Genomic DNA, 72,089 nt, shown 5'->3' on the forward strand with positions numbered 1-72,089 from the left:
GATAGGGGACTAGCCATAACGACAAGCAAGCAATCCAACACACGAGCAAACAAGAAGTGAGCGAAAAAGAGGCAAATAGGGAAAGAGAAGGAGGACGGAGAGAGAGGGCAAATAAAATGGCAAGGGTGAAGTGGGGGAGAGGAAAACGAGAGGCAAATGGCAAATATTCTAATGCGGGAGATAAGGGTTTGTGATGGGTTCTTGGTATGTTCACTTTTGCGCAGACTCCCCGGCAACAGCACCAGAAATCCTTCTTGCTACCTCTTGAGCACTGCGTTGGTTTTCCCTTGAAGAGGAAAGGGTGATGCAGCAAATTAGCAAAAGTATTTCCCTCAATTTTTGAGAACCAAGGTATCAATCCAGTAGGAGGCGATGCACGAGTCCCTCGCACCTACACAAACAAATAAAATCCTCGCAACCAACGCAATAAAGGGGTTGTCAAGCCCTTCACGGTCACTTACAAAAGTGAGATCTGATAAATATGATAAGATAATATTTTTGCGATTTTTATGATAAAGATGCAAAGTAAATAAAGCAAAATAAAAATGGCGCAAGAAATAGCTTGTTGACGGGAGATTAATATGATGGAAAATAGACCCCGGGGCCATAGGTTTCACTAGTGGCTTCTCTCGAGAGCATAAGTATTATGGTGGGTAAACAAATTACTATTGAGCAATTGACAGAATTGAGCATAGTTATGAGAATATCTAGGTATGATCATGTATATAGGAATCACGTCCGAGACAAGTAGACCGACTCCTGCCTACATCTACTACTATTACTCCACACATCGACCGCTATCCAGCATGCATCTAGAGTATTAAGTTCAAAGGAACAGAGTAACGCTTTAAGTAAGATGACATGATGTACATGGATAAACTCATGCAATATGATATAAAACCCATCTTGTTATCCTCGATGGCAACAATACAATACGTGCCTTGCTGCCCCTACTGTCACTGGGAAAGGACACCACAAGATTGAAGCCAAAGCTAAGAACTTCTCCCATTGCAAGAAAGATCAATCTAGTAGGCCAAACCAAATTGATAATTCGAAGAGACTTGCAAAGATAACCAATCATACATAAACGAATTCAGAGAAGATTCAAATATTGTTCATAGATAAACTTGATCATAAACCCACAATTCATCGGTCTCAACAAACACACCACAAAAGAAGATTACATCAAATAGATCTCCATGAGAATCGTGGAGAACTTTGTATTGAGATCCAAAAAGAGAGAAGAAGCCATCTAGCTAATAACTATGGACCCGAAGGTCTGAGGTAAACTACTCACACATCATCGGAGAGGCTATCGTGTTGATGTAGAAGCCCTCCGTGATCGATGCCCCCTCTGGCGGAGCTCCAGAAAAGGCCTCAAGATGGGATCTCACGGATAGAGAAGGTTGCGGCGATGGAATTAGGGTTTTGGCTCCGTATCTGGTAGTTTGTGGGTACATAGGTGTATATAGGAGGAAGAAGTACGTCGGTGGAGCAACATGGGCCCCACGAGGGTGGAGGGCACGTCTGGGGGGTGGGTAGGCATGCCCCCTACCTCGTGCTTTCCTGGTAGCTTTCTTGATGTAGGGTCCAAGTCCTCTGGATCACGTTCGTTCCGAAAATCATGTTCCTAAAGGTTTCATTCCGTTTGGACTCCATTTGATATTCTTTTTCTATGAAACTCTGAAGTAGGCAAAAAACAACAATTCTGTGCTGGGCCTCCGATTAATAGGTTAGTCCCCAAAATAATATAAAAGTGTATAACAAAGCCCATTAATCATCCAAAATAGAATATAATATAGCATGAAGCAATCAAAAATTATAGATACGTTGGAGACGTATCAACATGCATCTAGTGTATTAAGTTCATGGAAAAATAGAGTAATGAAATAAGAACGATTACATGATGTAGACAAGATCCGTTTATCTATTGCATAGATATAGATCCCGTCTTTTTATCCTTAGTAGCAACGATACATATGTGTAGGTTCCCTTTTCTGTCACTGCGATCAAGGACCGTAAGATCGAACCCACTACCAGGCACCTCTTTCCATTGCAAGATAAATAGATCAAGTTGGCCAAACAAAACCCAAATAGCGGAGAAGAAATACGAGGCTATAGGAGATCATGCATATAAGAGATCAAAGAAACTCAAATAACTTTCATGGATATAAAAAGATATGACTGATCATAAACTCAAAGTTCATCAGATCCCAACAAACACACCGCAAAAAGAGTTACATCATATGGATCTCCAAGAGACCATTGTATTGAGGATCTAGAGAGAGAGATGAAGCCATCTAGCTACTAACTACGGACCCGGAGGTCTACAAAGAACTACTCACGCATCATCGGAGAGGCACCAATGGAGGTGGTGAACCCCATCTGAGATGGTGTCTAGATTGGATCTGGTGGTTCTAGACTCTGTGGCGGCTGGATGAATATTTCGTTGACTCCCATAGGGTTTTGGGAATATTTGGGTATTTATAGAGCAAAGAGGTGGTCCGGGGGCACCCGAGGTGGGCACAACCCACCAGGGCACGCCTGGGCCTCCTGGCGCGCCCTGGTGGGTTGTCCCCTCCTCAGAACTCCCCCAGGTGCTACCAGGGCCCAACTTGTTCCTTCTGGTCCATAAAAAATCTCTGTAAAGTTTCATGGCATTTGGACTCCGTTTGATATTGATTTTCTGTGATGTAAAAAACACGGAAAAAACAGGAACTGGCACTTGGCACTATGTCAATAGGTTAGTACCAAAAATGATATAAAATGACTATAAAATGATTATAAAACATCCAAGATTGATAATATAACAGCATGAAACAATCAAAAATTATAGATACGTGTCACATAGGCATACCCTAATTGAACTAGATAATAGACAGAGATACTATTCATTGTTGCCTCGATATGTGCCCCACAACTAGTTTTAAAACTCAAGTTTGAACATTAATTTGGACCTGACTTGGAGTCTAAGAGGTGACCAGGATGATAAAGTAGCAGGTAATATTAAGCAATGCATAACATAAGCAGAAACAAAAGGGTCCGACCTCTCTTGTGATGTCGTTGCGGTGGGTGCTGGCGGCAGGGAAGGAGATCTGAGGCGGTGAAAGATGGTCAGGAGTCATGATGTTTGGTTTGGTGGATGCTTCTATCGACGGAGCAGCTCAGGTGAGGTGGACGACGTCGTGGCAGGAGCAGGACAAACCACACAAAGCTTTCTTCGACACCTACTTGTAATTGAAGTATTTTTGTAAGGGCCCCTTTGGCTTGTAGGATTCTAAAAACGCAGGGATAGAAAAAACACCGGAATAGGACAGGAATGCACGTGGGAAACAAAGCATTTGTAAACCCAGGATTTCTATCAACTTGGGTGTTTGGTTCACAGGAATCGGAATAGCAGAGGAATGCAAAGAAACATGGACGAATTAAAGTGAAACCAAATGAAAGTGTGTACAGTTAGAATGTTATTCTGCCACTAATGCACTTGGTCTTGTTTTCATGCATAGGATTTTTAAAGGTAGGTTTAGGTGGATGTCTTCCTCCATTCCTTTCAACAAAATGCATGAATAATTGAATAGTAGAGTGCCATAGGAAAAATTTCCTATTGCTATGTTTTTCCTTCAGTTTTTCCTTTGAACCAAAATAGCCCAAATGGATCGACATGAATGTAGAGTAATAAGTGATGCGACAAGTGCACAACTCTTTGCTGTAGCCGTGTCGACCTCGACATTATTGGGTTGGTCGCTGAACAAGTTGAGGCAGAGGTGGCTGTTGGAGGTGTGGAGGAAGATCTAAGGAATCTGTAGTCAACGTCCAGGGCACTGCTCTATTGTGATGGATGGTTCCGTCGTTGGAGCAGCTCCGACGAGCCTTAAGACGTCGAGGCTGAAGCAGTACAAGATAGACATTGTTAATCTCAAGTGGGATTCTAATAGCATCTCCAATAGATGATGTAAAATACATTACCAAAAAGTGATAGATGTAAAATTTACATCACCAAAAAACACCTCACTACAACTGTTGACTCTAGACTTAACTATCGAAATTGAAATTTACTATGGAATCTGAATGTTACTGTCGAAACTGGACGCACTGGTAGCACAGAGGCACTTCACATGTATTTTAGGCCGCTCGAGCACTAGTAGTAGAGAAACAGTGTTCTAAATCAGCAGGAGATCGATGGCGAACACAGTGGCAGATAGCAACTGGAGCAGCAGCTCCTGGAGGAGCAGTGTGAACTAGAGCCAGAGTAGCAACTCGTGTAGCTGCAGCAGCCCATGTACTAGCATCAGCAGTGCGAGCGAGAGCAAGAGCAGAGCAGCGGCACGAGAGAGGGGGGGGGTAGAGCAACAACGCGAGCGAGCGAGAGCCAGAGCAGCAGCAGCAGATCCGGCTGGTATGGACGCTACCACCGAAGGGGCCTCGCACTAGGGAGAGCCACCGTGGAGGTGTCTCCTGCGGCGCCGACTTCAAGGTAGCCGCACCATGGGGGTGCGGGATGGAGCACCGTCGGCGCTAGGAGGTCGAGTTAAGGAGAAGGTGCGATGCGATGAGTGTACAACCTCTTTGGTGGTGCCGAGTAGGCCTCGGCCTTGTCCGAGGAGTCAGTGAGGATGTTGCGGTTTCGGTGGAGCAGGTGATGGCGACACTGTGGGGATGGAGTAGCCGTGATAGACGAGGCGATCATCGGAGCAGCTCCTTGGAGGTGGAGGACGGAGCGGCTGAACTGGCGGTACGACGAGATGGACGGCGAATCCTCATCCCGGGAGGTGGATGAGGGATGTCGAGCTGTTGCGGTGGACGACATCGTCGGGGAAGAGTCTTCGGCTGGGCAGCGGTGAGGTGGTGGACGAAGGAGGATGGGGTTTCACGACTGGAGCAGAGAGGTTATGGCGGCCTGGGATTTCGAATGGTGAAAAGGAGGCGATGGGTGTGGGGAACCATGACTTAGTTACGAGCTTGTCCAAAATGAATGGTGTGTTACAAAAGTACCCCCACCAATTTGAACTAGCGGCCCTTTCGGCTCAGGGTTGGAATGGGGATTTCGCGTGTCAGGATTTGGCAGCTGGAGGGATTTTTTGCGTGCGTTGTAATTTTGAGATAGAAAGGCGCGGGTTGTGAAGGCTCGAGTTTTGTGTGACGCCCCCGATTCAATCGTACACTAATCATACACGCAAACGTGTATGATCAAGATCAGGGACTCACGAGAAGATTTCACAACACAACTCTACAAATAAAATAAGTCATACGAGCATCATATTACAAGCCAGGGGCCTCGAGGGCTCGAATACAAGAGCTCGATCATAGACGAGTCAGCGGAAGCAACAATATCTGAGTACAGACATAAGTAAACAAGTTTGCATTAAGAAGGCTAGCACAAACTGGGATACAGATCGAAAGAGGCGCATGCCTCCTGCCTGGGATCCTCCTAACTACTCCTAGTCATTGTTAGCGGGCTGCACGTAGTAGTAGGCATCTCCTGAGTAGTAGTAGTCGTCGTGGACGGTGGCGTCTGGCTCCTGGGCTCCAACGTCTTGTCGCAGCAATCGGGTATAGAAAGGGGGAAAAGAGGGAGCAAAGCAACCGTGAGTACTCATCCGAAGTACTCGCAAGCAAGGAGCTACACTACATATGTATGCATTGGTATCAAAAGGAACAAGGGTATCATATGTGGACTAAACTGCAGAATGCCGGAATAAGAGGGGATAGCTAATCCTTTCGAAGACTACGCTTCTGGTAACCTCCATCTTGCAGCAGGAGAAGAGAGTAGATGGTAAGTTCACCAAGTAACATCGCATAGCATAAACCTACCCGACGATCCTCCCCTCGTTGCCCTGTGAGAGAGCGATCACCGGTTGTATCTGGCACTTGGAAGGGAGTGTTTTATTAAGTATCCGGTTCTAGTTGTCATAAGGTCAAGGTACAACTCCAAGTCGTCCTGTTACCGAAGATCATGACTATTCGAATAGATTAACTTCCCTGCAGGGGTGCACCACATAACCCAACACGCTCGATCCCATTTGGCCGGATACACTTTCCTGGGTCATGCACAGCCTTGGAAGATCAAGACGTCGCAGCCCTACCTAGGAAAAACAGAGAGGTCAGCACGCCGGTCTAAATCCTATGGAGCAGGGGTCTGGGCCCATCGCCCATTGCCACCTGCACGTTGCGTACGTGGCCGGTGAGCAGACCTAGCCTCCCTTATACAAGAGTAGACGTTCTAGTCCAACCCGGCGCACGCCGCTCAGTCGCTGATGTCACGAAGGCTTCGGCTGATACCACGACGTCGAGTGCCAATAACTGTCCCCGCGTAGATGGTTAGTGCGTATAGGCCAGTAGACAGACTCGGATCAAATACCAAGATCTCATTAAACGTGTTAAGTATCTACGAACGCCGACCAGGGCCAGGCCCACCTCTCTCCTAGGTGGTCTCAACCTGCCCTGTCACTCCGCCACAAAGTAGCAGTTAGGGGCCGTCGGGAACCCAGGCCCACCTCTACCGGGATGGAGCCACCTGCCCCTTCAGCCCCCATCTCCGTACAATATCATGAGTAATGTAACAGTATAAAGTATATAGTATATGCCCGTGATCACCTCCCGAAGTGATCACGGCCCAATAGTATAGCATGGCAGACGGACAAGAGTGTAGGGCCACTGATGATAAACTAGCATCATATACTAATAAATTAGGATTGCAAGTAAGGTATCAACAGCTGTAGCAACAATGACAGGCTATGCATCAGAATAGGATTAACAGAAAGCAGTAGCATGCTACACTACTCTAATGCAGGCAGTATAGAGAAGAGTAGGCAATATCTGGTGATTAAGGGGGGGGGGCTTGCCTGGTTGCTCTGGCAAGAGAGAGGGGTCGTCAACACTGTAGTCGTACTGGGTAGCAGCAGCGTCGGTTTCGGTGTCTAGCGAGAGAAGAGGGGGAAGAAACAATAAATATAATGCAAAAAATGCATGACGATGCATGACATGACAAGTAGCGGTGCTAGGGGTGCCCTAACGCGGTATGAGGTGGTACTGGTGAAGGGGGGAAACATCCGGGAAAATATCCCCGGTGTTTCGCGTTTTCGAACAGATGAACCGGAGGGGGAAAGTTGCGTGTTTGCTATGCTAGGGATGCGTGGCGGACGAACGGGTTGCGTATCCGGATTCGTCTCGTCGTTGTGAGCAACTTTAATGTACAAAGTTTTTCCATCCGAGCTACGGTTTATTTTATATTAATTTTAAAAGATTTAAATCATTTTTATGGTTTATTTAATTAATTAAATCAACATTATCCAGAATAGAGTCTGCTGACGTCATCATGACGTCAACATGATATCAGCAGTTGACCTGGTCAACCTGACAGGTGGGTCCCACGTGTTAGTGATACATTTAATTATCTAGTTTAATTAACCTACTCAAGATTAATTAGGGGGTGGGCCCCACTGTCATTGACTAGTTAAATAACTAACGGTAGTTAGTTTAATTAGTTATTTGGTTAAACTTAATCATGATTAATTAGTTTAATTAATTATTTAGTTTAATTAATCAAGATTAATTAATTAATTAATTAATTAATTATTTTATTTATTATTCATTATTCATTTTTTTAAACCCTTTTTTTATTTCGTTCTGGGGGCTGGGCCCCATGCGTCATTGGCCAAAGGCCATACAGGGCGCGGGCGTCGGTTACGGGCGCGCCCCGTTAGGGTGTACGCCCAGGGGCACGCGGGCATGGGCGCGGCGGCCACGGCGGTGATGCGCGCAGGGGATCGCCGGAGCTGCTGGAAGCAGAGACGATGGCCGAGCATGGAGGGGCGCCGGCGGCCAGGGCTAGCAGCGGAGCAGCAGCATGCAACAGCGGTGAGGGAGAAGTGCGACAGCAGCAACATGCGGCAACGGCAACGCAGCTGCAGTGGCGGCAGCTTGCGTGAGCGGGGAGGCACGCCCTGGTGCGCGGGGCGCGGGGCCTAGGCACGGCCCGCAGGACGGGCGGTCGAGCGCGTCGACCGCGGTGCAGGGGCGCGGCACGTGGTGGGAGCGGTTGGCGTGCGCGCGCGAGACGGCGTGAGCGCGGTGCGGGCGCAGCCATGGCGCAGTGAGCACGCATCGGATGCCGCCGGAGCGCGTCAACCATGGTTAAGATCGGCGGGGACCGCGGCGACGAGCACGAGCGCGCGAGGGAGAGGAAGGGAGCGAGGCGGGGCTCACTAGGGCCGTAGGGGTTCAGGGAAGCGGGCTCGAATGAGGTTGGGGACGACATGCATTGTGGCGACGAGAAGACGTGGACGACAGGGCAGGCCAGCGGGATTCGGCGACGGTGGTGGTGCTCCGGTGATGGGCGTCCAGGTGATGGGGCCGGGAGCGGCTTCGGGCTGGTTCGGTGGGGAGGAGGGTTGAGGGGGCAGGCGCCGACGACGGCGAAGCGACTGGGTGGCGTCGGGGTTCGGTTCCCCTCCTCGATCCAGATCGGATCGGGAGGTGGGGGCTGACGAGGGGGAGTGGGGTGGAGTGGTTGATGGCTAGTGTTGGACCGGGGGGAGTGGGGGGGGGGGTTATTGAGAGGACATGGGCCGGCCGGTTGGGTCGATGGAGGCCAGCTGGGCCACTTGGCCCAGCGGGAGGGGGGCTTTTTCTTTGTTTGTTTCTTTTTTTGTATTTTCTTTCTTTTATTTATTTTCCTTTTCTGTTTTATTTTAGTTCTTTAATAGTTATAGTACTATAATAAGTTAAAGCCCACACCTAAATTGGAGTTGTAAAAAGTTTTTAGTGACTAAATAAACTAGTTTAATATTTAAAAGCATTTAAATAATTGTTTTGCCGTTGTTTTACCAACTATAGTGCATTTAAATATTTTACTTAATTATGGGTTCTTCACTGTAATTACCTATGCAATATTTGTCACAACCCGAACATTTTGGTTTTAACATTTGAAAACTTTTGTTCTATCCTTTAATTAAATTTTGAATTTGTTTCACTTTTGAACTACCGCTAGTTTATTATCAGTAACCGAGGTGACGTGGTAGCATTAGCGGGGGATCACTGTAGCTTGATTACCCGGGCGCCAAAATTCTCCTCCACTACAAGAAATCTCATCCCGAGATTTAAGAGGGGAGTAAGGGAAAGGTGTGGCTACGAAATTCTATCGAGTCTTATCGGTCTTGGTTGCTCTTCTCGGAGAGGTCGATCCATTACATCGATGCCTTCATTCCTCTACTTCAGGTAATCACGAGGAAGTCATCATATTTTTCTTCGGGAACTCCAACGTACTTACGAATAGGTAAGGGGCAGCTCGGCTACGACAGCATGCTTACGAGGGAAACAATCTGGGGTTAACCATGAATGAGCATAAGATTATCTCTCGAGTTGAACAGATAAAATACATCGAGAGTACGATACGAAGGTACAATGAGAGGGTCCAAGTGGATAGATAGCTTCTCAAAGTCGGAACCAAAGTGAGAAAGGGGTTCAGAGCGGCGAGAGTAAGCATTGCGTCTGATACCAGAATAGAGCAGTAGGAAGGTGGCTCATGAATTGCCTACGAAGCGAGGCATAAGGGATAACTTTGAAGCAGGGATGTACAGGAGAGTCAGGTTTCGATCCTATGGAACTGTGGGTTATGGGCCCACCATGTGGGTAAAGTAGGAGGGCACTGACATCTAGCACGGTCATGATAGCAAGGCATCATGATAGCCAGGCATGTCAGAGAAGAGATTGTCGGTTATGTTGGCAACAACGTTGGTACCAAGGGCGAGGGACGAAGAGAACCATTTTCCTGCTCGTTAATCCGAGGCGGACCAATAGGCAAAGTTCTTGTCCATCGGTGGTTACCTGAATGTCATCAACAATAGTAATAGGGTCTTACCGACACGGTTGTGCACCTAGGTGTTTACATAAGCAGAAGAATATTGCTGCTTAGATCATATAGATCACCGGAAAGGCTAAACAAACCAATGTAAAGGAAATGCGAGCATCAGATTAACAAAACAATGGAAAGGAAAATGTGTTTAAACACATATTTCAAGGGTATATCCTTCCCAAGGACACGCAGAGCATGATATTCTTGACAGGATATAATGTAGAAAACTCTTTAGGTAATGAGAGAGAAATTTCATGACTTTACCCATACAGCGGTGTTTGGATAATTGAGCAGGAAACATTTAACATTAGGCTTTAAATGTTTTTGTTGATAATTGGAGTAAAATATATATGCTTCGAGATAGCATTGACATGGACTTCAGGCAAAGGTCAGACTTTGGAAACACAAAGGATCCATCAGGAATAACTTGCAGAATAAGTCTTACAATTTCCTCATGGAAGAATGGATAACCTTGCTGAAAAGGAATCTATAACCAATAGGGCCTCCGGCCGGGTGTGCTAAGCACGGCATCCTGGATATAAAAGATGGTAATACCCCAAGGTAAAGAAGAACAAATGTTGGATAGCAAGGAACTCAGGGTATAACACAAAACAGGAACAAGTCTTATGTTGGAGGGAATGCAATAATGTTGTCGATGATAACCCAAATCATCGAGGGCAAAGGAAGCTATTTCTCACCAAGAATTCGATAGATATCTTGGAAGAGCTCAGGATGTTGCTGATGACCACAACACATTTGTCGAGAGATTTTATGAAGATGTAATCGGTCGGCGATGACATCAAGTCAAATGATGATGCAGCGAAAGTCAAATAATACTTAAAGAAGAACTCATAAGAAGTTATGCAGTTTCGTGATAATCTCGAGATACCAGAGGGGGTAATACTCGATGACAGATCAAAGTAGAGGTTGGACTGGGGTATTGCTCTACAGAAGACAAGCGCTTAATCTTGCATGCGAAATGGTATTTAAAGGAGAACATGGTCGGAACCACGATTGCAAAAGGCCAGATCCCAGATATAATATGAACTTATACCAAAGGAATAATTTAATTTAAGAGAAGCTTTAATGATAAGATCTACATCGTGTCCATGGGCATGAACACAAAGTTCAAGGTCGACTCCCACTTCTCCAATGCATAACCTTTCATTCACTTCTCACTTTCGAAGAAGTTGTAGTGTTGAAATTTCATCTAGCAAAATACTAGAAGTGTATGACTCGTGAAAACTTTCGAGTTCACACAGTTTAGACAAGGCATATGTCCAACCCATAGGGGCTTCTTAGAAACACATACCACAAGTTTCAAGAGTAAATATCACAAGCTCGAAAGTAGAGCAAGGTTGAGAAAGTAGATGATACAATTTACCAAAGGCATTATGTATCCGAGGGAAGGCTCACAAGGTTATTGAATATGAAGGACGATGTCAGATAAAATCCATTAAAGGATCTGCCGGTCCATAACAAAGCTGATGTGAGCATCGGCACACAACCAGAGGAAGTAACAATGCAAAGGCATTGGATTATGGAAACAACTAACTAATCTAGAGCTCACATGCAAAGGAATTATGATTTTCAAATCAAGGGATCAGAAGCAATGTTCTGATTAGGGATGGATAAGTTGAATAGCCTTAGGGGTGAAATCAATGGCAATTGGATTTGTTGAGAACCAGCTCATGTTTAAAATGACGTCTGAGCCGGAAAGATAATTTAAAAAGATCAACTGATGATTGCGTGCATTCGCACTCATGTTGAATCAAAGGGATTGAAATGACGGTGCCTAAGGATACTAACGAATATTGCCAGACATAGGGAAAGCATCCACAATGCAAGCAGACAAGTATTGCAGAGCAATAAGCTACTAAGGATTTTTGGAGGATCGAATAGTATTTCGAAGTCTTCGGTGAAACACATGAACAACTGGGGAGACACAAATCCTCGATGTGTGTGAGGATTAATTTGTAGGTGTATTCAGGTGACAAGGAACTGCAAGGCAGTAGGCACAAGGATTCTTGGAACAACAACAAGTATTTTGGGGTATCTTGTAATAACAAGATCAATGGTGTTGAATGTAAGAATGTCAAGTATATGTAGTTATCCATAAGGATTTATCGGTGGTCGGGAATAGCAAAAGTGGTGGGCACAAGGTCTCGAGAGAATAACGGAGAGTATCTTCAGAATCTTCTGGTGAAGCAGACCATCATTTGGAATGAAGGGGCTCTTTGGAAGAAACTATTTATGAGAACCTAGAGTTGGAGTTAGTAAAATCGTTTAACCCGAATAGAAGAGATGTTAGAGTCCCAGAATATAGGTCGAGGAATAAAAGATCCTAAAACCACCCAAATGGCGACATGGGCCCGTAAGGCACACAACCATGTTAGTAAAAAGTTTTGTAATGTCTAGACTCGACTTCGGCCAAGGAGTGTGGAAGGGGGATTCCTACAGGCAGTCGGCTCTGATACCAACTTGTGACGCCCCCAATTCAATCGTACATTAATCATACACGCAAACGTGTACGATCAGGATCAGGGACTCACGGGAAGATATCACAACACAACTCTACAAATAAAATAAGTCATACAAGCATCATATTACAAGCCAGGGGCCTCGAGTGCTCGAATACAAGAGCTCGATCATAGACGAGTCAGCAGAAGTAACAATATCTGAGTACAGACATAAGTAAACAAGTTTGCCTTAAGAAGGCTAGCACAAACTGGGATATAGATCGAAAGAGGTGCATGCCTCCTGCCTGGGATCCTCCTAACTACTCCTAGTTGTCGTCAGCGGGCTGCACGTAGTAGTAGGCATCTCCCGAGTAGTAGTAGTCGTCGTCGATGGTGGCGTCTGGCTCCTGGGCTCCAACGTCTGGTCGCAGCAATCGGGTATAGAAAGGGGGAAAAGAGGGAGCAAAGCAACCGTGAGTACTCATCCAAAGTACTCGCAATCAAGGAGCTACACTACATATGTATGCATTGGTATCAAAAGGAACAAGGGTATCATATGTGGACCGAACTGTAGAATGCCGGAATAAGAGGGGGATAGCTAATCCTTTCGAAGTCTACGCTTCTGGTAACCTCCATCTTGCAGCAGGAGAAGAGAGTAGATGGTAAGTTCACCAAGTAACATCGCATAGCATAAACCTACCCGACGATCCTCCCCTCGTCGCCCTGTGAGAGAGTGATCACCGGTTGTATCTGGCACTTGTAAGGGTGTGTTTTATTAAGTATCCGGTTCTAGTTGTCATAAGGTCAAGGTACAACTCCATGTCATCGTGTTACCGAAGATCATGGCTATTCGAATAGATTAACTTCCCTGCAGGGGTGCACCACATAACCCAACACGCTCGATCCCATTTGGCCGGACACACTTTCCTCGGTCATGCCCGGCCTCGGGAGATCAAGACATCGCAGCCCTACCTAGGCACAACAGAGAGGTCAGCACGCCGGTCTAAATCCTATGGAGCAGGGGTCTGGGCCCATCACCCATTGCCACCTGCACGTTGCGTACGCAGTCGGTGAGCAGACCTAGCCTCCCTTATACAAGAGTAGGCGTTCCAGTCCAACCCGGCGCGCTCCGCTTAGTCGCTGACGTCACGAAGGCTTCGGCTGATACCACGACATCGAGTGCCCATAACTGTCCCCGCGTAGATGGTTAGTGATTATAGGCCAGTAGCCAGACTCAGATCAAATAACAAGATCTCGTTAAACGTGTTAAGTATCTGCGAACGCCGACCAGGGCCAGGACCACCTCTCTCCTAGGTGGTCTCAACCTGCCCTGTCGCTCCGCCACAAAGTAGCAGTCGAGGGCCGTCGGGAACCCAGGCCCACCTCTACCGGGATGGAGCCACCTGCCCCTTCAGCCCCCATCTCCGTACAGTATCATGAGTAATGTAACAGCATAAACTATATAGTATATGCCCGTGATCACCTCCCGAAGTGATCACGGCCCAGTAGTATAGCATGGCAGACGGACAAGAGTGTAGGGCCGCTGATGATAAACTAGCATCCTATACTAAGCAATTAGGATTGCAGGTAAGGTATCAACAGCTGTAGCAACAATGACAGGCTATGCATCAGAATAGGATTAACAGAAAGCAGTAACATGCTACACTACTCTAATGCAAGCAGTATAGAGAAGAGTAGGCGATATCTGGTGATCAAGGGGGGACTTGCCTGGTTGCTCTGGCAAGAGAGAGGGGTCGTCAACACTGTAGTCGTACTGGGTAGCAGCGGCATCGGTGTCGGTGTCTAGCGAGAGAAGAGGGGGAAGAAACAATAAATATAATGCAAATAAATGCATCACGATGCATGACATGATAAGTAGCGGTGCTATGAGTGCCCTAATGCGGTATGAGGTGGTACTGGTGATGGGGGAAAACATCCAGGAAAATATCCCTGGTGTTTCGCGTTTTCAGACAAATGAACCGGAGGGGGAAAGTTGCGTGTTTGCTATGCTAGGGATGCGTTGCGGATGAACGGGCTGCGTATCCGGATTCGCCTCATCGTTTTGAGCAACTTTCATGTACAAAGTTTTTCTATCCGAGCTATGGTTTATTTTATATTAATTTTAAAAGATTTAAATCATTTTTAGGGTTTATTTAATTAGTTAAATCAACATTATCCAGAATAGTGTCTGCTGACGTCATCATGACGTCAGCATGACATCAGCAGTTGACCTGGTCAACCTGACAGGTGGGTCCCACCTGTCAGTGACACATTTAATTATCTAGTTTAATTAACCTAATCAGGATTAATTAGGTGGTGGGCCCCACTATCATTGACTAGTTAAATAACTAACAGTAGTTAGTTTAATTAGTTATTTGGTTAAACTTAATCATGATTAATTAGTTCAATTAATTATTTAGTTTAATTAATCAAGATTAATTAATTATTTATTTTATTTATTATTTATTTTTCATTTATCTATTAATTTTTTATATAAAAAAACCCTTTTTTATTTCGTTCTGGGGGGGGGGGGGCTGGGCCCCATGCGTCATTGGCCAAAGGCCATACAGGGCGCGGGCTTTGGTTACGGGCGCGCCCCTTTCGGGCGTACGCCCAGGGGCACGTGGGCGTGGGCGCCGGCGGCCACGGCGGTGATGCGCGCAGGGGATCGCCGGAGCCGCCGGAAGCAGAGACGGGCAGCCGGGCATGGAGGGGCGCCGGCGGCCAGGGCTAGCAGCGGAGCAGCAGCGCGCAACAGCGGTGAGGGAGAAGTGCGGTGGCAGCAGCATGCGGTAGTGGCAACGCAGCTGCAGCGACAGCAGCTTGCGTGAGCGGGGAGGCGCAGCCTGGTGAGCTGGGGGCGCGGCCAAGGCACGGCCCGCAGGACTGGCGGTCATGCGTGTCGACCGCGGTGCAGGGGCGCGGTACGTGGTGGGAGCGGTTGGCGTGCGTGCGCGAGACGGCGCGAGCACGGTGCGGGCGCGGCCACGGCGTGGTGAGCGCGCATCGGACGCGGCCGGAGCGCGTCAACCGCGGTTAAGATCGGCGGGGACTGCGGCGACGAGCGCAAGCGCGCGAGGGAGAGGAAGGGAGCGAGGCGGGGCTCACTGGGGCCATAGGGGTTCAGGCAGCGGGCTCGACGGAGGTTGGGGACGACGTGCGGCGTGGCGACGAGAAGACGTGGACGACGGGGCAGCCCAGCGGGATTCGGCGACGGTGGTGGTGCTCCGGTGATGGGCGTCGAGGCGATGGGGTCGGGAGCGGCTTCGGGCTGGTTCAGTGGGGAGGAGGGTTGAGGAGGCGGGCGCCGACGACGGCGAAGCGACTAGGCGGCGTCGGGGTTCGGTTCCCCTCCTCGATCCAGATCGGATCGGGAGGTGGCGGCTGACGAGGGGGAGTGGGGGGGGGGAGTGGTTGGTGGCTAGGGTTGGACCGGGGGGAGTGGGGGGGTTATGTAGAGGACATGGGTCAGCCGGTTGGGTCGGTGGAGGCCAGCTGGGCCACTTGGCCCAGTGGGAGGGCGGGCTTTTTCTTTGTTTGTTTCTTTTTTGTATTTTCTTTCTTTTATTTATTTTCCTTTTCTGTTTATTTTAGATCTTTAATAGTTATAGTTTTATAATAAGTTAAAGCCCACACCTAAATTGGAGTTGTAAAAAGTTTTTAGTGACTAAATAAACTAGTTTAATATTTGTTTAGTATTTAAAAGCATTTAAATAATTGTGTTGCCGTTGTTTTACCAACTATAGTGCATTTAAATATTTTACTTAATTATGGGTTCTTCACTGTAATTACCTATGCAATATTTGTCACAACCCGAACATTTTGGTTTTAACATTTGAAAACTTTTATTCTATACTTTAATTAAATTTTGAATTTGTTTCGGTTTTGAACTATCGCTAGTTTATTATCAGTAACCGATGTGATGTGGCAGCATTAGCGGGGGATCACTGTAGCTTGATTACCCGGGCGTCACATTTTGGGAGCACGATATCTGAATTTTCAGGATATAACAAGGCGCGGGTTGAATTTTAGGGACAAGCCTAACGTGTAATATTATACATACCAAATCAATTTGCACTTCCCTCAACGAAAAAAACAAAAAATAAAACTATTCACACCACACAAAGAGAGAGTCTTGTCCTATTTTACTATACAAATGCTATTCAAAGCTATGAATCCATGTTATCTCCAATTAAAGTTTTTCGTTGGCTGTATAATGCATGTAACCTACTCATACCAACAATTTAGTGCATTCCAAATGTCTATACTACCACTGCAACTCGAACTAAATTTGAATTTGTTTCTCTATTTGAAGAAGAATCTACAATCATGATTGTTGCCAACTTAAACCATCATTTGTGTCTTACCTTAACAACACACTACATGATTACTATAGAGATAGATATGAACTGTGTGTACTATCTGAACTCGAATTCAAATTTTTGAATATAGTTGATGTTGATTACAAATAATAGTACATTTGATGTACTAACTGGATATTCATAATCTAAACCATGTTCCATACGTACAACATGTTTATCACACAAAGTATAGTGCCCCGCCCCCTACATTATGACAAGTATTTAGCCATGAGCTGCAAAAGCCACACATTATCCCAAATTATAATCAATGTTCTATATATTATATGTAGTTCTAGCAAGATGCCCATGCGTTCCACGTAACATCAAGATGCATTTGTATGAGTAGTTTATCTTGTGGGAGAAAATGATGAATGAGGGAAGGCCTTATTTGCAAATGTGCAGACGGGTGTGGGTATGTTTTTTCAAAATTGCCATAGTTTCCTTCCCATTTGCCGGATATAAATCGAACGGCCTATATTGCAGGATGGCAGGCACACGATCATCACCAATTCAGTTTTTTTATATAAAATATATTATATGTAGTATAACATGTTCATAACCACACCATGCGTATCACCGTTATATATATTCATCCATGCATTGGTTTAAAAACACTATGATAAATTCTTCAAATATCTGAATTCACTTTTTATAATGAGCTAAGATCTCTGTTCGTCTTTTACACCCACACAATCCTCTTACCTTTGTAGCTAGCGCTACCTTTCACTCGTGCATGCACACGCCCGCCTCCCTCTCACCCTCCCTCAGCATTCTCTAGCTCCATCATGCAAATTTGTATTTTCACTTTAGGTCATTCACCTGCGGTGTGTGTAGGCCCCCTAGCTCCTTCTTTATGGTACACACCGATCGATATGCCTCTCTAGCCAGGTGTGCCTACCACAAACTCAAGCTTTGCCTCTTCTCTTCTCACCGTCCATGCCTCACTCCCGCCATTCTTTTCATTGACCTCGTACTCGCACACTCCTTCCCCTTGATATAGTATGCCTCTCGCACCACCTCCTAGCCGCATCCCTCTCTCTCCATCATTCTCTCCAGGCCTTATTTGCTTCTAACACATACATGCATGTATACCGATTGATCTCCCTACATATACCTAGGTCAACTTTAACTATTTTCCCCATGCATCGATCGACGTACCTCACAAGTTATGTCTCTCCTTTCTCCGACAAAAGGACAATTGATCTTCCTATGTAGTTACGTCTGCTTACCACACCCATATCACCCCCTCATCATTCGTGCATGCCTCCTGACCTGTCACTCACACACACTTGCACATACAAGTAGGCATCCCATCTATTATTTATATTGCAGACGTGCCCTCCATTTGTCTAGCAAGCCTCCCACCATTTGCGAGAAGCAACTCCACCACCAACCCCTCCGACACTCTAGCTCTATCTCTCTCCCAACCTTATTCCTCTCCTACACATATGCACGGATGCCTACCGGTCTCCCTCAATACATAAGGTAGGTCTCTCTCCTCCTCCACACATATACCAGCCATTGTACCTCTATAGTTAGGTCTCTCCGCCCCACCCCCACACACCGATAGTCGAGCGCTGTAGGTAGGTATACATGCCGCAGAGACAAACTGCACATGTCCCCTCTCATGTTCTAGTAGGCCAGCCACCCTATATCTTTGATGTGGGCACACACAAATTCGATGGCGCTCTTTATCTATCGCACGCACACACACACACACATCACCCCTCTCTTCGATTCTATGGATACCTCACACCGACCATACCTCCACTCTCTTCTCATGGATAGCCCCCTCTATATATATGATTTCCAAGCCAACCTGGTCGAAGTTGAGTCTAGAAATTCTTTAGTTATATAAGGGAATTGATTGTGGAAGGGAACGTAAGGCTCTTTTTACTCCTTATACCTCATGCCCTTCTGATCTGAGTCATCCTATCTTTCCTACGGGGTTAAGGAACTAGGCTTTCTCTTCCGTCTATCAGGATCACGTGTTACTACTCCGTAGTCTCTTAGGTTTGGTTGATCTGAGTCATATCCTAGTTCGAGTACCTCCGGTGTAGCCTGTTTAGTCATATCTCAGAACCTTGAGTGATGATGTTAAGTATGGTACTACCCCATCGTTTGCAGGATGTCTCATTTTGAGCATTTTACTGCCGTTATGCTGCCGGAATTTTCCTAGGAGTTCAAGAGATAGTATATTCCTCGTACTATATTCTACATCCTTATGATGATGCTGAATCCATCCTTGTTTCCTTGGTTGGTTCTTCAGGATGTCGTCAGTTAACTGAAGTTCTGTTGCTCGTAGCCGGAACCACGGAGATGGTAGGGATGAGGATCCTCCCGACCAGCCTTCGTTGGCAGAGTTCATGTTAGAGATGGAGAAGAACAAGCGAGAGTCTAACCGCTTTTTGGCACGTATCGAGGAGAACACCTCCCATCAGCACAAAGAGTCAGCGTCCATCTATGATTTCATTAGTCTGAAACCACCTACCTTCCATCATTCCATTGAACCACTCGATGCAGATGACTGGCTTCGTAGTATCACACACAAGCTACGTTCTGCGAACGGAGCTGAAAGTGACAAGGTCACCTACACTGCTTATCATCTGGAAGGTCCTGCTAGTCTTTGGTGGCAGAACTATGAGGCTATGCTTCCAGCTGGCCAGATACCTACCTGGAGAGATTTCACTGAGGCTTTTCGCGAGCATTACATTCCTCAGGCTCTCATTGACCGCAAGAGAGAAGAGTTCTGTAGTTTCACCCAGAGTAAGATGGCTGTTGATGCTTATAGTAGAGAGTTTGAGAACCTTGCCCACTATGCTATAGAAGAGGTGTTCACGGACGCCAAGAAGCAGGCTAGGTTCCAGAAGGGTCTCAACCCCAAGTTGCGTCGTGATCTCCACTTGCATCATTGCAATACATTCCAGGCTCTTGTAAACAAGGCCATTAATGCAGAGACAGCTCAACTCACTTACGAGGAGTCTCGTAAGCACACCCGTGATTTGGGTTCTTCTTCCGGTTCTACTTCGCAGAAGCGCCGGATTTGGGTTCCGAACTCCGCTCTTCCACCTGGTTACTCATCGAGGCCCTCTTATGTGGCGCCTCACCCAGTTCAGTTACGTGCTCCACCCAAGCCTGTTGGTAGACCGCTTGTCAAAGCGGGTCCATGTCCTACTTCAGGGACTTGTTTCACATGCGGAGAGCCAGGACACTATGCACGTGACTGCTCTCAAACCAACTATGCTCCACCCCAGCCTGAGAAGTCTGTTGGCCGTGGTAAGCCATCACGCTAGATGATTAGTGTCAAGTCAGCTCCCACTGAACGTGGATGTGTGCATCACGTCTCAGCTAAAGACGCTCATGATGATCCGGATGTCGTTCTTGGTACACTCCTTGTCAACTGTCATCCAACTTCAGTTCTATTCGATACCGGGAGCATCTCACTCCTTCATCTCTGAAGGCTATGCTCGTTTGCATGACATGTCATTTTGTGATATGCCAACTCCACTTGAAATCCAAACTCCAAGGTCTAGATGGCAAACTACCAGAATAAGCCATGGTAATGAAATCCTTGTTGACAGACTTGTATTCCTTGCGTCACTTATAGCTCTCAAGTCTACAGATATTAACATCATCTTGGGTATGGACTGGATGAAAGCTCATTATGCCAAGATCGATTGTTACACTAGGTCTGTTCAGCTTACACACCCCTCTGGCAAGATAGTCACCGTCTCCACTAGAGTTGCAAAGCGTCAGCTCTATTCCCTTAATGCCAGCCCTCTTCCAGACTTTGAAGATATTCCGGTAGTCCGTGACTTTCCGGATGTCTTTCCATAGGAACTGCCAGGTATTCCACCTGACAGAGATGTAGAGTTTGTCATAGATCTTATCCCAGGAACCGCTCCAATCTCTAGGAGACCTTACAAGATGGCACCCTTAGAACTAGCTGAGCTTAAGAAACAACTCGATGAATCCTTGCAAAAGGGTTTCATCCATCCTAGTTCTTCTCCCTGGGCTTGCCCCGTCCTCTTCGTCAAGAAGAAGGATGGTACGGACCGGATGGTTGTAGATTACCGTCCCGTTAATTTGGTCATGATAAAGAACAAGTACCCGCTCCCCAGGATCAACGACCTATATGATCAGCTCGCTGGATCCTCAGTCTTTTCCAAGATGGATTTGAGGTTAGGCTACCACCAAATCAAGATCAGAAACGGGGACATTCCTAAGACGGCTTTCGTCACTCGTTATGGCCAGTACGAGTACAGAGTCATGTCCTTTGGTCTAACCAATGCTCCAGCTACATTCTCCCGCTTGATGAACTCGATCTTCATGGAGTACTTAGATAAGTTCGTCGTGGTTTACCTCGATGATATCCTTATTTACTCGAAGAACGAGGAAGAGCATGCCGAACATCTTAGACTTGTGCTAGAAAAACTCAGAGAGCACCGCCTTTATGCCAAGTTCTCCAAGTGCGAATTTTGGTTACCAGAAGTGACCTATCTCGGCCACGTAATCTCTGGTAAGGGCATTGCCATCAATCCCGAGAGAGTTCAGGCCGTTCTTGATTGGACTCCGCATGAAACAGTTAAGCAAGTTAGGAGTTTCCTTGGTCTAGCCAGTTATTGTCGCCGCTTCATTGAGAACTTCTCCAAAGTGGCCAAACCTCTCACGGAACTTCTCAAGAAAGATAAAAGTTTGAGTGTCCCCACAGTGTAAGCACAGTTTTCAGGAACTGAAAAGACGTCTGACTTCTGCTCCCATACTTGTGCCACCGGATTTCACTAAGGACTTTGTTATCTATTGTGATGCCTCACGACAGGGACTAGGTTGCATTCTTATGCAAGATCGCTATGTGATTGCTTATGCATCTCGACAGTTGCATCCACATGAGGAGAATTATCCTACACATGATCTAGAGCTTGCAGCCGTAGTCTATGCACTTAAGACCTGGCGACATTACCTTCTTGGTAAGCGTTGCGAGATTTACACCGATCACCAGAGTCTCAAGTATATCTTCACCCAACCAGATTTGAACCTTAGGAAAAGACGTTGGTTGGAGTTGATCTCAGATTACGACTTAGGGATTACCTACACCCCAGGCAAGGGGAAATGTCATGGCTGATGCGCTAAGTCGTAAGTCCTATTGAAACAATCTAATGTTGCAACAGGGCCAACCACTTCTTCGTGAGGAATTCTGTAAGCTAAACCTTCACATCGCTCCTCATGGATTCCTTTCTACCTTGGTGGCGAAACCTACTCTTGTGGATCATATCATAGAAGCCCAGAAGCAGGATACGGGAATTTCCCGGATCAAGAGAAACATTAACAAAGGAGTTGGTGGTAGTTTCTCTATAGATGATCGTGGTGTTGTTTTCTTTGAGAGTCGGTTGGTGGTTCCCAAGAATCAACATCTTCGACAATTAATCCTTAAGGAGGCGCATGAATCTCCTCTCACGATTCATACCGGTAGTACTAAGATGTATCAGGACCTACGCCAGAGGTTTTGGTGGACTAGGATGAAGAGAGAAATTGCTCAGTTTATTGCTAACTGCGATGTTTGTCGTCGCGTTAAGGCAGAGCATCAAAGGCCTGCTGGCACCCTTCAACCTTTAGCTATTCCTGAGTGGAAATGGGATAAAGTTGGTATGGACTTCATCACCGGCTTTCCCAGGACCAAGAAAGGGAATAATGCTATCTTCGTAGTCATTGATCGTCTTTCCAAAGTGGCTCACTTCCTACCTGTTCGAGAGAGTATCACTGCTAGTCAGCTCGCTGACTTATATATTTCTCGAATAGTGTCACTTCATGGTGTTCCACTAGAGATCAATTCAGACCGTGGTAGTCTTTTCACTTCTCATTTCTGGGAGAGTTTCCAAACTGCCATGGGCACCCATCTTTCCTTCAGTACCGCTTTCCACCCTCAATCAAGTGGTCAGGTGGAAAGGGTCAACCAAATTCTCGAAGACATGCTTAGAGCTTGTGTTATCTCATTCGGTATGGATTGGGAGAAGTGTCTTCCCTTCGCCGAGTTTGCTTATAACAATAGCTACCAATCCAGCCTCAAGAAAGCTCCTTTTGAGGTTCTGTATGGACGAAGATGTCGAACACCTTTGAGCTGGTCAGAAACCGGTGAAAGACAATTCTTTGGACCGGATATGATCCAGGAGGCAGAAGAGCAAGTTCGCATCATTCGTGAGAATTTGAAAACAGCCCAATCTCGTCAAAAGAGCCAGTATGACCGTAGTCATAAGGAAGTGGCTTATGAAATTGGCGACAAGGCTTACCTTCGGGTTACCCCTTTGAAGGGTACCCATCGATTCGGTATCAAGGGCAAGTTGGCTCCTCGTTACATTAGTCCCTTTCTCATTCTCGCTAAACGAGGAGAGGTTGCCTACCAGTTGGAACTACCGCCAACTCTTTCTCGAGTTCATGATGTCTTCCACGTCTCTCAACTCAGGCGTTGCTTCTCGGATCCCATCCGCGGAGTGGACCACGAAACGCTTGATCTCCAAGATAACCTCACCTATCGAGAGTACCCTGTTCGCATCCTTGATCAAGCAGAGCGTGTCACTCGACGTCATAACATCAAGTTTCTCAAGGTTCAGTGGTCTCATCATTCCGAGAGAGAAGCTACTTGGGAGCGTGAAGATCGTCTTCGACTCGAGTACCCCACTTTCTTTCCGCCAACTCCTGAATCTCGGGACGAGATTCTTCGAGTGGGGGCGAGTTGTCACATCCCTAGTTCTGGTATGACCTAGGCTAGCCTTCATGTTTGCATCATGTTTAAATTCCATTTAAATTTGAAATGGGGATTTGTGAAACCCTCAGAATCATTTCTAGAAATAATCCAGATACAAATTTCTCCAAAAAGGTCCAAGAAAATGTTCATGTTACTCTCTGAAAATATTGGTCAGAGGTAAAAAACCAAACCAATATTTTTAGGAGCTCATAAATATTTATTTTGGACATTTGGAGTTAATCCAGTAATTATTTGCGTTGGATAAATATTTTTATATATATAAAATATTGTCCAATAATTCTGAATTTTGGTGAGGGGCTTTGGATTAATTCCTTAGGTCCCTGCAAAATTTGACAGAATTAATTAAAATGGTTTAGTATTTTATTTAAACCAAACAAATGTCAGAAATATAGAAAAGAAAACAAAAAAGGAAAAGCCTACCTGTGCTTATCTGCGGCCTGGCACTATGCAGCCGGCCTGGCCCAGCGGCCCAGCAGGCCGGCCCAGCTGCCTGGCACTGCCAGTCCTCCCCTTCCTCACGCCAGGAGGACAGGGGCACGCGCTCGCCGCGCGCGAGCACACGCCGGCCACCTCCTGCTTCCCCGCTCGCCGCTGGAGGCACCTGACGATGCCACGCACTCCCCCGAACCTCTCTCACTCTCCCCCCGTGCTTCCCCCCTTCTTTGGTCCCCCTCCACCTCACACCCGAGCGGAGCGCAGCGCGCCGCCGAGCACCACCGCAGCCACCGTGCTCCCCTTGCCCCTCTGCCCTATCCAACGGGTCTTCCTCGACGCCGTGAAGCACCAAGATGAAGCACGCGCCCACGGGATGCCTGAAATGACGCCATCGTCTTCGTCTTCCTCGTCAGCCACCGCGGATTTCCACCGTCGATTTGCCGCCGTCCGAGCTTCCCCGAGCCCGCTTCTACGGCCCCTGCAACCGCTGTGAGGCCACTCTTTTTCCCCCTAACCCCGTAGCTTGCCGCTCGCCATAGCCATCGTTTCATAGATGGCTGAAGCGCCCCGCTGCAGTCCATGTCGCCGCCGTCGCCCTGGCCACCGCAGCCCGCAGCCGAGCGCGTCACCCTGCTCCTGGTGACGCCAGGAGGCCGTAGAGCCTCTCCGCTCGCTTCCCCATGCACCGCAGCCCTCGCCCGCACTTGGCTGTGCTCCGCCCGCCGCCCCGAGCCTCGCTCCGGTGAGCTCCGGCCACCCCTCCTCCTCCTACCTACCCCACTAGATGCGGGAGAGCACGGGCTACGCCCCAGTGCCCCCAGCCGCCGCCCCCGTGCCCTGCAGCGTGGATGCTGCCGCGTCCAGTGGTCGCCGACGACGACCTCGCCGGCCTGATTTGCGGGCCTGACCTGCCAGGTGATTAGCTTAAGGCTAATCACCATTTGCTAACCCCCTGACACTGACAGTGGGCCCAACACCACTAATTTCAATTAGATTAGTATAATAACCCCCTGTTAACTAACTATGTCACTGACCAGTGGGTCCCACTGGTCAGGTTTGACCTGGACCGTGCCGTTGACTGCTGACATCATAGTGACGTCATGCTGATGCAATAACTCTTTTCTGGATTTATTCTTTTATAGGAAATTCCAGAAAATTGCCTAAACTTTAAAAATTCATAGAAATTCAACCGTAGCTCAGATTGAAATAATTTACATATGAAAAATTATCAGAAAAATTCAATCTATCCATCTGTACCATTTTCATGCATGACAAATCATATATACATGTTGTATATATGAAAACACACTTATGGCATATTTAAGAGCTTAATTTGGAGTTGTATTTGAACCCTTGGTTCAAATGGACTTCAACCAAATAAATGCTAGCTGCATTAACTCAAACAAACATCACCTACTCATGACATGTTCATGCATCATAATGTTGCATATGCTTGTGTTTGATTTCCGACACCGTTCCTTCTCGATAGGTCCTGCTCCGGAGAGTGTTCTAGAGTACCTGTCTGAGGAGCAGTGCCCCCCTGTTGATCTACCAGGCAAGCAAAACCCCTTGTTCATTCCGATACAATCCTACTCTCTCGCTCCTGCTCTCATTTATTGCATTAGGACAACAACGATTCAACTGCTACTTTATGCTGCGGTAGTTGAACCCATTGCTCTGCATGACCTGTCATTGCCACAGTAAATAGTTGAAACCCACTAGCATGTGTAGGAGTTGCTTGAGCCATGTTGTGTTCTTGCCATGCCATGCCTGCTATTGCTTAGAGTATGTCAGGTCTGATTCATTGGGAATGAATTAGAGTACAGTGCTATGTTCTGATGTTGAGAGTTAAGCGTGTGAACACGATTTGGTAAAGGTAGCGGTGAGAGGCCATGTAGGAGTACATGGTGGGTTGTCTCACTGGAACCGTCCCTAAGAACTGAGTTCTGTGTAAGTTGTCCAATGACTAGCTACTACCACACATTGGGCTCCGGGCACTCCAAGCTCTCTCGACTTATTAACCGCCTTGATCTCTGTCCAGGAGTTGCAAATAGTTTCTGGTGTTTATAGGTAGTGCTATTTTTCTACCGAGTGGCACCCGGCAGGGTGGACTTGGGACAGACTAGGCACACGTGGCCCAGTGTACCGAGTGACACCCGGATGGTGGGCTCGGGAACCCTGTACACATCGTTTGGGGCCGTGAGCGAAACCCCGGCCGGATCTCCTTGCGGATGGAACCCGAATAGGCGATAAACCTGGACTAGAGTCTTGTGTGGTTAGTCAGGTCGTGGCCGACACCCTCGCCAGGCTTCCGCTTGAAGGTTGCCGAGATACATGACGTGTATATGGTGATAAGTGGTGAGAGCGTGTGTGAAGAAGTACACCCCTGCAGGGTTATCATGATCTATTCGAATAGCCGTGTCCTCGGTTATGGACTTCTTGGATGCTTACGTGGTACATAGACAACTTAAAGTGGATACTCTAAAATGCTCAAGACAAGTGTGAGTGCTATGGATGGCCTTCTCGTAAGGAGACGAGGATGAATCCATAGTAGTGTATTGATGTGGTGATTAGTGGACTCGTGTGCGCTGCCTCATCTCAAAGAAGTTTCTCGTTGTCGTAGAACAGGATAGCCACTGAGTCAAAGCTGGCTTGCTGCAACTAAACCCCACATTACCTTCTTGATACAAATGCATGTATGATAGGATCTGATGTAAGTCTTGCTGAGTACCTTTGTACTCACGTTTGCTTTATTTATGTTTTGCAGGTGAGACATCTGTCTCACTAGTAGTACCGCTTGGACTTCGACGAGTAGCTTGTTACCTCAGCTACGATCTTGTACCCTTGGGAGGGACTTGTAGATAGTCAGGCTTCTCAGCCTTTTTCTTTTGTAGTTGTTTGTACTCAGACATGTAATGCTTCCGTTGCTTGTATGCTCTGAATGATGGGTCATGTGACCCCTGTTTGTATTTAATGCTATGTGGCTCTTCTGAGCCTTTATCTATATGAGTTTGCGTTATGTTGTGATGCCATGTTGTACAACACATGCATGTTATGCGTACGTGTGACGTGTATTGCTATGTGTGGGATCCGACAATCTAGTTGTTTATCCTTGGCAGCCTCTCTTATGGGGAAATGTAGTCTAGTGCTTCCTTGAGCCATAGTAGTCCGCTACAGCCCGGTTCACCGGAGTCCTGCTAGCCCAGCACTACTGCTCAGAACACTTGACTGGCCGGCATGTGTTTCACTTCGTTCATGTGTTTGTCCCTTCGGGGAAATGTCACGCGGTGACATCCGGAGTCCTGCCTAGCCTGCTACAGCCCGGGTTCCCCGGAGTCCTGTTAGCCCAGTGCTACAGCCCGGATTCACACGCTGCTGACCAACATGCTCAATGTGAATCATGTATGCCTGTCCCCATAGGTTAGTGCCGCTTTGGTTCACGACTAGCCATGTTAGCCCGGGTTCTCTGTCATATGGATGCTAGTGACACTATCATATACGTGAGCCAAAAAGGCGCAAATGGTCCCGGGCCATGGTAAGGCGACACCCGTGGGGATACCGTGCGTGAGGCCGCAAAGTGATATGAGGTGTTACATGCTAGATCGGTGTGACCTAGAATCGGGGTCCCGACAGCTTTGGTATCAGAGCCTGACTGCCTGTAGGATTTCCAAGCCAACCTGGTCGAAGTTGAGTCTAGAAATTCTTTAGTTATATAAGGGAATTGATTATGGAAGGGAACATAAGGCTCTTTTTACTCCTTATACCTCATGCCCTTCTGATCTGAGTCGTCCTATCTTTCCTACGGGTTTAAGGAACTAGGCTTTCTCTTCCGTCTATCAAGATCACGTGTTACTACTCCGTAGTCTCTTAGGTTTGGTTGATCTGAGTCATATCCTAGTTCGAGTACCTCCGGTGTAGCCTGTTTAGTAATATCTCAGAACCTTGAGTGATGATGTTGAGTATGCTACTACCCCATCGTTTGCAGGATGTCTCATTTTGAGCATTTTACTGCCGTTATGCTGCCAGAATTGTCCTAGGAGTTCAAGAGATAGTATATTCCTCGTACTATATTCTACATCCTTATGATGATGCTGAATCCATCCTTGTTTCCTTGGTTGGTTCTTCAGGATGTCGTCAGTTAACCAAAGTTCTGTTGCTCGTAGCCGGAACCACGGAGATGGTAGGGATGAGGATCCTCCCGACCAGCCTTCGTTGGCAGAGTTCATGTTAGAGATGGAGAAGAACAAGCGAGAGTCTAACCGCTTGTTAGCACGTATTGAGGAGAACACCTCCCATCAGCACAAAGAGTCAGCGTCCATCTATGATTTCATTGGTCTGAAACCACCTACCTTCCATCAGTCCATTGAACCACTCGATGCAGATGACTGGCTCCGTAGTATCACACACAAGCTGCATTCTGCGAACGTAGCTGAAAGTGACAAGGTCACCTACGCTGCTTATCATCTGGAAGGTCCTGCTAGTCTTTGGTGGCAGAACTATGAGGCTATGCTTCCAGCTGGCCAGATACCACCTGGAGAGATTTCACTGAGGCTTTTCGCGAGCATCACATTCCTCAGGCTCTCATCGACCGCAAGAGAGAAGAGTTCTGTAGCTTCACCCAGAGTAAGATGGCTGTTGATGCTTATAGTAGAGAGTTTGAGAACCTTGCCCGCTATGCTACAGAAGAGGTGTCGACGGACGCCAAGAAGCAGGCTAGGTTCCGGAAGGGTCTCAACCCCAAGTTGCGTCGTGATCTCCACTTGCATCATTGCAATACATTCCAGGCTCTTGTGAACAAGGCCATTAATGCAGAGACAGCTCAACTCACTTACGAGGAGTCTCGTAAGCACACCCGTGATTTGGGTTCTTCTTCCGGTTCTACTTCGCAGAAGCGCCGGATTTGGGTTCCGAACTCCGCTCTTCCACCCGGTTATCACCGAGGCCCTCTTATGTGGCACCTCACCCAGTTCAGTTACATGCTCCACCCAGGCCTATTGGTAGACCGCTTGTCAAAGCGGGTCCACGTCCTACTTCAGGGACTTGTTTCACATGCGGAGAGCCAGGACACTATGCACGTGACTGCTCTCAAACCAACTATGCTCCACCCCAGCCTGAGAAGTCTGTTGGCCGTGGTAAGCCATCACGCAAGATGATTAGTGTCAAGTCAGCTCCCACTGAACGTGGATGTGTGCATCACGTCTCAGCTAAAGACGCTCATGATGATCCGGATGTCGTTCTTGGTACACTCCTTGTCAACTGTCATCCAGCTTCGGTTCTGTTCGATACCGGAGCATCTCACTCCTTCATCTCTGAAGGCTATGCTCGTTTGCACGACATGTCATTTTGTGATATGCCAACTCCACTTGAAATCCAAACTCCAGGGTCTAGATGGCAAACTACCAGAATAAGCCATGGTAATGAAATCCTTGTTGACAGACTTGTATTCCTTGCATCACTTATAGCCCTCAAGTCTACAGATATTAACATCATCTTGGGTATGGACTGGATGAAAGCTCATTATGCCAAGATTGATTGTTACACTAGGTCTGTTCAGCTTACACACCCATCTGGCAAGATAGTCACTGTCTCCACTAGAGTTGCAAAGCGTCAGCTCTATTCTCTTAATGCCAACCCTCTTCCAGACCTTGAAGATATCCGGTAGTCCGTGACTTTCCGGATGTCTTTCCAGAGGAACTGCCAGGTATTCCACCTGACAGAGATGTAGAGTTTGTCATAGATCTTATCCCAGGAACCGCTCCAATCTCTAGGAGACCTTACAAGATGGCACCCTTAGAACTAGCTGAGCTTAAGAAACAACTCGATGAATCCTTGCAAAAGGGTTTCATCCGTCCTAGTTCTTCTCCCTGGGCTTGCCCCGTCCTCTTCGTCAAGAAGAAGGATGGTACGGACCGGATGGTTGTAGATTATCGTCCCGTTAATTTGGTCACGATAAAGAACAAGTATCCGCTCCCCAGGATCAACGACCTGTATGATCAGCTCGCTGGATCCTCAGTCTTTTCCAAGATGGATTTGAGGTTAGGCTACCACCAAATCAAGATCAGAAATGGGGACATTCCTAAGACGGCTTTTGTCACTCGTTATGGTCAGTACGAGTACACCATCATGTCCTTTGGTCTAACCAATGCTCTAGCTACATTCTCCCGCTTGATGAACTCGATCTTCATGGAGTACTTAGATAAGTTCGTCGTGGTTTACCTCGATGATATCCTTATTTACTCGAAGAACGAGGAAGAGCATGCCGAACATCTTAGACTTGTGCTAGAAAAACTCAGAGAGCACCGCCTTTATGCCAAGTTCTCCAAGTGCGAATTTTGGTTGCCAGAAGTGACCTACCTAGGCCACGTGATCTCTGGTAAGGGCATTGCCGTCAATCCCGAGAGAGTTCAGGCCGTTCTTGATTGGACTCCGCCTGAAACGGTTAAGAAAGTTAGGAGTTTCCTTGGTCTAGCCAGTTATTATCGCCGCTTCGTTGAGAACTTCTCCAAAGTGGCCAAACCTCTCACGGAACTTCTCAAGAAAGATAAAAAGTTTGAGTGGTCCCCACAGTGTGAGCACAGTTTTCAGGAACTGAAAAGACGCCTGACTTCTGCTCCCATACTTGTGCCACCGGATTTCACTAAGGACTTTGTTATCTATTGTGATGCCTCACGACAGGGACTAGGTTGCATTCTTATGCAAGATCGCCATGTGATTGCCTATGCATCTCGACAGTTGCATCCACATGAGGAGAATTATCCTACACATGATCTAGAGCTTGCAGCCGTAGTCTATGCACTTAAGACCTGGCGACATTACCTTCTTGGTAAACGTTGCGAGATTTACACCGATCACCAGAGTCTCAAGTATATCTTCACCCAACCAGATTTGAACCTTAGGCAAAGACGTTGGTTGGAGTTGATCTCAGATTACGACTTAGGGATTACCTACACCCCAGGCAAGGGAATGTCATGGCTGATGCGCTAAGTCGTAAGTCCTATTGCAACAATCTCATGTTGCAGCAGGGCCAACCACTTCTCCATGAGGAATTCTGTAAGCTTAACCTTCACATTGCTCCTCACGGATTCCTTTCTACCTTGGTGGCGAAACCTACTCTTGTGGATCAGATCATCTCTGCTCAGAAGCAGGATACGGGAATTTCCCGGATCAAGAGAAACATTAACAAAGGAGTTTGTGGTAGTTTCTCTATAGATGATCATGGTGTTGTTTTCTTTGAGAGTCGGTTGGTGGTTCCCAAGAATCAACATCTTCGACAATCAATCCTTAAGGAGGCGCATTAATCTCCTCTCACGATTCATACCGGTAGTACTAAGATGTATCAGGACCTACGCCAGAGGTTTTGGTGGACTAGGATGAAGAGAGAAATTGCTCAGTTTATTGCTAACTGCGATGTTTGTCGTCGCGTTAAGGCAGAGCATCAAAGGCCTGCTGGCACCCTTCAACCTTTAGCTATTCCTGAGTGGAAATGGGATAAAGTTGGTATGGACTTCATCATCGGTTTTCCCAGGACCAAGAAAGGGAATATTGCTATCTTCGTAGTCATTGATCGTCTTTCCAAAGTGGCTCACTTCCTACCTGTTCGGGAGAGTATCACTGCTAGTTAGCTCGCTGACTTATATATTTCTCGAATAGTGTCACTTCATGGTGTTCCACTAGAGATCAATTCAGACCGTGGTAGTCTTTTCACTTCTCATTTCTGGGAGAGTTTCCAAACTGCCATGGGCACCCATCTTTCCTTCAGTACCGCTTTCCACCCACAATCAAGTGGTCAGGTGGAAAGGGTCAACCAGATTCTCGAAGACATGCTTAGAGCTTGTGTTATCTCATTCGGTATGGATTGGGAGAAGTGTCTTCCCTTCGCCGAGTTTGCTTATAACAATAGCTACCAATCCAGCCTCAAGAAAGCTCCTTTTGAGATTCTGTATGGACGAAGATTTCGAACACCTTTGAGCTGGTCAGAAACCGGTGAAAGACAATTCTTTGGACCGGATATGATCCAGGAGGCAGAAGAGCAAGTTCGCATCATTCGTGAGAATTTGAAAACAGCCCAATCTCGTCAAAAGAGCCAGTATGACCGTCGTCATAAGGAAGTGGGTTATGAAGTTGGCGACAAGGCTTACCTTCGGGTTACCCCTTTGAAGGGTACCCATCGATTCGGTATCAAGGGCAAGTTGGATCCTTGTTACATTGGTCCCTTTCTCATTCTCGCTAAACGAGGAGAGGTTGCCTACCAGTTGGAACTACTGCCACATCTTTCTCGAGTTCATGATGTCTTCCACGTCTCTCAACTCAGTCGTTGCTTCTCGGATCCCATCCGCGGAGTGGACCACGAAGCGCTTGATCTTCAAGATAACCTCACCTATCGAGAGTACCCTGTTCGCATCCTTGATCAAGCAGAGCATGTCACTTGACGTCATAACATCAAGTTTCTCAAGGTTCAGTGGTCTCATCATTCCGAGAGAGAAGCTACTTGGGAGCGTGAAGATCGTCTTCGACTCGAGTACCCCACTTTCTTTCCGCCAACTCCTAAATCTCCGGACGAGATTCTTCCGAGTGGGGGCAAGTTGTCACATCCCTAGTTCTGGTATGACCTAGGCTAGCCCTTCATGTTTGCATCATGTTTAAATTCCATTTAAATTTGAAAAGGGGATTTGTGAAACCCTCAGAATCATTTCTAGAAATAATCCAGATAAAAATTTCTCCAAAAAGGTCCAAGAAAATGTTCATGTTACTCTCTAAAAATATTGGTCAGAGGTAAAAAACCAAACCAATATTTTTAGGAGCTCATAAATATCTATTTTGGACATTTGGAGTTAATCCAGTAATTATTTGCGTTGGATAAATATTTTTATATATACAAAATATTGTCCAATAATTCTGAATTTTGGTGAGGGGCTTTGGATTAATTCCTTAGGTCCCTGCAAAATTTGACAGAATTAATTAAAATGGTTTAGTATTTTATTTAAACCAAACAAATTTCAGAAAAATAAAAAAGAAAACAAAAAAGGAAAAGCCTACCTGTGCTTACCTACGGCCTGGCACTGTGCAGCCGGCCTGGCCCAGCGCCCCAGCAGGCTGGCCCAGCCGACTGGCACTGCCAGTCGTCCCCTTCCTCGCGCCAGGATGACAGGGGCATGCGCTCGCCGCGCGCGAGCACACGTCGGCCACCTCCTTCTTCCCCGCTCGCCGCTGGAGGCACCCGACGACGCCACGCACTCCTGCGAACCTCTCTCACTCTCCCCCCGTGCTTCCGCCCCTTCTCTGGTCCCCCTCCACCTCGCACCCGAGCGGAGCGCAGCGCGCCGCCGAGCACCACCGCAGCCACCGTGCTCCCCTTGCCCCTCTGCCCTATCCAACGGGTCTTCCTCGACGCCGTGAAGCACCAAGACGAAGCACGCGCCCACGGGACGCCTAAAACGACGCCATCGTCTTCGTCTTCCTCGTCGGCCACCGCGGATTTCCACCGTCGATTTGCCACCGTCCGAGCTTCCCCGAGCCCGCTTCTACGGCCCCTGCAACCGCTGTGAGGCCACGATCCTTTTCCCCCTAACCCCGTAGCTTGCCACTCGCCGTAGCCATCGTTTCATAGATGGCTGAAGCGCCCCGCCGCCGTCCATGTCGCCGCCGTCGCCCTGGCCACCGCAGCCCGCAGCCGAGCGCGTCACCCTGCTCCTTGTGACGCCAGGAGGCCGTAGAGCCTCTCCGCTCGCTTCCCCATGCACCGCAGTCCTCGCCTGCACTTGGACGTGCTCCGGCCGCCGCCCCGAGCCTCGCTCCGGCGAGCTCCGGCCAGCCCTCCTCCTCCTACCTACCCCACTAGATGCAGGAGAGCACGGGCTACGCCCCGGTGCTCCCAGCCGCCGCCCCCGTGCCCTGCAGCGTGGACGCCGCCGCGTCCAGAGGTCGCCGGCGACGAGCTCGCCGGCCTGATGTGCGGCCCGACCTGCCTGGTGATTAGGCTAATCACCATTTGCTAACCCCCTGACACTGACATTGGGCCCAACGCCACTAATTTCAATTAGATTAGTATAATAACCCCCTGTTAACTAACTGTGTCGCTGACCAGTGGGTCCCACTGGTCAGGTCTGACCTGGACCGCACCGTTGACTGCTGACATCATAGCGACGTCATGCTAATGCAATAACTCTTTTCTGGATTTATTCTTTTACAGGAAATTCCAGAAAATCGCCTAAACTTCAAAAATTCATATAAATTCAACCGTAGCTCAGTTTGAAACAACTTATATATGAAAAATTATCAGAAAAATTCAATCTATCCATCTGTACTATTTTCATGCATGAAAAACCATCTATACATGCTGTGTATATGAAAAAACACTTATGGCATATTTAAGAGCTTAATTTGGAGTTGTATTTGAACCCTTGGTTCAAATGGACTTCAACCAAATAAATGCTAGTTGCATTAACTCAAACAAACATCACCTACTCATGCCACGTTCATGCATCATAATGTTGCATATGCTTGTGTTTGATTTCCGACATCGTTCCTTCTCGATAGATCCTGCTCCGGAGAGTGTTCTAGAGTACCTGTCTGAGGAGCAGTGCCCCCCTGTTGATCTACCAGGCAAGCAAACCCCCTTGTTCATTCCGATACAATCCTACTCTCTCGCTCCTACTCTCATTTATTGCATTAGGACAACAATGATTCAACTGCTACTTTATGCTGCGGTAGTTGAACCTATTCCTCTGCATGACCTGTCATTGCCACAGTAAATAGTTGAAACCCACTAGCATGTGTAGGAGTTGCTTGGGCCATGTTGTGTTCTTGCCATGCCATGCCTGCTATTGCTTAGAGTATGTCAGGTTTGATTCATGGGGAATGAATTAAAGTACAGTGCTATGTTCTGATGTTGAGAGTTAAGCGTGTGAACACGATTTGGTAAAGGTAGCGGTGAGAGGCCATGTAGGAGTACATGGTGGGTTGTCTCACTGGAACCGTCCCTAAGAACTGAGTTCTGTGTAAGTTGTCCAATGACTAGCTACTACCACACATTGGGCTCCGGGCGCTCCAAGCTCTCTCGACTTATTAACCGCCTTGATCTCTGTCCAGGAGTTGCAAATAGTTTCTGGTGTTTATAGGTAGTGCTATTTTTCTACCGAGTGGCACCCGGTAGGGTGGACATGGGACAGACTAGGCACACGTGGCCCGGTGTACCGAGTGGCACCCGGATGGTGGGCTAGGGAACCCTGTACACATCGTTTGGGGCCGTGAGCGAAACCCCGGCCGGATCTCCTTGCGGATGGAACCCAAATAGGCGATAAACCTGGACTAGAGTCTTGTGTGGTTAGTCAGGTCGTGGCTGACACCCTCGCCAGGCTTCCGCTTGAAGGTTGCCAAGATACATGACGTGTATATGGTGATGAGTGGTGAGAGCGTGTGTGAAGAAGTACACCCCTGCAGGGTTATCATGATCTATTCGAATAGTCGTGTCCTCGGTTATGGACTTCTTGGATGCTTACATGGTACATAGACAACTTTAAGTGGATACTCTAAAATGCTCAAGACAAGTGTGAGTGCTATGGATGGCCTTCTCGTAAGGAGACGAGGATGAATTCGTAGTAGTGTATTGATGTGGTGATTAGTGGACTCGTGTGCGCTGCCTCATCTCAAAGAAGTTTCTCGTTTTCGTAGAACAAGATAACCACTGAGTCAAAGCTTGTAACACCCCGGATGTAACTTTCCCAATTTGTACTCCAACTCTTGCCGTTTCTGGCGTTAAGTTAATTTATTTTCTCGGGTTCGGGTTTTGTCTCCGTGTGTTGTTATCGTTGTCATGCATCTCATATCATGTCATCATGTGCATTGCATTTGCATACGTGTTCGTCTCATGCATTCGAGCTTTTCCCCGTTGTCCGTTTTGCATTCCGGCGCTTCGTTCTCCTCCGGTGGTCATTTCTACCTTTCTTTTGTGTGTGGGGATTAAACATTTCCGGATTGGACCGAGACTTTCCAAGCGGCCTTGGTTTACTACCGGTAGACCGCCTATCAAGTTTCGTATCATTTGGACTTCGTTTGATACTCCAACGGTTAACCGAGGGACCGAGAAGGCCTCGTGTGCGTTGCAGCCCAACACCCCTCCAATTTGGCCCAAAACCCACCTAAGCCTTCTCCATCATTTAGAGCGTTCGATCACGATCGCGTGGCCGAAAACCGCACCTCATTTGGACTCTCCTAGCTCCCTCTACCTCTATTTAAAGTCCCCTCCCGAAATTTTTCGGATCTCTCCACCCCTAACCCTAAAATATCTCCGCCGCCGCCATCAGACATGTCCGGACGGAGCGGATGTGTCCGGTCGCTGCCACCGACCAACCGCGCGGTGCCACATGGCACCCCGGCGCCCGCCGCCGCCGCGGCCCGCGGGAGCCCGCTGCCGGCCCTCCTCCACCACCTCCACCTCCTCTGGAGGCATGGCAAGCTGTGATGGCCGCAACCAATGCAAACACACAGTTGATCTTGCAAATTCTCCAAGAGCGCAATCAAGGCAACCAAGGGAATCAAGGCAACAATCAGAATCACTTTGCTACACTCAACCAGTTCCTTGCTAATGGGCCAAAGACTTTCAGCAATTGTGTTGAGGCAACCGATGCTGACGATTGGCTTGTGGATCTGTGCAAGCATTTCGAGTGCAGTAACGTCAGGCTTGAGGACTTTGTCAAGTTCGCTTCCTTCCAACTAAAAGATCGAGCTGCAGAATGGTTCCAGCAGTACAAGGATTCCAGAGGTGGACGTGTTATCACTTGGGATGATTTCCGTCGAGATTTTCGAGCTCATCATATTCCCCAGAGCATGGTTGAAAGCAAGCGTGAGGAATTCCGCAATCTGAAGAAAGGCTCTTTGTATGTCTATGACTACAACAAGTTGTTTCAGAAGCTCGCCCGCTTTGCTAAGCAGGACGTACCTGATGAGAAGAGCATGATATACCAGTTCAGGGGTGGTCTCAGAGAAGAAATTCAGCTAGCTCTTGTTCTCTTTGAGCACTTGAGATACGATGAGTTCTACAACATGGCATTGAAGCAAGTGGCTGCTCAGTTGAGGTGTGATGCTTCCAAGAAGCGAGTCAGAGATGTTACTCCTTCTTCCTCTACTCAAGTGGCCAAGCAGCAGAAGTATTGGCTTCCTCCTCCTCCGTTCCGTCAGCCGTATCAGCAGAAGATCAAAGGTGGCAGTGGTTCTTCCCACCCACCCAACCCTGGCTTTCAGAAAAAGACTTCGTCTCAAGCTCCAAGATTGAGTGCTCCGTATCACCATCCACTTTCAGAGGTCACGTGCAACAAGTGCCAACAGAAGGGTCACTATGCCAACAAGTGTTTCAACCAGAGGCGTCTTCCTCCTCCTCCTGTCAGATCGGCAAGTACAGCTGTGGTCAAGCATAACCCCAAACATGCCAAGGTCAACTTGATGAATGCAGCTCAGGCAGAGGACTCATCAGATGTCATCATGGGTAACCTTCCTGTTAATGATATTCCTGCAAAAGTTCTTTTTGACACGGGTGCATCGCATTGTTTCATCTTGAGACCGTTTACATCTAGGCATGAATTGGTTTCGCAAGTTTTGCCTAGTCCTTTAGTAGTTGTCTCTCCCGGTAAGCGCATGCATGCTAACTCCACCGTTCCGGATGTTACTATCACATTGGGTGACTACAAGTTTCTGGCTTCTCCAACGGTTCTTGGTGACTCGGATATTGATCTTATTCTCAGAATGGATTGGCTTTCTAAGCACAAGGCACATCTTGATTATGCTGCAAGGCAGATTCAATTGACTCATTCGTCTGAGGATGTAATTGTCTTTGCCGCTCGTGATGATACCATCCGTTTGTTTTCTCTTAATGAGAAGGGTGAACTGGATGCTATCTCGCAAATTCCAGTCGTTTGCGAATATCAAGACGTCTTTCCAGAAGAGCTTCCAGGAATGCCTCCGCACCGGCCAGTTGAATTCGTTATCGATCTTGAGCCTGGTACGGAACCTGTGTGCAAGCTTCCTTACAAGCTCGGACCTGAAGAGTTGAAGGAGCTGAAGAAGCAACTCGATATTCAAGAGAAAATGGGTCTCATCCGGCCTAGTTCTTCTCCGTGGGGTTGTGGTGTTCTTTTTGTGAAGAAGAAGGATGGAACGGACCGACTTTGTGTTGATTACCATCCATTGAACAAGAAGACCATCAAGAACAAATACCCACTTCCCAACATCAATGAGCTGTTCGAACAACTCAAAGGTGCCCAAGTATTCTCCAAGCTTGATCTCCGTATGGGTTATCATCAGATTCGAATCCATGAGCAAGATATTCCCAAGACGGCTTTCAAGACAAGCTATGGTTCATATGAATACACTGTCATGTCTTTTGGCCTCGTTAACGCTCCTCCGACGTTCTCTCGCATGATGAACTTCATCTTCAACGCCTACACCAATGACTTCGTTTTGGTCTATCTCGACGACATTCTGGTTTTCTCCAAGAACAAGGAAGATCATGCCAAGCACTTGCGTTTGGTTCTCGATAAGCTCAGGGAACACAAGTTCTACGCCAAGTTCTCCAAGTGTGAATTTTGGCTCAATAAGGTTCTTTATCTTGGTCATATCATCTCTGCCAAGGGCATTGCCATGAATCCTGAGAAGGTGTCTGCAATTGTGAATTGGGAACATCCTCAAAACGTGAAGCAACTCCGTAGCTTCCTCGGTCTCGCAAGCTACTGCCGAAGATTTGTTGAAAACTTTTCTAAGATCGCGAAGCCTCTCTCTAATCTTCTCCAGAAGAACGTCAAGTACGTTTGGTCCCCGGAGTGTGACATTGCTTTCAACACTTTGAAAGAGAAATTGATCACTGCTCTAGTTCTGACTCCGCCTGATGAATCCAAGCCGTACGAGGTCTTCTGTGATGCCTCTCTCCAAGGTCTTGGCGCAGTATTGATGCAAGAGAAGAAATTATTGCTTATACCTCTCGCCAGTTGAAGCCTAATGAGAAGAACTACCCCACTCATGATCTCGAGTTGGCGGCAGTTGTGCGTGCTCTTTTGACTTGGAGACATCTTCTATTGGGAAGAAAAGTGGACATTTTCACTGATCACAAGAGTCTCAAGTACATCTTCACTCAGCCTAATCTCAACCTCAAGCAAACTCGATGGGTCGAAATTATTCAAGAGTATAATCCGAGTATTGAGTATACTCCAGGCAAGGCCAATGTGATTGCTGACGCATTGAGCAGGAAAGCTTATTGCAACAGTCTGATTCTCAAGCCTTATCAACCCGAGCTTTGTGAAGCTTTCCGCAAACTTAATCTACAAGTTGTTCCTCAAGGTTTCCTCGCCAACCTTCAAGTCTCTCCTACCTTGGAAGACCAGATTCGCCAAGCCCAGCTTCTTGATGCTATGGTGAAAAAGGTGAAGATTGGGATTGCCAAGAGTCAACCCAAGTACAAGTGCTACCGCCTTGATGACAAGGATACTCTCTTCTTCGAGGATCGTATTGTTGTACCCAAAGGTGACCTCCATAAAGTGATCATGAACGAGGCTCACAATTCTCTCCTCTCCAGCCACCCTGGGAGCACGAATATGTATCAGGACCTTAAGCAGGCTTATTGGTGGACTCGAATGAAGCGCGAGATTGCTCAATTTGTGAATGAATGTGATGTCTACAGAAGAGTGAAGGCAGAACACCAAAGGCCAGCTGGTCTCATCCAACCTCTTGCCATTCCAGAATGGAAGTTTGACCACATTGAAATGGACTTCGTGACTGGGTTTCCAAAGTCCAAGCGTGGCAACGATGCTATATTCGTTGTCATCGACAAACTCACTAAAGTGGCTCATTTTGTGCCTATCAAAGAATCGATCACTGCAGCTCAATTGGCGAAACTCTATACCTCTCGTATTGTCTCTCTGCACGGTATTGCACAAGTGATCTCTTCAGACCGTGGCAGCATCTTTACATCCAAGTTTTGGGATTCTTTTCAGAATGCCATGGGCACCAACATCCGCTTCAGCACAGCTTTCCATCCTCAAACTAGCGGTCAAGTCGAGCGTGTCAACCAGATTCTTGAAGATATGCTCAGGGCTTGTGTGATCTCCTTCGGCATGAAGTGGGAGGATTGTCTTCCTTATGCTGAATTCTCCTACAACAACAGTTTTCAAGCAAGTTCGGGCAAAGCCCCATTTGAAATTCTGTATGGCAGGAAGTGTCGTACCCCTCTCAACTGGTCTGAAACCGATGAACGTCAGCTTTTGGGTAATGACTTAATCACAGAGGCAGAGGAAATATGCAAAGTCATTCGTGATAACCTCAAAGCAGCCCAATCCCGTCAGAAGAGCTACTATGATAGTAAGCACCGTGATTTGGCTTTCGAGATCAGAGATCATGTGTACCTCCGCGTCTCTCCTATGAAAGGTACTCGTCGCTTCGGTATCAAAGGGAAGCTTGCCCCTAGATACGTGGGACCTTTCAAGATTGTCAGCAAGAGAGGCGACCTCGCCTATCAACTCGAGCTTCCTTCAAACTTTGCAAATGTTCATGACGTGTTCCATGTCTCTCAGCTCCGAATGTGCTTCAAGACTCCTGATCGCACCGTCAACTTCGAGGACATTGAGCTCCAAGAAGATCTCTCTTATCGTGAGCACCCAGTTGCTATTCTTGAAGAGACTGAACGCAAGACTCGCAACAAGTCAATCAAATTTCTCAAAGTCAAGTGGTCACACCATTCCGACCGTGAAGCTACCTGGGAACACAAGGATCACCTCCGTTCTGAATACCCGGCGTTCTTTCAGTCCTAGATCTCGGGACGAGATCCTTTTCGTAGTGGTGGAGTGTTGTAGCACCCCGGATGTAACTTTCCCAATTTGTACTCCAACTCTTGCTGTTTCCGGTGTTAAGTTAATTTATTTTCTCGGGTTTGGGTTTTTGTCTCCGTGTGTTGTTACCGTTGTCATGCATCTCATATCATGTCATCATGTGCATTGCATTTGCATACGTGTTCGTCTCATGCATTCGAGATTTTCCCCATTGTCCGTTTTGCATTCCGGCGCTTCGTTCTCCTCCGGTGGTCATTTCTACCTTTCTTTCGTGTGTGGGGATTAAACATTTCCGTATTGGACCGAGACTTGCCAAGCGGCCTTGGTTTACTACAGGTAAACCGCCTGTCAAGTTTCGTATCATTTGGACTTCGTTTCATACTCCAACGGTTAACCAAGGGACCGAGAAGGCCTCGTGTGTGTTGCAGCCCAACACCCCTCCAATTTGGCCCAAAACCCACCTAAGCATTCTCCATCATCTAGAGCATTCGATCACGATCGCGTGGCCGAAAACCGCACCTCATTTGGACTCTCCTAGCTCCCTCTACCTCTATTTAAAGTCCCCTCCCGGAATTTTTCGGATCTCTCCACCCCTAACCCTAAAATATCTCCTCCGCCGTCGCCGGACACGTCCGGACGGAGCGGACGTGTCCGCTCGCCGCCACCGACCAACCGCGCGGTGCCATGTGGCACCCCGGCGCCCGCCGCCGCCGCGGCCCGCGGGAGCCCGCGGCAGGCCCTCCTCCACCGCCTCCCGGGCCGCACCTCCACCGCGCCCCCCCGCCGCGCGCCGCCGAACCGCCCACCGTCGCTCCTCCGCCGCTCCGCCGCCTCCCCGCCGGCGCGCCCCGCCGCCACACCGGGCCGCCGCGGCCGCCGCCGCGCTCCGCCACCCCGGTCGCGCCTCGCCGCCCGGCCGCCATCGCCATCACTACCGCCGCCCGGCCGTCTCCCGCTCCTCCGGCGTCATCCCTGCCGCCGGTGAACAGTGCCCCAGCCATCCTTGAAGTCCGCGCCCGGCCAGATCTGAGATCTGTTTTTTTTTCGGGTTGACTTTTCTCAGAAACCCTAATCCATGTGCCTATCTTCATCATGCTATAACTTTGCATCCGTAGCTCCAATTCATGCATATAGCATATCAAAATGTTCATCTCAGAGAGTATATCATTTCATTTCATTGCATCATTTTCATTTGAGTTCATCTTGATGCCCGAAATGCTGTTAGAAGAGGGCTACTTGAGTTAATTGTCAGATCTGCTACTCCATTTAGCTTTTTGTCATTTTTGCCATGATTATTGTGTGCATGATATGCCCATGAGTTCTACATATGTTTTGTTAAGGGTTTTGCCATCTTTCCAGAGGTGCAACCCATGTATTTTTGTGATGAGTGTGGTGACTAGCACAAGCTCGCAAAGTGGTGCACTTAGTAATTCTGATTTCAGGGACTTAGCATTTCCACTAAGTCCTTGATCTGTTTATCTCATGATGCCATATGTTCATGTTGTTTCCTAGTGATCCGTGCCTCTTTTGAGGATGATCAGTAAGGATGTTTTATTAATCTTGTAGTGCTCTATCCATCCATGTCTTTGTTTGCAATTATGGAGCACCCTAGCTTGAGTCAATCGAGCTCTACTTTTGCTACTTTGTGAATCTGGGCAGATTGTCGACTTGTTTGCAATTTTGCCGATGATGTTGTAGTTGATCCGTGCATGCTATGCTATTGTTCTTGCCATGTCTAGCTTGCATTTTGTGTATTCTTGATGGATGTATGCTTAGCTTATCATGACTTGCTCCGTAGTGAGTGCATCGAACTCGTAAACATGCCTACTTGAGATATGTTTCAGCATGTTCCAGCTTTCACTAAGTCTGTGACCTGTTTATGTTTTTGCCATGTTCGCATGCTTGCAATTGTATTTCTCTGATCCCTTTTGGCTCAAGGTCACTAAGGGACTTTTGTTAAGCTATTTGAGTAGCTCCATGCCATAATTTACTTTGCCATGTTCAGGTCCTGTAGCATGTAGTTTTGTTGCTCCAGAGAGTGCTACCTGATCTGAAATTCCAGACAAGTGTTAATTTCACCAAGTCTGAGATCTGTTTGCCATATGCATTTTTGCCATGCTTGTTTGAACCTGTTAATGGATGATTTGGCCGTAGCTCAGTCCTATACTTTTGTTAAGCATCTTGAATGCATCCCTTCCATGTATTTTGTTGTCATGTTTGGGTGCTGTAGCATGTTCATCTCATTGCATTTAGATGGCTACTTGCTGTAAATCGCAGACCGGTGCCATATTTGAATCGCTTGCCATTTCCAAACCGTAACTCCGATTCCGGCGTTCTTTATATCGTTTTCAAGCAATTTCATCTCATCTTTCAAGTGGCACACTTGGATTTCCAAGTTGAGGCCATGTTATTGCATTTTTTCATATCTTGCATATGCATCCCGCATCGCATCCCGCATAGCATATCATCTTTGCATCATGTTGTTTGATCTTTGCACGTGGTTGATTGTGTCCTTGTTGCTTGTTTGTGTTGTTTGGGTAGAGCTGGGAGACGAGTTCGCTAACGAGTAGCCCATTGAGTTTGCTTTCGAGGATCCAGTCAACTCTGACAACTGTGCAGGCAAGATGATCATACCCTCGAAATCACTACTATCTTTGCTATGCTAGTTTGCTCGCTCTTTTGCTATGCCAATGCTACGATGCCTACCACTTGCTTTCAAGCCTCCCAAATTGCCATGTCAAACCTCTAACCCACCATGTCCTAGCAAACCGTTGATTGGCTATGTTACCGCTTTGCTCAGCCCCTCTTATAGCGTTGTTAGTTGCAGGTGAAGATTTGGAGACCGTTCCTTGTTGGAACATTTATTTATTTGTTGGGATATCATTATATTGCCATGTCATCTTAATGCATCTATATACTTGGTAAAGGGTGGAAGGCTCGGCCTCTCGCCTAGTGTTTTGTTCCACTCTTGCCGCCCTAGTTTTCCATCATATCGGTGTTATGTTCCCGGATTTTTGCGTTCCTTACGCGGTTGGGTTATAATGGGAACCCCTTGATATTTCGCCTTGAGTAAAGCTTTTCCAGCAATGCCCAACATTGGTTTTACCATTTGCCACCTAGCCTCTTTTCCCTTGGGTTTCCGGAGCCCAAGGGTCATCTTATTTTAACCCTCCCGGGCCAGTGCTCCTCTGAGTGTTGGTCCACCTGTCAACTGCCGGTGGCCACCAGGGGCAACTCTGGGCTGGCCTACCCATACCTAGGACAATCTGAGTGTGCCCTGAGAAAGAGATATGTGCAGCTCCTGGATTTGTCGGCACATTCGGGCGGTGTTGCTGGTCTTGTTTTAACCTGTCGAAGTGTCTTGAAGAACCGAGATACCGAGTCTGATCGGAACATCTTGGGAGGAGGTCTATTCCTTCGTTGACCGTGAGAGCTTGTCATGGGCTAAGTTGGGACTCCCCTGCAGGGATTTGAACTTTCGAAAGCCGTGCTCGTGGTTATGGGCAGATGGGAATTTGTTAATGTCCGGTTGTAGATAACTTGAACCTTAACTTAATTAAAATGAATCAACTGAGTGTGTTACCGTGATGGCCTCTTCTCGGCGGAGTCCGGGAAGCGGACACGGTGTTGGAGTAATGTTTGCGCAGGTGGTTCTCTAGTTTCTCGCTCGCACTTTGCCTCCTCTTCTTGCTCTCTTTTGTGAATAAGTTAGCCACCATATTTGCTAGTCGCTTGCTACAGCTACACATGTTTACCTTGCCTTACCTATAAGCTTAAATAGTCTTGATCGCGAGGGTGCGAGATTGCTGAGTCCCTGTGGCTCACAGATTACTATTACACCAGATGCAGGGCCTGATGATTCCGCTCCAGGAGATGCGTTTGAGCTCAAGTGGGAGTTCGACGAAGACTCTCAATGTTACTATGTTTCCTTTCCTGATGATCAGTAGTGGTGCCCAGTTGGGGGTGATCGGGACCGTGTCGCATATTGGGTTATCTTTTATTTTGGCGCTGTAGACGGGCCATGAGTGTTTGGATGATGTAATGTTATTTATGTACTTGATTGACGTGGCGAGTGTAAGCCAACTATGTTATCTCCCCTTTATGATTTATATTACATGCGATGTTGTGAAGATTGCCTAACTTGCGACTTATGCCTTCAATGCGATTATGTCTCTAAGTCGTGCCTCGACACGTGGGAGCTATAGTCGCATCGAGGGTGTTACAAAGCTGGCTTGCTGCAACTAAACCCCACATTACCTTCTTGATACAAATGCATGTATGATAGGATCTGATGTAAGTCTTGTTGAGTACCTTTGTACTCACGTTTGCTTTATTTATGTTTTGCAGGTGAGACATTTGTCTCACTAGTAGTACCGCTTGGACTTCGACAAGTAGCTTGTTACCTCAGCTACGATCTTGTACCCTTGGGAGGGTCTTGTAGATAGTCAGGCTTCTGAGCCTTTTTCCTTTTGTAGTTGTCTGTACTCAGACATGTAATGCTTCCGTTGCTTGTATGATCTGAATGATGGGTCATGTGACCCCTGTTTGTATTAATGCTATGTGGCTCTTCTGAGCCTTTATCTATATGAGTTTGCGTCACTACAAGAAAACCCGTTATAAAGCAACAGATATTATACAACGTTTTGACTGTATGTTGCAAAATTCACAATAGGTACGAATAATAAGTATTGTAGCATATGCGTTGTAGAATACAACCAGCCACAACTAGCCCAATGCACTAACCCAGCCTCTTGTCTAGCCGGGCCCAAGTTGGCTTTCACGATTAATCTAGGTCTTCCCTTTCCCTATTCCTCTCGATCCTATAGGATCCCATGTCGACTGCCGCCCCTCGACCTACCTGCATCTGGGAGCGCCGCCCCTCACCAGTCACCACTCCCCTGCAATCCTCCATCTTGGAAGGCCGCCCCTCAGGCCCTCACCACTCCCCATGCGATCCTCCATCCCGGCGCTCCGTCGCTAGTCAACACTCCCCTGCGACCTACTTCCCGTCGCGACGTCCCTCTCGTCACCGCTCCCCTTCGACGACCAACTGCATCTACTACCTCCGCACGAGGGCCTACGGCTACGGGCAGAGTTACCACTAAAACCACCCTCGCAATCGCGCTACCATGGTGAGCCGGACCGCTTCTCTTCTCCCAATTTTATTTTCCCCATCTTGCTCTGCTTCACTTTAGTCTAGTTGTGTTGGGAATTGCTACTTACGACATGGCAGTCCCTGATAATGACCGACAAGTTGAATTATAGATGGTTGGTGCGGAGGGGAGCTTCTAGCTGAAGCATCTTGCTGTGATTAAACTGATTTTAGTTATGGCTTAGGAGCCTGTCACGAGCCCATGTAAGTGAAACTTGATTATGCAGTCCTTGGTTGCTGTGATTGATTATGTGGTTGCCTGATTGTATAATAGGCTTGTTGTCCTAGTCTCGTGGTTGATGTTGATGATTCAAAGTTCCACTTTCTGCTTACGTGCCAAGATGTAGGCCTGATCAGTCACTCCGTCATACAGTCACATTTCTATTGGAAAAATCCTTTTTAAACCTTATTACAGCTGAAGTAGGTAGCAGTGTTCACATGTTCCAGTGAGTTGTTGTAGAAGTGAGAACTTTACGCAGGTATGTTGTAGAAGTGAGAACTTTATGCAGAGTTGTTGTAGAAGTGAGAACATCCGCGAGTGTTGTATCACGGCCATCTACTTAGGCCTGACTACCTGACCGCCGTAACTTAGATGTTTGTTAGTTCGTTACGCAATGGACTCTCTTTATTTCTAATCATATCTGCTCAGAGGTCTAATTGGTCGCATCACCCTGCCTCCACCCATGGTGTAAGCGCTAATTATATTAAATTGCATGCATAACTGTAGCCTAATTAACTTGAACGTGTGATGCTTCAGTGTAAGTGCTAGTTCATACATGTCTGCAGGTGCACGATTAGTTTAATATTAGCATGGTGGCTATTTCTTTATACACAACAGTTGATATAATTATATACATATATAACCCCACTAGTCTGTGTGATGCATAAGCTCACAGTATAAAAATTATGATGGTCCTTATGTTTGGTAGATTTTTTATGTACCTTTCTTAATATTTTGAGGTACATCTTAATTATAATTGTTTGTGCAATTTGTAAAAATGATGTCACTTTGTATCAAAAAACATATGTTGTTCTATTGTATTTGTAGCACATAAATTATCATGATTTCTTTTCAGTTTCAAAGAAAACAAATGTTTACTTGAGCTAATAACACTATGTACCAGTGCAGGTATGTGGCACGCAAGCAGAGGAGAGGATGACCTTGACAATTACCAATTCTACCTTATATTTTATCTGACAAGGTCAGTTTCATCATAGCTTGTTTTTCTGAATGTGAAAATATATGTGCTGCCGTTGAGGAAGGACAAACACAAATAATGGTCTATGGTGGTGATAATTTAATAGGTCATGTATAAGGTTAGCCAAAATAATTTTGTGGCTTTGTTAATTAAGTTCTTAGCCACAGACGCACGCACGCATGCACGCATGTACATTAGCCCATTATTGTACTGGAGTTTGCTCATGTCGATTTCATCTCTCTTCTTTCTCCAGCAACTTCGCATATTATCCCATTCTTGTGCTGTAGTTTTCTACCACATGATAACAGGATTCAACTTCTTGACGTGTCCTTTGGTATATATTTATAGTAGGAATTTACAGGGTGTTGACAGTGTATGCTTTAGTCAAAAGAAGAGATGTACATGGTAAAACATAGTGGATGACTCAGAGAAATCCTATCGTGTAAAATATTCGACATATTTGATATGTATCTAGAGTCGAATATCCAGTTGTATATATACAGTAAGAAATTTGCTGCAAGTGTCACTAATACAAGCTGAATATTGCAAAATATTGGGCTTGATATATAACATAAACCCCTTAAATTAAGTCGTGACGATCTTATATAATTTTTACATGTATAAATTTCTCATCGAGTGTGTTTTCACTATCAAATTTTACTCATGATTTGTTTCGGATGTTTTTTTGTTTGATTGTATCATGACTTTGCAGTGACCAAGCGTTCTAATAACTTTATACTGCAGCACCTCTCTCCAACCTCATCAGTTGGGGAGACATCTGGCCTCCAAGAATACATAATTTATCTCATATTTTTTTCTTGAAGAGAAATAGCGTTAGGAGAAACCATTACTAATGTCAAATCTGAGCTAACAATTTCAGATCACCATAGTACTTATTCCCAGCTAACAATGTGAAACACAAAAATGTTAGCCCGTGCAAACGTTGGCGACTAGTATGCATAGTAGAGTAACCTTACTAGCTTTTTTACAATATTCGAAAAAAATTCTGCCTGCTATGTTGCAATCGCTGGGAGGAGGATCCTTGCATTGTCAAAAAACAATATAATTGTGAATTTCTATTGTATGATGATAGGACTTATACCATAAACAAGATATTAACAAGCTAAGCTTTTGCAATTCATTCATGGTTACAACTGCAGTAATATTTGTTCTTTTTATGCAGTGTGCAATGGTTTTAGAATCAACCGAATTACCATTGCGATTTCCTATAGAAAGTACACAGTACTCATCTGGTGTAGATAAATTTCTGGAGTTTGCATATAGAGATATACTAGTAGATAGAATGACTAACATCCTTCTGTCACTACTTGCATCTTGTCAATGTATTGTGTGTTAACAGTTCATTTTTTTGTCTGTAGATTCAAAGGATAAATGGATGATTATACGGGTCTGTGGCAAGTATACTGCAAAGATGATGATTCTGATGTCCTATTCATGATGATGATGATGGATGCTTTCAGTTTTGGTTAAGTTTCAGGGATGATGTTCTTGTTGGATGATGTTCCTTGGTTAACTTTTAGATTAGTTGTACGGATATTGATGGATGCTTTTAGTTTACATTCCGTTGTGAAGAAAATATTTGGATTATGCATCATGTTTGGATGATGTTCCTTGTGTAATATCCACTCTTGTAATCCAATAGTTTTATATAATATATGAGCTCTTCCTCCCATGAGTATATCCTTTTGTTTTTTCTTCACATGTACATAATTGTCACCATTATGTGGAGGGTTAATTTAATTACTGGAAATATATTTAATAATAATAATAATAATAATAATAATCACATTATATAAGTATCAACACTTGAAACATTGCAAATTCCTTGTTGCCAAGCAATGGGATCCTGCTTTGTGTACATAAAGCACCAACATATAAAAGTGTTGCGCGGGTCTGTTTTATGCGTTGTATTCTTGCAACGGTCCCTCTTACCAACGGTAGTATAAACGTTGGACTGTGCGCTAGCAACACTGGATAAGGCTACGCATCCTAAACCGTTGCTAAAGACACTAACAACGCATATATGCACTTTTAGATACGGAAAGATGCGTTGCTATAGTGGGGGTCATGTTGTAGTGCGTTATGTTGTGATGCCATGTTGTACAACACATACTTGCATGTTATGAGTACGTGTGACGTGTATTGCTATGTGTGGGATCCGACAATCTAGTTGTTTATCCTTGGCAGCTTCTCTTATGGGGAAATGTAGTCTAGTGCTTCCTTGAGCCATAGTAGTCTGCTACAGCCCGGTTCACCGGAGTCCTGCTAGCCCAGCACTACTGCTCAGAACACTTGACTGGCTGGCATGTGTTTCACTTCGTTCCTGTGTCTGTCCCTTCGGGGAAATGTCACGCGGTGACATCCGGAGTCCTGCCTAGCCTGCTACAGCCCGGGTTCCCTGGAGTCCTGTTAGCCCAGTGCTACAGCCCGGATTCACACGCTGCTGACCGACATGCTCGATCTGAATCATGTATGCCTGTCCCCATAGGTTAGTGCCGCTTTGGTTCACGACTAGCCATGTCGGCCCGGGTTCTCTATCATATGGATGATAGCTACACTATCATATACGTGAGCCAAAAAGGCGCAAACGGTCCCGGGCCATGGTAAGGCGACACCCGTGGGGATACCGTGCGTGAGGCCGCAAAGTGATATGAGGTGTTACATGCTAGATCGGTGTGACCTAGAATCGGGGTCCCGACAGTGTGGCACGCGTGCACGAAACAAAGTTCGACTAGATGCATTGGCACGTTATTTTAAATAAAGTTATATCGCTTAGTGGCACGTACACAAAATATAAAATGATTTTTATGGAGAAAAAGGTAGTCCGCTCCACTATGTACAATGGAGCCTGCCTGTGGGGGTTTATCTCTGTTCAGATTATCTCACACAAGGCGGCGGTGGCCTCTCTCTCTCACCGTTGTTCACTGATCCACCCACATCCCATCCGTCGGCAGAAAGGGAGGATGTGCATCGTTTCTCCATTCGATGACGCCAAGGCAGCACGTCCCGTTCTGCTATACTCACCGTTCTCTCTCACCAAGCTCCGACGTGGTAGGGCCTACGCCACTTGCTCGCTGCCGCAGTATGGGCAGATCCCCCCACTGCCGCTCTCCTAGTAACATCCCGATGACCCCCAGGTATCCCCTCCGGCCTTGCTCCACTACCTGTCTTCCTACGTCACTGCATGTGGAAAATCTTGCATGTGGATCTTCAATAGTTCTTTGCCCAAAACGTAGCTCGTCCGGCGTACTTTCCATATTGCAATCTCGTCCTCACACCATTTTAGACAAACACAACCGTGTTGTCATCTTAACTTAGGATAAGGAATATGCTTCTTTTTATTGTCGTATGTGTCATCAACTGTTATTGGCCTGTAATTGTTTCCTTTCTACCTCTTTTTCGCACACAGGGCTATCCATTTCACCTTGTTGGTACTGTGACCTTTTGGTGAACTGCACAAATCACTTTTTTAAGAGTGTTTTGTGCAGTTGTACTAAAATTTCACACGGGGAACATCTCTACATTTTAGTGCGACTGCACAAAGGGAGATTGGTTTTGCTCTATCCTCCTCATCCAAGTCCGAGCCTAATCTTCTCCAACTATTTGCTTAATCTTCTCCAACTAGTTAGTCTTAAGAGAGACTTCAAAGGTGATAGGCTTTTATTTGTGTGTTTATTGTTTCATCAACAGTCCTCTATTATTGTAATCACACTTAATATCTTTGGAACAGGGACGCTCAACGCTATTTTAGTGGAACTGCACAAAATGATTGGAATGTTGCATGCTCCTGACAGCTACTTTTTCCCAGCATGCCTGTTGATTTAGACAAAGCCGGGGGGAAGTTGTTACCAATGAAAGCATGGATCAATTTCAATTTAACACCTTCTCACAACTTTGTCTTTAGTTGTGATGTAAATATTAGCTCTGACCTGCTAATCATTGAGATGCATTAGCAAGGAAGTTAGTTTTTTATTTTTTCCGAAAGAGCATGGATGGAAAGACACACAAAACAAAAGCTTAAAGCTCAGAGCATTGTACAATTTCATGTCACTGGAAAACTATTTGTATAGTATGTCAATTATGTAAACAAATGCTAGAAGCTTGATAGCATTGCCAGAAGCCTCTTCAGCATCCGGTTCCATGCACCATGCACAAAATTATAGTCCCTCCGTTCCTAAATATTTATCTTTTTAGAAATTTCAAATGGACATATTCTAGAGTGTGGATTCACTCATTTTGCTTCGAGGGTAGTCACTCGTTGAAATCTCTAGAAAGACAAATATTTAAGAATGGAGGGAGTAGTGCACAACCGCATGGAAGACTCAGCCCGGTCGTTGCGCTGCACTAATAGTGAGTAATGAGTAGTCAAATCATAAGCCCCACCTTTCCCACTGTAAGTTGCTAGGAAGAAGCAACCATCAATACTCTCTTATTTGAATCCACTCATACTACTTCCTCCTCCACTGTTTATAGAGCGCGCTTCAACAATCTCTGGGACCAAGGCGACTAGCGATCGGCCTGAAAAATGGCATTGGTAGTTATAGCACGACGTCTATTACTAGAGGAAGTAATGCGTACACACATGCATGCAGTGATTCCACCCCGAGTACACATATGCAGGAACTTACTCCACTCCACGTACACACCTAGTGCATCGAGAGAAAATTGTGGACTTGATTGCAGTTACCACACCCTAATTAATTCAACATTAAACCAAATGCGCCTAAAATCTCTCTGGTGGTGTAAATGCATGGAGAAATGCATGAGAATAAAGCGCGCCCTGTAAACTGTGTCAGAGGGAGGAGTAGTATGAAGGTGCAAAACCAAGTATGTGTATGGCCAGTCGGTCAATGCACTCCTCTTGGCATATCACTGACATGTGGGACCGGAATGTGAGCAAACTGATCTCAATTGATGGCAAAATGGTCATCCCGCCGTTCCTTGAAAGAGACGAGGAGCAAGAACACACAAACGGGCTCGCACGGAGGCCAAGATATATTCGAGCATGGCCGATCAATATCATCATTACATGTTCGATGTTTTTTAATAGTACTATTGGGCTGCCGTTTTCCACACTTCTCCCAAATAAATGTGTACTTTATCAGAGATTAAAATAAAATAAGAGTACAGATGCTCCACCATGTGGTTCCTAGTACCTGTATACTAGTAGTAGTAGTACTCGTACTACTAAACCTTGCGCTTGGCTCTTTGCCTCTTCGTGAAGTCAAACAATGATGGTACTGTAGTGTATGCCTCTGGCAATCTGACACCGAATGAACTGTTGCACGTCCACCGCCTAGGCGAGGGTAGGTTGCATTAGGCAAAATCTTCTCGTCATCCAGCGAGCCACCAGGCTTGAGGTAGACGGAGAGGGCATAAGGCTGGTCATAGTGGGGAGTAACTTATACTAGTGTCATGTATATGACACTAGTGTAAGTTACTCCCTACATAGTGCAAAGTAACATACTAGTAGTGTCATAGATGGCTTCATTTATTAGCTCATAGACTCATTTTGCCTCTGGAAGCGCTATGTTATAGTAACATATTATGTTACCACAAGCACCTCTTTCCTCATTAAATACTTGCCACATAAGCAAAATTGTTTGGGGATGTGTTAAGTTACTACCTAAGTTACCCCGACTATGACTAGCCTAAGCGAGCTTCACCTTGTCCTGCAACCTTCTCCTCGTTCTGCTAGTTCACGGGACACACCAAAAAGTAGTGCTAGTCCATACTCCCTCCTTTTTGGTTAATACGGCTTAATATTTCTGTGGGTAAATGAGAGAGCTTTATTCACATATAAGCATTCTTGGGACGATTAGCCAAGAGATTGGTCACTAGGAAGCGAGGCACCCCGCAAAAAAAGAAGAAGGAAGCGAGGTGTTTCATCAAGCCAACTCTCGGTCACATTCAAAGTGCATCCAGCATGGTTCGCACAAAGATATGCCACAAGGTTTTCTGACCTGTTTATATGCTGAATAACAAAAAAGGAGAAAATATTACCGAAAGCTCTTATTTCTAACAGGATAGGAGCCAGAACTAAGCGAGATTGTGGTGAGTGTTCCATGCAATCAACTTCCATTATCACATGCGAGAACCCTTGAAGAGAACCAAATGTGTTGAAGATTTCTTTATCACAAATTGAAATAAAAAAGAGTGCAGACGCTCCACCATCCGGTTCCTAGTAGTATATACCAGTATAGTAGTACTAGTAGTAAACTTTGCGCTTGGCTGTTCGCCTCTTCGGCAAGTCAAACAATAATGGTACTAGTACAGTGTATGCTTCTGGCAATCTGACACCAAATTAATTATTGCATGTACACTGTCGGAGTAATCGACCACGGGTACCCCGAGGACGGCAAGACGATATTTCAAGACATCGGGGCTAGCAAAGCCCCTCAGTCCGACTGTCCGGCCGCTCCTGCCGGCTTCCCGTCCGACTGCTCTACCCGGGCGACTGCCGGCTACCGACTGCACCAACCAGTCGGCTGCCGACTGCGTCAACCAGCCGGCTGCCGACTGCAGCACGACCCGACACTGACAAGACCCTGACACGATGGCCAAACCGTGGACAAAACGGCTGTACCCGGACACTACTGAGCAATAGTGATACACTGTAGCGGGTGTGATCCCAGATACAGCTCCAGGAGCACTTTGTACTGCCTGATGTACACCCCAGATAGATGCATTCAGACATGCAGCAGTAGGAGTATTATCTCTCCGGAGAGCTCCGAAGCTGGGTAAACCACCGCGTGCTACTCGCATACCCGCTCCCGGGCCTATCAGCAGCAGTCTTACCCACACACTAAGCCCTTGTGGCATCTGTCGATTCGCAAGCCCCCCGTGAGAATACCACGGCAGTTGGCGCCCACCGTGGGGGGGTACTACTACTATGCTACCACACTGCTGCTGGTTTTGCTGTTCGGGCGGGACCATCTTTGCCATCACCACTGCGGCGTCGCGCCGTCTGTCCGGTAGCGCTCGGGGGCTCGACTTCGACCCGCCCCCGGAGCGGCCGCACGGGACGGCGCGTCCTCGTCATCAGCCTCGCCGCCTTCGTCACCACCACAACAACGCCGGCCGTCCGTGCGCGCGCTGCGAGCGGGTTCTCGTTTCAGTCGGCCGTGCCCATCCACGCGCCGCTCGCGCCTGCTTCCCTCCGTGTTGGGCCTTGCTCTAGCCAAAACACGCTTTGGCTCCACCATATACCATCTAGACAAGCTAGCTAGATGGTAGTCAAACAATGGTCAATGCATAGCCGTACACAAGTCAGACATATCCCCTACACTAGCCATACGTTGCCTCGCTTTGCTCCAGCGGGCAGCCCCGGCCTCCTCCTACTCCGTGCGAGCACCAGCGCCGGGCCACACCCGAGCTCCTCCGCTTCGCGCTGACCACTTGCTTCGGCAAGCGCCGCGCCAGCGAGCCCCTCCCGGCGTCCTCCTCCATCAATGACCGGTCAAACTCCCAGCAGCAACGCCGCCGCCTACTACTTCTATTGCCTGCTGTTGTGTCCGCTAGGTCACCGCCCAAGCCCGCGGGCACTGTGGCTCCTCCCGCGGCTCCCTGCCTGTTGCTGCTCTCCACTAACCAGGTTGTGTCCCAGCGCCCGCACCTGTTCGCCCCACTCCGGCCTGCGGCTCTGTCCGCTCGTCGTCCGCGGCTCCCCACTGCTGTAGCTAGCTCAAAGCTCCGCCACGCGCCCACGCCTCCCGCCGGCGCTCCGGCCGGCCGCTGCTCCAGGCCGGCCCCCGCCCCGCACGCGCGCGGTGCCTCCTCCTCCTGCCAGCGTCCACGCTCCCCTCCGCCTGACGGCTATGCGCCGACTTCTCCCTGCCGTGGGCCGACTGCCCCGCGTCCACGCACACCAGCTCCGCGCCGCTCCGGCTCTCCGCCTTGCCCCGCGCCTGGCCAGGTTCGGCCCCCTCCGTCTGCACCGGGTCCGCCCCGCGTCGCTCCTTGCCGGCTCCCGCACGCCAACCCCGCCCGCAGCCTGCAATAGCCGGCTTCGCCTCTGACCCGGCGCGCCGCCTCCGCTGCCGTGCCGCGTCCCGGCCGCCGGTTGCTGTGGCATCTCGGCCCGCCGGCTTCGCCCGCGACCCGGCCACCGGCTACTGCCGCGTCCCGGCCGCCGGCTGGGCGTGCCAGCCGGCCTCCGTCGCGTCCCGCTCCTGCCGACTGCTCAGGCAGTGAAAAGAAAGCGACATAGAGAAAAAGAAAGTGGGAGTGCATGCCGGCTGGAGAACAGATGAAGAAAGAAACAGAAAAAAAGGGGAGGCCGGGTGAGAGAAAAGTCAAGGGCCGGCTGCCCAAGCTGGCTGAGAAACAAGTGGCCGCGTGCTGAAAAAAAAGAAAGAAAGAAGAGGAGGATCTGACTTTGCAGACTGCAGTCCAGCCGACTATTTCGGTCAACAGCCCGCGCTGCCGCTGGGTCGACTGTTTCGTCTGCCCGCTTTGCTGGCTGGCCGACCGATGAGTCGGTCCGTTTGAGCACAGCCGGTTGACAAGAAAAAGAAAAGAAGACAAAGTAGTCGCCGGGAGATCCGGCCCAACTACTCAGCAGTCGGCCCGAATCTCGGGGGCTACACCCAGCGGGTGCGCTGACGCGCCCCCGCGAGAGAGAAGACAAAGTAGTCGCCGGGAGATCCGGCCTGACTGCTCAGTAGTCGGCCCGAATCTCGGGGGCTACACCCAGCGGGTGCGCTGACGCGCCCCCGCGAAGAAGAAGACAAAGTAGTTGCCGGGAGATCCGGCCCGACTGCTCAGCAGTCGGCCCGAATCTCGGGGGCTACACCCAGCGGGTGCGCTGGCGCGCCCCCGCGAAGATCGCAGACAAGAGAAGAGTTCTGTCTGGCTCCCCAGAAGAGAAGAAAAAGGACATTGCAAGATGCCTCGACGCCTGGCCGGTCGAGCCTGACCGGCCGGAACCCCCCTTCGAGCACCTGCTGGCTCGAAGGCTACACCCAGCGGGTGCGCCGACGCGCTCCGCGAGCGCCGAGTCGCGCCGGCTGTTTTCGACGACCGCGACTACACAAAAATCAATGTGAGTTCCTCGCCCGCATATTTTTGCATCACGCAAGCACGGATAACCCCGAGCGATGCTCGGGTGCTATCTCCGCATTTTTTATTACAGTTGCATCACTGTTCGCCCCGGCACCAGCCAGATTTGGCCTGGGGCTGGCCGCTTGGCCTGAGACGTTAGTTCCCGCAGACGGCTTAGTAGCGTGTGCAGTACCAAAGGCTCACTCTTAGTCACAGACCGCAGAGTGGCTGTCCGACTAGCAAGGGTGAATGCTGGAGGCCACCCACGCAAAAAACGTCCGGGAAGAAAAACGGTTCGGGCGACCCGGCCATTTTCCTTTACAAGTATCTACTTGGTTGAAGCTGCTCCTAGACTCTGAGTACTATACACTCCACTTCGTGGCCCACTCTTAGCCAGAGACTGCAGAGCGGCTGTCCGGCGAGCGAGAGCACAAGCCATAAAGCGGACGGAACATGAAAAATATTGAAGGGGGCTCGGACGAAACCGAGTTGGCACCCTCCGCATAAAACTTGCAATGCTAAAAGCAAACATTTGATATATCTGCATGGACTAACTTTGTCTTTTTCATGATCATTTCCATGAACACTCACCAAAAAACCTCCGCCCAACTTTGCCAAGTTGCCCAGAGGCTTGGGGGCTACTGTCGGAGTAATCGACCACGGGTACCCCGAGGACGGCAAGATGATATTTCAAGACATCGGGGCTAGCAAAGCCCCTAAGTCCGACTGTCCGGCCGCTCCTGCCGGCTTCCCGTCCGACTGCTCTGCCCGGCCGACTGCCGGCTGCCGACTGCGCCAACCAGCCGGCTGCCGACTGCGTCAACCAGCCGACTGCCGACTGCAGCATGACCCGACACCGACAAGACCCTGACATGATGGCCATACCGCGGACAAGACGGCTGTACCCGGACACTGCTGAGCAATAGTGGTACACTGTAGCGGGTGTGAGATGTCACATCGTTGTCTCCCAAATAGTGAAGTTGGACACATGGGCCATCCCTTGTCCCCTGGGCTCCCCTTTATAAGGAGCACCAGGGGAGGCTCACGGCCACGGGCGCCACTATGGCCTCTTGGCCATTCACTCCCACGCACACATGCTAGCTAGCAAGATGGCTAGCTAGCTCACACCCACATCCATCCATCCATCCATTCATACATACATGGACTCACACACTCTCACGCATGAGCATGGCTGGCCACTAGCTAGCTCACATACACATATGAGACATATACCAGATCAGATGCACTTGGCACTGATCCCAGATACAGCTCCAGGAGCACTTTGTACTACCCGATGTACACCCCAGATAGATGCACTCAGACATGTAGCAGTAGGAGTATTATCTCTCCGAAGAGCTCCGAAGCTGGGTAAACCACCGCGTGCTACTCGCATACCCGCTCCCGGGCCTATCAGCAGCAGTCTTACCCACACACTAAGCCCTTGTGGCATCTATCGACTCGCAAGCCCCCCGTGAGAATACCACGACATCCACTGAACCCGAGCGAGGCGTTCGCCTGCTGAACCCGAGCGATTGCACTATAGGCTATGCGTTACTGAACCCGAGCGATCGATCAATGGCTGTTAACTGAATCTGATTGAGCGATTCCTTCGCCACACTGCTGCTAAGTGAAGCCGATCGATGCTGCCTCTGGATGAATAGTGTGCGTTGTTGGGGGGGTGGATGAACAGTTCCCGGTGGGGGCTTGGATGAACAGGACCCCGTGGTAGTAGAGGCTGTTACCACTAGATGAACAGGACCTCGTGGAGGGCTGGATGAACATGACCCCATGGAGGGCTGGATGAACAAGACCCCGTGGAGGGCTGGTTGAACAGTAGCCGGTGGAGGGCTGGATGAACAGTACCCCGTGGAGGAGTGATTGAATAGGATCCTATGGAGAGGGCTGGTTGAACAGTAGCCGATGGAGGAGTGATGGAGGCTGGATGAATAGGAGCCCGTGGATGAACAGTCGCAGGTGGAGGCTGGAGGAGGTCGACGGTGGATGAACAATAGCCCATGGAGGCAGTTGACGATGGAGATGAACAGTATCCTGTGGAGTCCCATATTGTGGTATGCCTAACCCCTCCCGATGAACAGGACCCCCGTTTCGACCGTAGCGCTCCAACACAAGTCCGTTTCCTCCGTTTTGTGGTACGCCACACCCCTCCCGATCAACAAGACCCTGTTTCCATCATAGGAGATCCAAGAGAAGTTTGTTTCCTTCGTTTTGCGGTACGCCAGACCCCTCCTGATGAACAGGATCCCGTTTCCATCGTGGCCTGTCGAACACAAGGTCGTTTCCTCCGTTCTGCGGTACACCAGGCCTCGTTTCGATCGGTTGTTCCATCCAAGCCGGTTGGCTTCTGATGAACACAACGTATTCCGTTGCCTTTCCGTTGCCTCCCCATGAACACGAGGACGACGCAATTTCTCTGTTATGACCCATCCATGTACACGAGATTTGGCCGTACGTATGCGCGAGTAGGTGTTCAAGACCCCGCCCATATGTACGTACGTGGCCGTATTTACTTTCTTGCACCCTGGCCTCTATACGTACGTGTACACGATATTAACGAGACTGCGTGACATGCTACGTGCGCGCCTCTACTACAACACGTGCCCTTCCATACACAGCCACGGTTCATCCCTGCAGCCTGCAGACAGACTGATCGACCAGTATGTACGTACACGTTCGTGACCAGAATGACAATGGTACGTACGTTTTGACCAGGTGGGTCCCGACTGTCAGGAACTTCCTTGGATGCGAAGATGTAGCTGGTGGGTCCTAGCAGTCAGGGCGGAAATGTTTTTTTGCGAAATACGGTGGCCCTTCCGGTGGGTCCCTACTGTCAGGTGGAGGAATAATTACTTTGCGCGTAATAAGGAGGCACTTCCTTGCTGCGGCCGTGGACCCAGCTATCAGCCTCTCCACGTACATTACTCTTCCAATGAAAGTCATTCCTTGACCATGTTGAGCACGCCGCACCGAGAGCACTAGGGCAGTGGATGACGGCGAGGCCTAGGAAGGTGATGACACGGATACGGGGAAGACGCGGTAATGGAAGCCCATGCAGAGAGGAGTACGAGGGTTCACTAGTTCGGCTGTGGTGTGAGGCTGCCGTCGCTACAGAATAACAGGGGTGTGGGTGAGTGGATGGCCTCGCTAGCGGTGGGAGTAGCAGGGGGGCGTAAGGCCTCTGCGGCATCACAGTCTGCCATGGGAGGCAGGAGCATGCGGCACGGTCGACGCTAGTTTGGGCGGCTGGAGCAAGAAGACCAAAGGTTGAAGAAGCACTATGGCCGTTGGATGGACATCGTATGGTCACTGGAGCTAGAATTGTACATATTGACTAAGTTGACAAAGTCGTCCGTCCCCGTCATCTTAGTAGGCCCACAAGTCCGCCTCCCACTCTGATGGGTCCCAGCTAGCAGGGGGAGTATTCATTTTTTGTGCGCAATAGGAGGCACTTCCTTGCGTGCGAAGATATAGCTAGTGGGTCTGACCTATCAGCGGGGGGAACATTTTTTTGCGAAATATAGAGGCCCTTCCGGTGGGTCCCAGCTGTCAGGTGGAGGAATCATTATTTTGCACTTAATAATGAGGCATTTCCTTGCGTGCGGCCGTGGACCCAGCTGTTAGGATCTCCATGTACAGTCCACTTCCGATGGATGTCTTTCGTTGACCATGTTGACCACACCACGCCGAGAGCACTAGGGCGGTGGACGATGGCGAGGCCTAGAAAGGGAACGACACAGAGCCAGGGAAGACTCGGCAGTTGTTCCCCATGCGGAGGGGAGTACGAGGGTTTACTGGTTCGTCTGCTGTCGCCATAGAATAATAGTAGGTGCGGGTGAGTAGAGGGATGGCTAGGCCAGCGATGGGAGTATGGTGGGGTGGTGAGGCCTGCGCGGTAGCACAGCTGACCGTGGGAGGAGGCAGAAGGCAGTCCCACCAGTGCTTGTTTGAGCGGCTGGAGCAGGAAGAGTAGAGATTGAAGAAGCACGACGGTCGTTGGATGGACATCCAACAGTCACTGCTTGTGCGTCAACCTTTTTTTAGGAAAGCCTCAAATCTATGGAAAACAAATACAACCCATATACCATTAATTGTAATAATTTACAGCCCATTTGTTAATTCTTAAGGTTTTTGGGAGGCCATATTCTTCTTGTTAGCATTACAGCCCATATTGTGGCCACGGTTAAAAAAATATACAGAATTTTGCATATTTCGATGCGGTCCGAACTGTTTTTAATCCCGAAATTTTGAGTCACATTCAAACTGATTTAAAAAATAAATGTATATCAATATAAAATCCAACAAATTGTCCATGCATAAAAATCAATGAAATTTAAAATCTCGAAATGAAAGAAAAGAAATTTGAAACTAATTATCGGTTTGATGTGTTTTAAAAATGTACAACCCATTTTTCATTATTGATAGGCCATTTTCTGGGCCAGCTGAATGAAGCTCTCCTCGTCTTGAAAGATTTGCAGGCCAACAGGCCTGGCAAAGCGACTTACTTGACAAAGCAGAAAAAAACTAGGCTAGCCATTTTCAGAAAGAAAAAAAACTACTGGGCTGGTCTATGGTAAATATAAAAGAAGAAGGTTGTCTAGGCAGGCCAGAGTGCCCCGCACAGCCCAGTTGACACCCTGCTTCCGTCTCAAAAACAAATTAGATAAATGCCACTCCAATTATGGCGATTCATAAAAATGCCACTTCAATTTCCAAACTTTGAAAAATGCCACTGCAATTTTTGCAATCTTTGAAAAACGCCACTCTAGACTTTGAAAAATGCCACTGGAAATGGCATTTTTCAAAGTTTGGAAATTGCAATGGCATTTCTCGGAATCACCAGATTTGGAGTGGCATTTATCAAATTAAGTCAAAACAAAAAAAACTGGGCGAGCTGCTAGGTCCCTGTTGTTAGCCGCTCGTTGTGCAATTCTCTCATTTATTGACTATGTTGACAATGGCATTTTTTTATTGGCTTCATGAAATAAGGCGGCACTTGCTTTGCATACTGCCATGACCTTCGTGGGTCCCTGCTGTCATCCTCTCCACATACAATCATCTCCTGATTGTGTATGCATCAACCTGGTAGGCCCACAAGTCAGCCTCTAAACCTGTGGCAGACAAATACAACCCATTAAAAAAATAACAACCCATTCCATATGTTGAAACAGAAAGTTCAACATTCAGAGCAAAGTAACAGGTCTGATCCAGATATAGAGTACTGAACTTCCACGTTGACAACCATCATAGCCAAGTTAACTATCTACTCCTACTAATACTCTAGTAGTGTACAAGTACTAACTTACACTTAGCTAACTAGATGATGCCGGCCACCATCTGCGGTACACGCTAAACGCCGGCACTGGCGTCCTCCGCCTCTCCTCGGACTTGCCAGAGGTGTGATAGGGCGCGTTGCTTGCGCGCGTTGGCCCTTTCCATGCCGGCGTGATCCACCGAAGCTTCGGCTTCTAAGTGGGAAACCCACTTGACGAGCTGGTAGTAAAATTCGGTGTCGCGAACGCGTGCATGCCGGGCGCCGGACTCCACGTAGTCGGCCCAGTTGCGGGCGCTCTGCTCGCGACTCAGAGCGTCGGTGCACTGCTGCTCCATGTCCCCCTGGCGGCGCAAATCGGTGATACACTGCTCCTCCGCCAGGCAGTCGCACTCCAGCAACTCTTCATACTCCGCATTGCTCTAAAGACCGGTAGAATGCCTCCTCCCTCCATCTGCCTTCCCGTGAAATACCAAACACTAATTCTGGCGGTGACCGCCTCCGACGTCGCCTATCACGGCTGGGCGGGGGCATGGCGTACGTGGCGAGCGACGTCGGGCCGGTGGGGGCTTATGAGGATTGGACGAGTTGGGTGTGTTGGGGATCGTAGCACAAATTTAAAATTTTCTACGCATCACCAAGATCAATCTATGGAGTCATCTAGAAACGATAGGGAGAGGAGTGCATCTACATACCCTTGTAGATCGTGAGCGGAAGCATTCAAGAGAACGGGGTTGATGGAGTCGTACTCGTCGTGATCCAGATCGTCGATGACCGAGCACCGAACGGACGACATCTCCGCATTTAACACACGTACGGTTGGGAGAGACGTCTCCTCCTTCTTGATCCAGCAAGGGAAGGAGAGGTTGATGGAGATCTAGCAGCATGATGGCGTGGTGGTGGAAGTAGCGGGATCCCGGCAGGGCTTCGCCAAGCACAAGCGGGGAGGAAGAGGTGTCACGGGAGGGAGGGAGGCGCCAGGGACTTGGGTGTGGCTGCCCTCCCTCCCCTCCACTATATATAGGGGGCCTAGGGGGGCGCCGGCCCCTAAAGATCCCATCTAATGGGAGGGGCGGCGACCTAGGGGGTGGCTTGGCCCCCAAGCCAAGTGGAGGCGCCCCCACCCCCTTAGGGTTTGCAACCCTAGGCGCAAGGGAGGCCCAAAGGGGGGGCGCACCAGCCCACCAGGGGCTGGTTCCCTTCCCACTTCAGCCCATGGGGCCCTTCGGGATAGGTGGCCCCACCCGGTGGACCCCCGGGACCCTTCTGGTGGTCCTGGTACAATACCGGTGACCCCCAAAACTTTCCCGGTAGCCGAAACTGGACTTCCTATATACAAATCTTTACCTACGGACCATTCCGGAACCCCTCGTGACGTCCGGGATCTCATCCTGGACTCTGAACAACTTTCGGGTTACCGCATACTAATATCTCTACAACCCTAGCGTCATCGAACTTTAAGTGTGTAGACCCTACGGGTTCGGGAACCATGCAGACATGACCGAGACAACTCTCCGACCAATAACCTACAACTGGATCTGGATACCCATGTTGGCTCCCACATGTTCCACGATGATCTCATCGGATGAACCACGATGTCGAGGATTCAATCAATCCCGTATTCAATTCCCTTTGTCAATCGATACGTTACTTGCCAGAGATTCGATTGTCGGTATCCCAATACCTCGTTCAATCTCGTTACCGGCAAGTCACTTTACTCATTTCGTAACACATCATCCTGTGACCAACCCTTAGTCACATTGAGCTCATTACGATGATGTCTTACCGAGTGGGCCCAGAGATAGCTCTCCGTCATACGGAGTGACAAATCCCAGTCTCGATTCATGCCAACCCAACAGACACTTTCGGAGATACCTGTAGTGCACCTTTATATCCACCCAGTTACGTTGTGACATTTGGTACACCCAAAGCATTCCTAATGTATCCGGGATTTGCACAATCTCATGGTCTAAGGAAAGGATACTTGACATTAGAAAAGCTCTAGCAGACGAACTACACAATCTTGTGCTATGCTTAGGATTGGGTCTTGTCCATCACATCATTCTCCTAATGATGTGATCCCGTTATCAATGACATCTAATGTCCATAGTCAGGAAACCATGACTATATGTTGATCAACAGGCTAGTCAACTAGAGGCTCACTAGGGACATGTTGTGGTCTATGTATTCACACATGTATTACGATTGCTGGATAACACAATTATAGCATGAACAATAGACAATTAACATGAACAAGGAAATATAATAATAACCATTTTATTATTGCCTCTAGGGCATATTTCCAATAGTCTCCCACTTGCACTAGGGTCAATAATCTAGTTACATTGTGATGAATCGAACACCCATAGAGTTCTGGTGTTGATCATGTTTTGCTCGAGGAAGAGGTTTAGTCAACGGATCTGCGACATTCAGGTCCGTATGCACTTTGCAAATATCTATGTCTCCATTTTGAACATTTTCACGAATGGAGTTGAAGCAATGCTTGATATGCCTGGTCTTCCTGTGAAACATGGGCTCCTTGGCAAGGGCAATAGCTCCAGTGTTGTCATAGAAGAGAGTCATTGGGCCCGACGCATTGGGAATAACTCCTAGGTCGGTAATGAACTCCTTCACCCAGATTGCTTCTTGTGCTGCCTCCGAGTCTGCCATGTACTCCGCTTCACATGTAGATCCCGCCAAGACGCTTTGCTTGCAACTGCACCAGCTGACTGCCCCACCATTCAAAATATACACGTATCCGGTTTGTGACTTAGAGTCATCCAGATCTGTGTCGAAGCTAGCATCGACGCAACCCTTTACGACGAGCTCTTCGTCACTTCCATAGACGAGAAACACATCCTTAGTCCTTTTCAGGTATTTCAGGATATTCTTGACCGCTGTCCAGTGTTCCATGTCGGGATTACTTTGGTACCTTCCTACCAAACTTACGGCAAGGTTTACATCAGGTCTGGTACACAGCATGGCATACATGATAGACCCTATGGCCGAGGCATAGGGGACGACACTCATCTTTTCTCTATCTTCTGCCGTGGTCGGGCATTGAGCCATGCTCAATCTCATACCTTGCAATACAGGCAAGAACCCCTTCTTGGACTGATCCATATTGAACTTCTTCAATATCTTGTCAAGGTACATACTCCGTGAAAGACCAATGAGGCGTCTCGATCTATCTCTATAGATCTTGATGCCTAATATATAAGCAGCTTCTCCAAGGTCCTTCATTGAAAAACACTTGTTCAATTAGGCCTTTATGCTTTCCAAGAATTCTATATCATTTCCCATCAATAGTATGTCATCCACATATAATATGAGAAATGCTACAGAGCTCCCACTCACTTTCTTGTAAACACAGGCTTCTCCATTAGTCTGGGTAAACCCAAACACTTTGATCATCTCATCAAATCGAATGTTCCAGCTCCGAGATGCTTGCACCAGCCCATAGATTGAGCGTTGGAGCTTGCACACCTTATCAGCATTCTTAGGATCGACAAAACCTTCCGGCTGCATCATATACAATTCTTCCTTAAGGAAACCATTAAGGAATGTCGTTTTGACGTCCATTTGTCATATCTCATAATCATAGAATGCGACAATTGCTAACATGATTCGGACGGACTTCAGCTTCGCTACGGGTGAGAAAGTCTCATCGTAGTCAACCCCTTGAACTTGTCGATAAACCTTAGCGACAAGCCGAGCCTTATAGATGGTCACATTACCATCCGCATCTATCTTCTTCTTAAAGATCCATTTATTTTCTATGGCTCACCGATCAACGGGCAAGTCAGTCAAAGTCCATACTTCATTTTCATACATGGATCCTATCTCGGATTTCATGGCTTCTAGCCATTTGTCGGAATCTAGGCCCGCCATCGCTTCTTCATAGTTCGAAGGTTCACCATTGTCTAACAACATGATTTCCAGGACATGGTTGCCATACCACTCTGGTGCGGAACGTGTCCTTGTGGACCTTCGAAGTTCAGTAGCAACTTGATCTGAAGTTTCATGATCATCATCATTAACTTCCTCCCTAGTCGGTGCAGGCACCTCAGGAACACTTTCTTGAGCTGCGCCACTCTCCGGTTCAAGAGGCAATACTTCATCAAGTTCTAGTTTCCTCCCACTTACTTCTTTCAAGAGAAACTCTTTCTCTAGAAAGGATCCATTCTTGGCAACAAAGGTCTTGCCTTCGGATCTAAGGTAGAAGGTATACCCAATAGTTTCTTTAGGGTATCCTATGAAGACACATTTTTCCGATTTGGGTTCGAGCTTTTCAGGATAAAGTTTCTTAACATAAGCATTGCATCCCCAAACTTTCAGAAACGACAGCTTAGGTTTATTGCCAAACCACAATTCATACGGTGTCGTCTCAACGGATTTCGACGGAGCCCTATTTAAAGTGAATGCGGCAGTCTCTATAGCATAACCCCAAAATGATAGCAGTAGATCGGTAAGAGACATCATAGATCGTACCATATCCAATAGGGTGTGATTACGATGTTCAGACATACCATTACGCTGCGGTTTTCCAGGCGGCGTGAGTTGTGAAACTATTCCACATTTCCTTAAGTGCGTGCCAAATTCATGACTCAATTATTCTCCCCCATGATCTGATCGTAAGAACTTGATTTTCCTGTCGCGTTGATTCTCAACCTCACTCTGAAATTCCTTGAACTTTTTAAAGGTCTCATACTTGTGTTTCATTAAGTAGACATACCCATATATACTCAAGTCATCAGTGAGGGTGAAAACATAACGATAGCCACCGCGAGCCTCAACACTCATTAGACCGCACCCATCGGTATGTATGATTTCCAATAAGTTGGTTGCTCGCTCCATTGTTCCGGGGAACGGAGTCTTGGTCATTTTGCCCATGAGGCATGGTTCGCACATGTCAAATGATTCATAATCAAGAGACTCCAAAATTCCATCTGCAAGGAGTTTCTTCATGCGTTTGACACCAATGTGACCAAGGCGGCAGTCCCACAAGTATGTGGGACTATCATTATCAACCTTACATCTTTTGGCATTCACACTATGAATATGTGTAACATCACGTTCGAGATTAAATAAGAATAAAACATTGACCAGCGGGGCATGACCATAAAACATGTCTCTCATATAAATAGAACAACCATTATTCTCAGATTTAAATGAGTAGCCATCTCGCATTAAACGAGATCCAGATACAATGTTCATGCTCAAAGCTAGAACTAAATAACAATTATTGAGGTTTAAAACTAATCCCATAGGTAAATGCAGAGGTAGCGTGCCGACGACGATCACATCAACCTTGGAACCATTCCCGACGGGCATCGTCACCTCGTCCTTCGCCAGTCTCCGTTTATTCTGCAGTTCCTGTTTTGAGTTACAAATATGAGCAACTACACCGGTATTAAATACCCAGGAGCTACTACGAGCGCTGGTTAGGTACACATCAATAACATGTATATCACATATACCTTTGGTATTGTCGGCCTTCTTATCCGCTAAGTACTTGGGGCAGTTCCACTTCCGGTGACCATTTCCCTTGCAATAAAAGCACTCAGTCTCAGGCTTGGGTCCATTCTTTGGCTTCTTCCCGGCAGCTTGCTTACCGAGCGCGGCAACTCCCTTGTCGTCCTTCTTGAAGTTCTTTTTACCCTTGCCTTTCTTGAACTTAGTGGTTTTATTCACCATCAACACTTCATGTTCCTTTTTGATTTCCACCTCCGCTGATTTCAGCATTGAATATACCTCAGGAATGGTCTTTTCCATCCCCTGCATATTGAATTTCATCACAAAGCTCTTGTAGCTAGGTGGGAGCGACTGAAGGATTCTGTCAACGACCGCATCATCCGGGGGATTAACTCCCAACTGAGACAAGCGGTTGTGCAACCCAGACATTTTGAGTGTGTGTTCGCTGACGGAACTATTTTCCTCCATCTTACAACTATAGAACTTGTCGGAGACTTCATATCTCTCGACCCGGGCATGAGCTTGGAAAACCATTTTCAGCTCTTGGACCATCTCATATGCTCCGTGTTGCTCAAAATGCTTTTGGAGCCCCGGTTCTAAGCTGTAAAGCATGCCGCACTGAACCAGGGAGTAATCTTCACTACGCGTCTACCAAGCGTTCATAATGTCTTGTTCTGCTGGGAAAACAGGTGCTTCACCTAGTGGTGCTTCCAGGACATATGCTTTCCTAGCAGCTATGAGGATAATCCTCATGTTACGGACCCAGCCCGTGTAGTTGCTGCCATCGTCTTTCAGCTTGGTTTTCTCTAGGAACGTGTTGAAGTTGAGGGCAACATTAGCGTGGGCCATTTGATCTACAAGACATATTGCAAAGATTTTTAGACTATGTTCATGATAATTAAGTTCATCTAATCAAATTATTTAATGAACTCCAACTCAGATAGACATCCCTCTAGTCATCTAAGTGATACATGATCCGATTCAACTAGGCCGTGTCCGATCATCACGTGAGACGGACTAGTCATCATCGGTGAACATCTTCATGTTGATCTTTGTTGGAAATATGCCCTAGAGGCAATAATAAAAGTATTATTATATTTCAATGTTCATGATAAATGTCTTTTATTCATGCTATAACTGTATTATCCGGAAATCGTAATACACGTGTGAATACTTAGACCACAATATGTCCCTGGTGAGCCTCTAGTTGACTAGCTCGTTGTGATCAACAGATAGTCATGGTTTCCTGACTATGGACATTGGATGTCGTTGATAACGGGATCACATCATTAGGAGAATGATGTGATGGACAAGACCCAATCCTAAGCATAGCATAAAAGATCGTGTAGTTCGTTTTGCTAGAGCTTTGCCAATGTCAAGTATCTCTTCCTTCGACCATGAGATCGTGTAACTCCCGGATACCGTAAGAGTGCCTTGGGTGTATCAAACTTCACAACGTAACTGGGTGACTATAAAGGTGCATTATAGGTATCTCCGAAAGTATCTGTTGGGTTGACACGGATCGAGACTGGGATTTGTCACTCCGTATGACGGAGAGGTATCTCTGGGCCCACTCGGTAATGCATCATCATAATGAGCTCAATGTGACCAAGGTGTTGGACACGGGATCATGCATTACGGTACGAGTAAAGTGACTTGCCGGTAACGAGACTGAACAAGGTATTGGGATACCGACGATCGAGTCTCGGGCAAGTAACGTACCGATTGACAAAGGGAATTGCATACAGGGTTTGATCGAATCCTCGACATCGTGGTTCATCCGATGACAACATCGAGGAGCATGTGGGAGCCATCATGGGTATCCAGACCCCGCTGTTGGTTATTGACCTAAGAGCGTCTAGGTCATGTCTGCATGTCTCCCGAACCCGTAGGGTCTACACACTTATGGTTCGGTGACGCTAGGGTTATTAGGAAGACTAGTATGTGACTACCGAATGTTGTTCGGAGTCCCGGATGGGATCCTGGACGTCACGAGGAGCTCCGGAAGGGTCCGGAGGTAAAGATTTATATATGGGAAGTTGTCAAACGGACACCGGGAAGTTTCGGGGTCATACCGGTATTGTACCGGGGCCACCAGAAGGGTTCCGGGGGTCCACCGAGAGGGGCCACCCCTCCCGGGGGGCCACATGGGCTGCGTGGGGCAGGGAGCCAGCCCCTGGTGGGCTGGCCGCACCCCCTCCCTTGGGCCCTTGCGCCTAGGGTTGAGGGGGGAACCCTAGAGGGGGCGCCCCCTTGGCTTGGGGGGCAAGCCAGCCTCTCCCCCTCTCCCCTTGGCCGCCGCACCCCCCCTAGATGGGTTCTAGGGGGCCGGCCCCCTTCTCCCTTCCCCCTATAAATAGAGGGGTGAGGGGAGGGCAGCCGAACCACCCTCCAAGGCGCAGCCCTCCCCTCCCCAACACCTCTCCTCCTCCGTTGTGTGCTTGGCGAAGCCCTGTCGGAGTACTGCCTCTCCACCACCACTACGCCGTCGTGCTGCCGGTGGAGCTGTCTTCCTCAACCTCTCCTTCCCCCTTGCTGGATCAAGGAGGAGACGTCTCCCGTCCCGTACGTGTGTTGAACGCGGAGGTGCTGTCCGTTCAGCACTTGGTCATCGGTGATCCGAATCACGTCGAGTACGACTACATCATCACCTTGCAAGCTTCCGCACGCGATCTACAAGTGGTATGTAGATGCAAACTCTCTCCCTTGACTCGTTGCTTAGATGAACTCATAGATGGATCTTGGTGAAACCGTAGGAAAAATTTTAATTTTCTGCAACATTCCCCAACAGTGGCATCATGAGCTAGGTCTATGCGTAGTTCTCTTTGCACGAGTAGAACACAATTTTGTTGTGGGCGTGGATTTTGTCATCTTACTTGCCTCTACTAGTCTTTTCTTGCTCAACGGTATTGTGGGATGAAGCGGCCCGGACCAACCTTACACGTACGCTTACGTGAGACCGATTCCACCGACTGACATGCACTAGTTGCATAAGGTGGCTGGCGGGTGTCTGTCTCTCCCACTTTAGTTGGAGCGGAATCGATGAACAGGGCCCTTATGAAGGGTAAATAGAAGTTCACAAAATCACGTTGTGGTGATTCATAGGTAAGAAAACGTTCTTGCTAGAACCCAATTGCAGCCACGTAAAAGATGCAACAACAATTAGAGGACGTCTAACTTGTTTTTGCAGCGATTGATCATGTGATGTGATATGGCCAGAAGTTGTGATGAATGATGAATTGTGATGTATGAGATCATGTTCTTTGTAATAGGATTCACGACTTGCATGTCGATGAGTATGACAACCGGCAGGAGCCATAGGAGTTGTCTTTATTTTTTGTATGACCTGCGTGTCATTGAATAACGCCATGTAAACTACTTTACTTTATTGCTAAACGTTAGTCATAGAAGTAGAAGTAGTCGTTGGCGTGACAACTTCATGAAGACACGATGATGGAGATCATGATGATGGAGATCATGGTGTCAAGCCGGTGACAAGATGATCATGGAGCCCCGAAGATGAAGATCAATGGAGCTATATGATATTGGCCATATCATGTCACAACTATATAATTGCATGTGATGTTTATTATGTTTATGCATCTTGTTTATTTAGGACGACGGTAGTAAATAAGATGATCCCTTATAAAATTTCAAGAAGTGTTCTCCCCTAACTGTGCACCGTTGCTACAGTTCGTTGCTTCTAAGCACCACGTGATGATCGGGTGTGATGGATTCTTACGTTCACATACAACGGGTGTAAGACAGTTTTACACAGCGAAAACACTTAGGGTTAACGTGACAAGCCTAGCATGTGCAGACATGGCCTCGGAACACGGAGACCGAAAGGTCGAACACGAGTCGTATGGAAGATACGATCAACATGAGAATGTTCACCGACGATGACTAGTCCGTCTCACGTGATGATCGGACACGGGCTAGTCGACTCGGATCGTGTAACACTTAGATGACTAGAGGGATGTCTAATCTAAGTGGGAGTTCATAATTTGATTAGAACTTTATTATCATGAACTTAGTCTAAAACCTTTGCAAATATGTCTTGTAGATCAATGGCCAACGCTAATGTCAACATGAACTTCAACGCGTTCCTAGAGAAAACCAAGCTGAAAGATGATGGCAGCAACTATACGGACTGGGTCCGGAACCTGAGGATCATCCTCATAGCTGCCAGGAAACAATACGTCCTAGAAGGACCGCTAGGTGACGCTCCCGTCCCAGAGAACCAAGACATTATGAATGCTTGGCAGTCTCGTGCTGATGATTACTCCCTCGTTCAGTGCAGCATGCTTTACAACTTAGAATCGGGGCTCCAAAAGCGTTTTGAGCACCACGGAGCATATGAGATGTTCGAAGAGCTGAAACTAGTTTTTCAAGCTCATGCCCGGGTCGAGAGATATGATGTCTCCGACAAGTTCTACAGTTGTAAGATGGAGGAAAACAGTTCTGTCAGTGAACACATCCTGAAGATGTCTGGGTTGCACAACCGTATGACCCAGCTAAACATTAACCTCCCAGATGAGGCGGTCATTGACAGAATCCTCCAGTCGCTCCCACCAAGCTACAAGAGCTTTGTGATGAACTACAACATGCAGGGGATGGAAAAGACCATTCCTGAAGTGTTCTCGATGCTGAAGTTAGCAGAGGCTGAAATCAAGAAAGAACATCAAGTGTTGATGGTCAATAAGACCACTAAGTTCAAGAAGGGCAAGGGTAAGATGAACTTCAAGAAGGACGGCAAGGAGGTTGCCGCGCCTGGTAAGCCAGTTACCGGGAAGAAGTCAAAGAATGGACCTAAGCCTGAGACTGAGTGCTTTTATTGCAAGGGGAAGGGTCACTGGAAGCGGAACTGCCCCAAATACTTAGCGGATAAGAAGGCCGGCAACGCCAAAGGTATATTTGATATACATGTGATTGATGTGTACCTTACCAGTACTCGTAGTAACTCCTGGGTATTTGATACCGGTGCCGTTGCTCATATTTGTAACTCACAGCAGGAGCTGCGGAATAAACGGAGACTGGCGAAGGATGAGGTGACGATGCGCGTCGGGAATGGTTCCAGAGTCGATGTGATCGCCGTCGGCACGCTGCCTCTACATTTACCTACGGGATTAGTTTTGAACCTTAATAATTGTTATTTAGTGCCAAGTTTGAGCATGAACATTGTATCTGGATCTCGTTTAATACGAGATGGCTACTCATTTAAGTGTGAGAATAAT

The sequence above is a fragment of the Triticum aestivum genome, chromosome 5A (genome assembly GCF_018294505.1).
Source record: "Triticum aestivum cultivar Chinese Spring chromosome 5A, IWGSC CS RefSeq v2.1, whole genome shotgun sequence".
In the NCBI taxonomy this organism is placed as follows: Eukaryota; Viridiplantae; Streptophyta; class Magnoliopsida; order Poales; family Poaceae; genus Triticum; species Triticum aestivum.